The sequence below is a fragment of the Platalea leucorodia genome (genome assembly GCF_965183815.1).
Source record: "Platalea leucorodia genome assembly, chromosome: 3".
Taxonomy (NCBI): domain Eukaryota; kingdom Metazoa; phylum Chordata; class Aves; order Pelecaniformes; family Threskiornithidae; genus Platalea; species Platalea leucorodia.
The window spans coordinates 37,654,992-37,727,080 of NC_138825.1; the positions used below are offsets into that span (position 1 = coordinate 37,654,992).

Here is a 72,089-nt window from a genome sequence, read left to right on the forward strand (position 1 = left end):
TGTTTATTTTTATAGCAAAAGATTCAGGAGAATTAAATACAACTTGACAGAACAGTAGGATTTCTGGCAGGCTGGTTGCAAGTCTGGTCAAAGGTATTTAAGCTTTCACAATATTTGGCGATTTATTAACAAAGTTTGATTATACGCTTACAAGACAACTGCTGAACTAGTAAGTATGAAGTGTTACTAACATATTAAAAGTTTCTGTGTTTGTTACAAGCAGTAGATTAATCTCTAGTTGAGAGGGGCATTTCAGAAAGAACAGCATACCACAAAAGAAAATTTACAGAATTATTACAGCTAAAGAATTTCATGTAAATTGTAAAATATCAATGCCTTCCACACAGAAATGAAAACACCGGTAAATTAAGCTACATCTTGGCTGGAAATAGCATGCATCTGCTACTTACAATGTAATGGTTCGCTCACCCATTGAACACAATTGCTCAATAATAAGCTATCTTTTCTAATATGACACAAAAATACTGTCCAAGTTCAAAATTGCCCCAAAGATCAGTTAAACTACATGACCTGGTTTACACAAACAGTGCTGTGAGAAGGCTGGTGCGCTATGCAGGTGTGTCAGGGTTGCAGCTCTGGCGTGCCGAGCTCATCCCCGAACACCTGCCCCGGGGCCAGGGGTGGAGGGAGGCAGGGTGTTCACAGGGTCTTACCACCCCGGAGCTGCTGACCTTCGTGAAACTTGTTGGAACTTCAGTATCTTGACATCTTTCTTCTGTCAAAATTGGCTGAAATAAAGCTACACGTTCGGGAGCTACTACTGGGTGGAGAAAGTGTCATGGTATTGCATGACAGAAGGACAGCACACGGACTACCTAGGGACATAAGCTTTGTCTTCTTAGGAAGTAAGGCTAAAAATACACTAAAAATACTGAAAATACACGGGGCTAACCATTTTACAACAGAGGGTGATCTGGACTTGCATGTGTTTCAGGACTTCAGGTACAAAGTTTCTTTTGAACTAGAGAAAAAAATCCACATGCGGAAGAACAGCACTTTTCTAAAAACAGTTCCTTTCACTTTTTTAGAACGTATGTCAGATTTAGGCCAATTTAATTTTGCCAAATCTAGGTAAATTCACATTTCGTTCCCCAGCTTGGAAAGCTGTTGTGTTCTGGCAGGTTTCTACATGCATGCAATAACTTCTATGCTTCTGTGCTGCTCTGCCTGGGTAAAATGGCCACAGGTGGAAAGCAAACAAGGAGTTTGGGACCAGACAGGTGACCTGATTTTCACAGATGCTACACATCCAGGCAGTCGTAGACAGCAGTTCTCCTGGGCTATTATTTTTGAAAACAGGCCAGTTGTCTAAGGCCTGCAGCCTGAGACAGCCACTTTGAAAAACTCACTTTGTTTTTTGCACCCATGATTTTTTGTTTCAGCTTTGTGCTGTGTTTGCCCTTCAATTAACTCTCTTTTTAAAATCCTTTCCTGTTTTAATTGGCTTATAGAAAGATTTTTGGCAGATGGTACCGAAAAGAGAAAATAAAAATAAAGGTTCTCCAACAAGTTTTTATTACCATTCCTGAACATTTGAAATACCATCAGCATGGAGATTCACGTAGTCCTGTTCCATTTTAAAACACTGATGGATTATGTAATTTAAAACTTACAGTGAAATTTGTTCTTTAAAATAATTTTATTTTAGTAAAATTTCCATAAAATTAAAGAGATGACCATCCTTGGTTTAAAAATCGCAAATGACAAACATATGAACAGATTATATTTTTTTGTAACTAGGAAAACTGTAGAATACTGAAACAGTGTTCGTTTTTCCATCTTAGCAAATTTCTGTCTTTCTCTCAGGTTGTAGTTTGGTCTCAGGTAAGGCTAGTTTCATCCTCAGGTTCTTAATGGTGAATTAGTTAGCAGCTGTAGTTATTTTAAAGGAAGTCTTTCTTTGAAGATAGACATTAGACTGATTTACATTTGCTAATTTGCAGTAAGACTGAAAATTCTTGAGTTCTTGTTACCTGTTTAAGGTACTTTTTTTTTACAGCACTTTGTTCACTTTATAAAGGTAATTAGTATGTTTTTGTTAGTTTTATGAGTCTGTACATTGTGTTCCTTTGTTTCCGAGTGATATGGCTGAGGAAAATTCCAACTGTTGAAGAGCAGTTTCCTTCCTTGCACAGATACAGTGGTTTCCATAACGGTGTCCTTGAGCCCGCCCGCAGAAGAACATGAGTTTTATGCTTTTAAATTCTGGCAGGGTGTTGGGCACGGGCAGCCTCCGGAAGCCTTCGGGAAGACGAAGGGGCACAGCAGGGTGTCTGTGGTGACCCCTCTTCCATTCAAGGCCAGAAACAGGAGGCACAGGAGGCAGATCCAGAAACACGTACTGTCATAAAGGAGAAGGAAGGGTCTTGTGAGCGTCACCGACAAAAGTGCTGTCTCGGAGGGGACGCAGGAGCAGTATCTCCCGCACCCTGTTAAACCCAAGTTCCTCCGTGACTTTGGGCAGTCCATAATGGACTTTGGTGAAATCAGCTCTGGGCCCCTAGGTGGCTAAAATTGCTTTTGCGCCAGGACGGCCCTTCTTCCTGGCAACTGGGTGAGGGTTCTCCGTGATTTCGCGGCTTCAGGTCTCCGCTAATGCAGTGGAAATACTGTTTCTCTAGGGCCCAGAAGTAGCAAAGGCTAAGCTAGTGAAAACAGGTAGCCAAGAGACTGGAGAGAGACACGCAAACAGGTGCATTTGCACTTGAACGGCGTCTTCCAGCAACGGCCGAAGCCGGTGCAGCGGGCGCCCCCCAGCAGCACGGCCCGGCCCGGCCCGGCGGGACTCCCGGAGCTGCGGCCCGCCCGGGCTCGCAGCCGCAGGCCCGGGCGCCGGCCAGGCCGCGGGCCGGCCGTCCCGCCCGCCCTGGGGCTGCCAGGGCCACAGGGCGGGTCTGGCCCGGCCCAGCCCAGCGCCCTCCTCCACAGAGCCGGGCGGCCCGGCCGGCGGCGGTGGCGGCGGAGGCCCGTCCCCCTCGATCCGGGTATCGCCGCCCCGGGGCGGCCCCGCCGCCGCCGCCGCCCCCTGTGCCGCGGCGGGAGAGCTGCGGGGCCGCGCGGCGCCGCGCCTGGGCCGGACCCGCTCCCGCTCCCGGACCGGCCCGCCGGTACGTAACGGGGGCGGCGCCGGGCCCGGGGCTGGCGCTGCCGCCGGCGGCGCCCCCCTGCCGGGGCGGCCGGGGCTGGGGCGGGCTGCGGGACGGGCGGTCCCCCGCGGGGGGGTGGCGGCGGGGCTCCGGCAGCCCTTCGGCGTGGTGGGGCCGTGGCGGCGGCGAGACAGACAGACAGACAGACAGACACCCCTGCGGGCGGCGGGGACTGCGCCACGGCCTGACAGCTGGGCTTCCGCCGCTCCGCGGCTGCGGGAGATCCCATTCGATGAGCTTCTCGCATTAAAACAAACACAATCCCGAGCTGCCGAGAAGGTCAAAAGTGAGGGCTGCGGTCCTGCGCAGGTGCCGACGCAGAAGTGTGTGCCCCGCGTCCCCCCGACCCCCCCGCCAGCCCCACAACCGCCTTGTTTGTGCTGTCAGAGCACATCTCCTTTTATTGCAGCGTCTGCTAGAGTTGTATTGTAACTTTGTATCTGCAGCGTGTGCCAGTTACTCTAGCCTTACACTTCCATGACTTGAAAGCAAAGTAAGTCGTTTGGGTAGAGTAGGAAAAAACATCTTTTACTCTGTTATTGTTGTCTCACGATTTTAGGAGAGTGCAGACATGTCGCCCTTCGAAAATAAAGGACTAATACTGGGCATAATGGCAGGGACTGCTGGAGTAAGCCTGATGCTGATTTGGTACCGTAAGATCCGAAAACCCGGTGCAGCTGTGCGTATACCTGTGTTCCTAAATGTAGGTAACAGGCTTAATTCTGTGGGCTTGCAAAATGAAGCTCCTAATGAGCAAGGAGTAGTAATGGTTTTACACGGAAGGCAACTGCAGATACTAGAAAAATTGAATGGCTTGCTAGTAAGCGTGGATGAACTGAAGAGAGAGGTGAAATTTCTGAAAGAAGCTATTCCAAAGCTTGAAGAGCTTGTTCGAAATGAGCTTCAAGGGAAGGGAGATGTTCAGAGAGTTAGCCCATCACACAGAGCAACAAAGCGGAGAAAAGCTGAGACAGCTTCTGGTGCAGCAGAAACTACCAGCTCTGAGGAGGCCGAAAGTGAAGGAGGGTGAGTCAATAATATTTTGTATGTACTACAGTATGCATACAGTGCAAATTGCATCATTACCTATGTGAAACTTTGTATTGTAAACATGAGCCCTTTTAAAATTTTATGTATATTTTACATTTCTCTGCATTCAGGGGGAAAAGAAAGCCAAAAATTCAGATTAATAATTTTTAGATCAGAGAAAACTTTGGGTGACCATCTCTGAACCTGCACTACAGCTGAAGCTGGCTGAACACCAAGCATAACAGAGATTTTTAAGGGTGCATTTGATAACAACCTGATGCAGTATTGCTACATAGCTATGCAATGAGAGGCAAAGTTCAGAATAATGGTGTGATTTTAAAAGTGCTTCTAGTAAGAAAGTAATCTTGTGTCTCTGACAGACTTTGTTCAAACTGTATGAATGCTCTTGTGCTTTTCATAATAACTGGCTTCTGTGGGCCTCAAATATGAGTTATTACAGTGTTCTGCCTGAAGGTATTACGTGCTATGAAAGCTATGTCTGAATGCAACACCTGTACAAATGGCAGTATGTTTATGTATATTTGCTGTTGTATACACATTCTGGTGGCTTCCAAAGTAATCACAAGGGATTTAGGGTACTGACTCAGTGAGTTACAAAGTTCCTAGTTTTGATCACATCTTGTAGTCCCTTTGTGGTTAATGGGATCTTTTATACACGAGTTGAGGAACATGCCGAAGGATCAGATGTACCTGGAGTCCAGGAGAAGGACTGTATTTTTGTCTTTTCATGTGTTACCTAATATACCCTCCAGTAGTAATGTAAAAATGGTGATGACATTACTCTCCTGTAATTGCAACTTTGTTTTGATATAATCAGATTAGATACTTACATGCAGTTTCACAAGGGTATGTTTATAGCAACTGAGTTTTTTGCACCATCTCCTCGGTGTGTTATACATACCTGTGTAGGCAGCATTATGTCTCTAAGTTGCCTATCTTAAGTCACTTTTTATCTTTAAAGATATATTAATTAACTGTAATATTCTGAAGATAGCAACATGCATATAATAATTAATGGAATTCTGTTTTTTTAAGAGTTCCTCCAAATTTATTTTCAGTTCCTGTGGGCAGAATTTCTTGTTGTGTTACATCCCAGCCCACATGCTTCATGAGTCCTATATTTTGATACCGTATTTTGGGACCTGTCAGTTCTGTTATGAACCAGTTCTTTAAGTATTCAGTATTGGCAGGGGTATTCAAAGACATTCCCCCTTCATATGGTGTAGAAACGTTTCAGTTCTGTTAGTTTCTCAGATTGTTTTATCCATTAGTTGGTTTGCAGGCGCCTTTATGTTAAAATATTTGGAGATGTAGATCAGGCTAAAGGACGAATTTATGAATAATCAGGTTCACAAACGCAATATAGGGGTTATTCCACAGCTAGCATTTGAGAAGGTCCTGTTTTCTGATTAGGAGAAATGCGTTGCTGTTTGGGAACTAGCCAAGGAAACTTGTCTGTTCAGGTTCTTCTGTGTGAAGAAGCAGCTGATGAGATGATCCAATAGCGTGCAAGAGCTTTGAATATGTCCTTAAGAGAGGCCTTCTCTGGCAAGTATTTGTATACAGTCAGAAGGAAGGAAGATGATTCAAGGTTATAGATAGTGTTAGTCATTTGAGTATGTGCTTTTCCAATGCCCTTTTTTTAAATCCCTTTTGAAAAGAGGTGGTTTTTTCCTACTAACACCTTGTACTTGATGTGCTTGTTTTGCATACCTTCTCTAAATTTAAGATAATTTTATTTCATTTAAGTAATTTGCTTTTTGTATTTTTTTTCTTCCTCTTGCAAATGGAAATAGGTTGTTAATCCTAATGTGCGTAGAGTTGCAATGTATATAGCTTTTTCTGAGGTCTTATGTAACTTTAATGACAGTGGTGCATGTTCTATGAGAGTTTGCCATGAGAGACAATAACAACACACATTTTTTTTTTTTCCAGTTAATGTGCATCACCACTTCATCTGCTGTAGGTATAACACCATGCGCATTGTTTTATACTGTTCTGTGGTGAATTCCACAAATAGTATGGCATTCAGTTGCTAGTTTGTGCACTAGAGCAACAATTTTTCTCTGTGTTACAAATTAAACATTTTTTCACTTCCTGTATTCTATCTAAAGTATGTGCAACACGTTTCACTGCCTCAGCAGTATTTTCATGATCTAGAAGATAGGGTTTTGCTTGTGTTAAGCACTTCTGGTTTTAACTGACAAATGGGTAGATGCTGGGAATTGACAGATGAAGTAATCTTGAGAGTTTTATGGACTTGTGCTGGATGACTATATTGATTTCAGATTTGTAAACTTCTTCCAGAAAAGCTTTTAATGCCACCTGGGTTTCCATAAAATATTTGTAGCTGGCAGCCTCTGATGTGGTCCTCACTGCTTTGATCTGCTCTGGTCATATTCTCAATGTCACTGTTGGAAGAGAAGCTTTCTATTTTGCCTTTCAAAAACTATATGTTTCTGTAAGTGGAAAAATATCACATGCTTTTAATAAATGAGATATATTTTTACATAATAACAGATAGCCTGAATGGAAGGTACAATGAGTGGATGGGACATTGACTGAATGCTGAAGAGCCTACGGTTTCTAGTTTGTGCTTTTCTGTATTCTATTCTTAATAGTTTGTTTCAGTTTCCATCATTTACTAGTGAAACCCTCAATCTTTAGCATTTGAGAATGTGTAACAAGCACTCGTTCATTTACAAATACAATAAATTGTGTCTAGATGATCACCTGGGATGGAGAGTGTCACCTGATTCTCCTCTTTGTGATTTTAAAGCTGTTTCCTCCCTGATACAGCAGTGCTGAACCATTGACATCAGTGTCACGTTTGGCCCTGGTCTTCAGCTGGCCTGGCATCCAAGCTTTTCAAATTACATTTGGCATCAGTCACCAGACAGATTCTCCTCAGTAAATCCTTTTCCTACAGATGTTTTATTTATAATTTTTCCTTGAAATAGTTTAAATATTCAGCAGAAGAAACATTTCCCTTGCCTGCTTCTGAGTATCACTTCACTTATCATTTCTTCATTTTTTCATTTATTTTTGCTGCCCATTTGTTTTCAATGCAACCCTCAGTTACCCTAAGAATCCGGTCTGCCAAACTTTTCCTCGAAGGCTGCTTATCATTACTGATGGATATGCACTCTGCTGGGTCATACAGTGTGAATTTGATCCAGATTAGTCTGTGGCATATAATCACCTTTCTACTGAATTAGCTGGAGTGGATGAGACGGTGTTTGTGTCAGCTTGTGATTTTTTTTAAGTTGGCAGGGAGACAACAGATGACATTTGATCTGTATAAAAGCTGAAGTGTTGTGAACAGATGATACCTGGTTAGGCGCAGTGTCTGCCAGTTTACAGGCAGTCCAACACAGTTTTTGAACGAGCAAAGTGAGTTTATACCACCGTAGTGTTTTATACCATGTAGCTCAGTTTTTTCTTAATGCCTAGATCTAGGTGCCTGGATTTACTGAACAGCTTAACCACAGTGTGGTGAGTCTCCAGTAGAGTTTCCATTTGTTCTTTGAACTTTGGACAGTCCTTTGTGATCCAACTGAGTCCTGTTGGTTGATCATTGCTCCTCACATTCTTACCACTGTTTTTCTCTTTTAAATAAAATGTATTGGTAATAAAGGTGAAACCAAGTTGGCACTGACTGTAGGTATTTTTAAAGTTCTTCCATTTTCTCAAATATTCGTCAATGTGTTAATCATATGTAAATATTCACTTTTCTATTTATCATCTGATAAAACCTCTTGCAGGAAAACACCGGGTAAAATTGTAGATGTCAGTGTAGTTATATGAAATATTTGTAAGACAAACCATAATGACTCTTTCTTGTTTTTAATTTCCCTTTTGGATTAGTGTCATCAGCCCTTAACTCTTGGAGTTTTTAAACTGTGTTAAAAAGAATCTCCACTTCTGTTTGTGTTAGTACTGATTTATTTTTTTTTCATAGTATTGCTCTTCATAAAACACTTTTCTAGCATGAGTAGATGTATAAGCCTGCTAGCTGCTTTGTTGAAGTCAGTTATCAAGCTCTTCTTATCATAGTTTTATATTAATAATATCTGTTACACTGTTATTTTGTCCTTAAGTACCTGGAAGGACTTCCTGTCATGTAATAAAACTGGCTTCAGTTCAAATTGGTAAAGTACAGCTTACTCAAGTTGTTAGGAAAAATCCTAGCTGTTTATTTTTTAAAAGTCTGTATTGCCTTCTTAACATGTTATGTTTTCATGCTTAAAACATTTCAGCTGTGATAAGGATCGAACAGAGAGCTGGTAAGAAAATGAATGTCATCAGAAACAAAACAGAAAAACATTCTTTATTCCTAGTTTGCCACGATGTTTGAAGTGATATTTGGTGTTTTATACTTGATTAAATTACCTTGCTGTCATTTTACCCCCCTGACTCCTGAGCAATGTAGGAGTTTGCCAGGGGTGCGTGACTAGTGAGGTGGGAACTTGCCACAAATAAGTCATGAAGCCCTTGGCTGTCACCTTGGTGCTTTTCCTGTGTAAAATGCTGGGAGGCAGCGATGTCAGCTCTGGAGCCAAAGAAGAGACAAGGAAGAGAGGGCCCTCTGAAGGCACTATGAAGTTACTTTTCTGAGGAAAGGAAAAATTTAGAGGAATGCTGGTACATCTTGGGGGTAACTAGCATGCCCAGTCTTAAGCACTAGCAAGTGCTAGTTTGCACTCCCTTGGACATTTTGGTATCAGGACATTTAATTTCTGGCCTTCCCATGAAAAACACTATTCACTTCAAACCAAACTTGGAGAAGATTTTAAACATGTTGTTTCTTTCATTTGAGAATGACATTTTTCTGTTGGTTGTGTGAAAACTGTTGCTCCTTAGTGTTGATCGGTGTCTTCTCATCTATGTCAGCAGGCACAGGGATGTATGGTTTGTTGCAGTCCCTAGAAATTACTGACATTGCCTTACACTGAAAAAAGTTATTTACTGTTGTGTTCTTCACTTCCCACAGGTTGTTTTCTAGGTATTGTTTTGCCTTCTTTAAAGCATGCAATCAACAAGTAAATTGAAACTTATGGCATTCTCGTCAAGGTTTAAGATGGTCTGCTCTGCATTTAAATTATTTGAGGATTCATAAAGCAGATAAATAGAGGAGGTAGGAGACAATTTCTCAGGACCGTGGAGGTGAGAGGGAGCGGGGAAGAAATGACCTGTCCTCTCTTCTGTTTCTCAGCACAAATGTAGCCCGTGTTTCTGTAGAAGAGGTGGGATGAGGAAAGGCTTGATGCAATATGGTCTGATCTTAAAAGATTATTCTTCCATGATATTTTATAATTAGCTCCTTAATGGGTTCACATCATCTGTTAGATAGTAACCTACTTCACATTTTTTCCATTTGAGTCTCTCAGTGAATATTCTCGTGTGACTTATCTGATGCCATACAAATTTGATGTTTGGCCATGACAGTTTGTTACGGTGCTGCTGGAATTCTCTGTTGGGCTTGTTTGGAGTGGCAGGGCTTGGCTGTCAGCCTAACCTTGACCTTTGTATTTTTGCTAGGATAGTAACATTTTCTAATAATTGCTTTTGTCTGTTTTCTAACACTGGAACAGTAGTGATCATAGAAATTTTAACAGATGTTTGTGCAGCAAAGATAAAAATGACAACATCAACATTGACTTCCAAACACTGATTCCTTACTTTCATATCTACCTGCTTAGGTAGCATTTGATGCAGTGCCCAAATTCCTGTAACTAAGGAGCCTTATGGTTGTATGGGAATTTGAAATTGCCTTTACTGCTTAGTTGTTGCTAGTTTGTTTTCTAATGCCCTTATTTTAGGTCGGTAATTGCACAAACCCTCAGTGCATTTGTCTTTTAACTGGGGGGGCATCCAAACCGTGTGAGGAAAGGTACTTTCCAAACATACTTCACATCATAGGATTATGTATTGGAGCTAAAAGACTGCCCCCCTCCCACCAAATCCCTTGTACTTTTGGTCAAGTTAGTGCTCTTACAAATGCAGCCTATATATGATGTAGCTCTGCACCCACTTCAAAATAACTATGGAAGAACAAGATGCTGTGTTTTTAAAGATGCTTCAGAGAACCAAAATATATGTTCGGTGACTTACAAATAAAGACTCTGCAGGATACAACATAGGATGTGTCATCAACTTCAGCGTCATCTATTTTATGTAAAACAAATCTGTAGGAATCTATGAAGTTTCCCATCTCTGCTCTGCTCCATGTTCTTTTTCAGTTTGGACATGTATGCATGGTTTATGTATGTATTGTCTTATCCAAATGTATTTTTGACTCCTCTTTCCCATGTTACTGCGTTAATTTTGCAGTGAAACTGTCACACCACATCTAGCACTTCTGTAGCTTGATAAGCAGTTGTACTTGTTCATTTACAGGCTCTTAAGTGTATCTGCTTGTGTTTTAGTTCTGGTCACTTGTGAAAGCAACATACTGAAAACAGAATATTTAAAAGCCATGATTATTAACCTCCATTTATGTTGCTAACATTCTGTACTGGTTACATTTCTGGGAAAAAAGGTAGATTTTATATATTTTGGCTGTCATGACCTACTTCGATTATTCAGTTGTATAGTACATTTCAATGCTTTTTCTGCTCATAGTTACCATTTAAAAAATCTCTGAACCTGGCAGCTAATATACATTATTGTTTCTCATCAGAACAGTATTTTCAAAAGTGGAAATGCAGAAGATTAGGCTTTCCTGTCCATTTTTAGTACATAAGCGAAAAGCTACTTTTTAAAAATAATGCCGTTCAGCTGCTACTATATGAAGTTGGAGGACCGTAATGTATGCTCAGCAGTTTGGACAGTAAGGCCACCTGCTTATCTCTGCATGGTATTTATGGCTTTTGTAAATATTTCTTTGTACTTGATTGCCTTGTGCTGAGTACTTGTGCACTAAGCATAATGAATTAATGTAAGCTCTTTACCAGTTTCAGATATTGTGACCTTCAGAATGTTCGAAACAAATAAGTAAAATAATTGATAACAGTGATGTTATTGCTTATATTTAGATCTTACAAGTGTTTAACAAAACATTGTATAAGTGATTTTTATAGCACTTACATTTTGGTTAGCAAGCTCATTCCTATTTCAAAAAACAGGGAAATTGAGGTGAAGAGTTGAAGAGGCCTATTCAGGGTTACAGAGCATGTCTTAATCCACATTAATGATTTAAACTGTTCTGCATTTGAAACACAAGGATACATGTGTTTCTAATATATATCTGCATTTTTTTAATGCAGTATTAGGCAGCAGGACAGTGTAATTACTTGCCTGTTACGTTTGGAATATGATTGTGCTGTCCCTTTGAAGATAAAGGTTTTGTAATAATAATAATGGCTTGATACCACGAATAAAAACTCCTTTAACGTTGGACAAATGGAAGAAATTGTGCTCCAAATTTTTTTGCATTTGAATTTAACAATGCTCTACCAGTATTTTTAGAAAAGATGGTTATTATTATTTTCTGTGATTTTAGTTATCTTACAGCTCATACTGATTCTGAAGGAGACTCCGAGGAAGAAAAGAGATGTATGAAATCACCCGATGCCATTGTGAAGTCAGAAGAAGAAGAGTTATTTAATCTTTTACAACAGGTGGACAATTTGCACAAGGGTTCAGAAGATGATAAAAAGGAGGGCTTCAGACTGCTGCTTGAGAAAGATCACAAGGTATTAATGGATAAACTTAATATTCTGTTGCTATTAACTTATGCTTTGCACTGCTTTTGAGAACTTCCTTAATACGAGCATTAAAATACACACAGGAATGGAAGATGAAATTTCATGTATATTTTTAAAATACAGTGAAAAAGAAATAGTTCAAGGTGGTGTCAATACTCATGTTGGGAGAACATAGAAATTTTATTATTTTATATCCCATCCATGCTCAATAACTTTGAGGCTTTGTTTGAGGTATGTATTCTTGCATGTGATAATGAAAGATCACGGGCTTTTTTCTACATTAAATGATACTTACTTTTGCTGGTTTCAGAATGGTCTATGTGAGAAACTCCTGTGGAATTAAGTAGTAACCAGACCAAGTGTTCTCAAGAAATCAAACTATGAGCCTGTAATCTGCTTATACCTTTCTGGTATACTTCATGTGAATTTTTCCTTTGACTTTACTGTGCACATCTGTAGCTCCAAATGAAATTTCGAAGTGGTTTGATGTGCAGTGCTTAATTCAGTGTATCAGTTTCTTTTGATTTGGCTAACATTAGTACTGATTATGTTTTCGTTTACATATTGAAATATCCAGGAAGGTAGATGAGATACTAATTGTGAGTGAGTGTGAGGCTTATGGCATATCTAAAGAAAGGGTACATCACATCATTCAGGGATCTGTTTTGCTTTACTGGATTACCTTTTTATTTTTTATAATAAAAGAACTTTAAAACTGATTCATGAAATAAAACCTCTTTAGAGAGCCCAGGCTATTTCCAAAAGCTTTCTTCTCCTTTGGTCATGAAAAATGGGTCATCTGGTTCTCACATAAACTAAAAGTAGTATAGAAGGATGCAAAATAACCAAAGATTTATGCCATGTTCCAATAACCTGCTTTAAGCATTATGAAAGGAAAGTGTTTAAATCACATTCTGATCACTTTAAATACCCAGCTGTCCTCTACTTTCAGTATGAAAACTGTGTGGACTTTCTTTGGAGACTTGCACGTGCTTATGGAGATCTGTTTGAGATGACTACTGATGCTGAGGAGAAGAGGAAATATGTTACTGATGGTAAGCAGAGGAAAAATGTTTTTTATAGAATGCCATCTGAATGTACTGAAACATGCTTTGAACTTCAGTTAAGATTTCCAATCCAATAAATGGGAACATTTGTACTGTAACAATAATGTTTTGCACAATAAATTGCCACAGTATACAACTTCAGTCCATTCTTTCCTCACCAGAGAGATCCAAAATTGGTGGAGAAGTGGTATTGGGGTCACAGTTGAAGGCTGTTGACTCTGGATGGTGCCTTAAAATCTTGTATTTTGTTGAGAATCGGATGATGCAGAATATAAAAAAAGACAGATGCTGTCAGCACAGTTTCTTAATTACATCTTTGGGAGAACGAGAGGACTAAATAAATGCCAAGGCAAAGTCAAGGTTTTGTGCTTTCCTGTGGCAAAGGAGCGCTCCTGCATATCAGCAGCCTCTTTTGTGGTGATGGTGGGGGTGAAACTTTGTGAATCTGGAAAAACTGTTGACCAGAAACAGAAGTCGTGTGACGATTGATGTTGCTTCCAGGCATCTTTCCCCATGTGTCCTGTTTGACAGCTTAACCTCAACAAGGTTCTGATTTTCTTCTTCACAGCACTTTTTCTTTGTTGCTTTTAAAAGCATTACCCTTTCTTTCACTTCCTGGATGCATATTGGCTAGAGGTACAGTTTACATTTCCCTTTTTGGTTTGGGCCGCCTTCTCTTTATTACAATAAAACCTACATCTTTTCTACCTGTGTCACTCTCCTCCAGTCAACACACTGTTCTTGCAATAATCCTTTTTGCCTGTATCTGGGAATACTTCTCTCTCTCCTTTGTTTATCCATTGCCTCTCCCTGTTTTCCTGCACCAAATTCAGGTTTTATAAGTCTATTCCATCTTCAGGTTATTTTGTCTTTTGTGACTCTTTTCCCATTTTCTACTTTTTGTTCTGTCAGCAGTGACAACATCACTGACAAAGCAGTTTTGGCTGCCCTTTGTCATCCTTAAAAGCAGTGTCATGCCTTTGTGCTGTCATTACGCATTCCATAGTCAACCTCAGCTTGTCCAAGGTTCTTGTCCCTATCCTTTTGTCATCTAAATACTCAAGAAGACTTGCGCTGTCTTAGCTACTTAATTGATACGGTCTTTGCTTTAGTAGCAACTTGGCTTCTTTGTATGGAACTCACCCAGTGCAGTGAGGATTATGACAGAAACTAAATTACAACAGTAAGCTCTGTTGTTGGATCCTTTGCTTTTACCAGTGACTACATGTAGCCTCAGTTGATGAAAAATAATGGCACAGGAGACAGGGAGAGATAAAGAATGATGGAATGAAATTGGGTCTTAGGTGTTGAGTAACCAGCCTAGTTTGGCTCGTTCTCATGAAGTGGTGGGTGGCGGCAGCCTTTTTCATCTCTGTTTTTGGAAGTGGTGCAGAGGAATTGAGACTGCGGGGGAGCTGGCAGTAGTTTTGTGGTTTTTTTCATTCCACTGGGTTGGAGGACTGTGTATGCTGTTCTTTGTTTTTATGAAGTTAACTTGCAATACAGAAATGTCAGTGTGGCTTAATTGGTTGCAGCTGAGACTTTGCAAACAGCAAGCATCTCAGCTGAACTTCTTACTGGGAGCACGGGTTTGATCAAATCACCTACTGTCATCTTTATTCAGTTAAAAGTGGAACTTACTGAGTCTTTGTGCTAGAAAGGAACTTCAACTACTTCATTCCTGTACCCAAGGCAGGAAACAGCTTTGCTGGTTCTTCTGACAGGTGCTTCTCTAACCTGCTTTTAAGGGTCTTCAGTCTTACAGACAACATGGCCTCCTTTGGCAGTCCAGTCCAATCCTTCCCCTGATTTAGCTGCATCTGAATTGGATTTTAAGAGAAAATGCTAAAATTGCACCCATATATATATATGTATGTATGGGTATGTAAATGATGTAAAGCCAGGATGTTACATTGTCCATCTAAATGTTTACAAGAGCAAGAAGCAATTTTTTCTTTGCAGTTGGAGTATATCAGGTTGCTTCTTTCTTGGGAGTTGCCTAAAATGTGGAAGGGTACAATAAATCCTTTAATATATTGTATTCCGTTTACAGGAAAGATTAAAGCTGAAAAGGCTGTTCAGCTGGATGCCAGAAGTGCTGAGAGTCACCAGTGGTAAGTTTGAGAAAGCGTGCATTTTTGCGAAGTTATATGTACTTATAAAATCCAACAAAAGAAACCCAGTTGTCTTTGCCTCTAAATAGTGCCCACAGCAAGTTACATTTATCATGCTGCAGTTTGACATAAATTTCTTAAATTATTCATTAATATCTTTTCATACTTTTATGGAACTCAGTTATCATCAGTTGCAGCTAAAAATTACATTGAAGTATTCTGTGAAGCATTTACTACAGCATGTGAAACAACTCAATAATCATACTTTAGTGTGTACCATGAAATGTAGAAGGGAGTATTTGCTTAAACCAATATATTATTGCTCAGAGAAGCCATAGTTATCCATTTACCTTCTCTTTCAACACTTTGCAAAATAATGACATTTGACCTCGTATTTTGTCCTTTCTTTTACTTGTAATAATCTAAATTCTAATAATCAAAAATAGGCAATGAGAAAACTACGGAAGTTTCAATTAACTTCTCAATTTTTGTTTTATCACATCATTTTCCTCCAAGCTTGGCACTTGGATTAATTTTGTAGACCTTGCCAGGACTAACAAACTCTTTGCAAATGTAAATATTTTTTATCAAATCAACATTATCAGGTAAAAGGTAATTCTCCTGAGTTCTAACTGAGAGTTCCTCACCTTACTATTTTATTAATCAGTTTTACTGAGCTCCTGATTTCTAATATTGTTAGCTTTTCCTTTCCATTTTGATTTCTATGTTCTTCGTTAATATTGTCATTACACATGTAGGGTGGGATTTCACTTAACTTTTACATCTCTAAAGCAAATCCTTTTATCCCAGGCTTCCTTCACAATCTAAAAAGAAGTAGCCACTTCTGGAGTGCAGTTCATCTGAGTCCATTTTGCCCATCTGCATTAGGGTGAGATGAATTTCTCCTGAGGTTCAGTTGGCAACATCTCCATTGCCAATAAAGGGAGTACATGTCAGCTAGCTCAGGTTTAGATACTTGATTAGACACAGATGTTTTCATTTAATTAGGTGACTCTGGCTTGGTCTCTCTCTCCTAAACTTCAAAGATGGCTATGTTGTTGCTTTATGCTGTGTTCCTGTGAGCGTTGCCATATTTCTATGATTCTTTTTTTTCCTTCTGTTTATAACAACTAGAGATCCAAACACCTGCTTTGTAACAACGGGGTGCTAGAAGTGGTGTGCTGTGGGAATCTTCTGATGGCTTCACCATCACAGACAGATTTGCATTTGCTCTTTCCAATGTCTTGGAAGTAACGATGATGCCTGGAGGTGAAGCCTATGCCCCAGGTGGCTATAATGTGGCACTTTAAGATAGGAGCCTTTGCTTTTGGCCTTACCCAGCTGCTTGTTAATTCCTGTCAGCTGGAGGTTGCCACCGTGGCAGCAAAACTAACGGAAGAGGATCATCTGAGCATCACTCCTCAGTGCAAGGTTATTTGAAGCCCATATAGCTTGAGCACCTGCTGAAAGCAATTCACAGCCATTTCTGCTGTTTGCTTGACCACAGCCATGGTCAATTCTTTGGGGTAATGCTGGTGTACCCTTCTCAGCTAGAGCTATGCGTATAAACAACCACAAAATCACATGCAAGCACAAGTCCTGCCCCTTCCTCCCCAGCCCACGAGACTAACAAAATCTCCTAGTATAAAGACAACTTCACTGACAGAAACTATGCTGATAAAAGCTTACATGTTGTTCAGGGAGATGTAGGTGGTCTGCTGGAGTTCAGATGTGAGATCCTGTACTGGCAGGCACATCTAGCAAGGGAAGAATTACGGGTGCAAGGAGATGTGTTCCAGAGGTTAGCTCAGAAAGCCTATTTGAGAGGTTTAAGTAGAAAATCTTACATTTTGTAAGCTACTGCTTCTTGTAACAGGCAATAGATTTCTGCATGGTTTACAGTTTTCATCCTTTTTGTATCTGGGTTGCAAGTGAATGTGAGGGTTTTATCAGTTACTGTTGAACTGGTGCCTTTCTAGTGATGTAGATGGACACCCCAGATTTGAATAGTTGGGTGTATTATTTTTCTGAATATTTTATTTGCTTGTCTTTCTTTTCTGAAGTCTTTCTAACTTGATGCATAATTTTTAAAGTGTGATGCCCCGTACTGCTTATGCCACTCTAGCTGAGGCTCTGAATACTGGGCAGAATGGACTTCCATGCTCCAGACAGACATTTGTATATTTTTGTCTAGCCTGCCAACTATTGTTCAGTCTGTGGTTCCAGTAGATCCTTAACCAGATGCTGCTGCTTAACCAGGTGAACTTGGTTTGTAACTGTACATTTCTTTTTTCTTCCTTGGTAGAATACTTTACACACCTTTCATTGATTTCCTGTTGATTTCAGACCATTTCTCAGGTTTATTGAGGGCGTTTAGGTTTGTGAATGCTTGCATCCTTTCCCAGATTATGATTTTGTTTTAAAAGTGTTTTGTTGTTTACTGGACAGCACAAAAACTTTGTGGAATACCTATAACGATGCTTAAGTTCACATGAACCTGGTTCTGCAACCATCTACAGGTGATTTAGTCCAAATGATATTTCCATGGTTAGATTTTTGAGGAACATCAGGTAGGACAGTTAAAGGCCCCGTTATGGTCAAGCTATATCCCATTTGTTGCATTCCTCTAATATTCCAGGCTTGTTTATCTTGTCAGCAAAGAAAAATATTTTTGTTTGATACTGTTTGTTCATGAAAAACTTGTGTTAACTCTTTTGTATGCTTCTGCACTTACAGAATAATTTATCCTGCAATGCTTTCAGGTTAGGCTGGTTTGTCCGTAACCTCTGTCCTTTCCTTTCCCTTTCCCTCCTTTCTGTTTCCCTCCTTTCCCTTTCCCTTTCCTTTTTTTGTAGTTAGCAACTATGTTTGCCTTTTTCCCTTCTGCTGGGACTTTCCGCGTTACCCAGGAGATTTTAGTAGTCAGTTGTATGTCAGATCTGGATTGTTTGAGTCTGGCTGATGCAAATATATCCAGTTTATCTAAACATTATTTTACGTGTTAATCCCAACAAACAGGAAATAAGACTTCATGGAATCTTCCCTGTAGAAACTGTGCTCTCAAAGTTGTATGCAAACAGAATTTTACCTAAAATCATAAATAGGTAAGACTCTGTGTGAACAGAAAACAGTGCAATATAATTAAGGCATGAAGAAATCATATGTAAATAATATGAAATCCATAGTTAAAAAGAGTAATAAGAGAGAAAACAAAACTTAAAAGAAAAAATAGAACAAATATTTATACAGAAATACTAGGATGACTAGCAGGCGGTCACTTAAAGAAGAATGGTATACCAGTTTTACCCAACTCCAGATTGACACCTAAATGTACTGTCTCCATTATATGTCCACATGTGAGTGAGGGACTTATCCTCCACTTACAGGGGATGGAGGGTTGACATTTAATAGGCAACGTGTGCCATTTGACATGCTGGGATATTTGCACGGCATGGCAGATACCACACAGGACCTTTGGGGGTCTGTACCCTTCCAGGCCGGCAGCTGGAAGTGGTGGGAAACCCTAGGGCGTCTCCAGTTGCAGTAGGCACCTGTGTGCAAGCAGGGATCCTGTGAATTGAACAGGGTCTCCATTGACCGTAGATACACAGATGAGAAGCTCAGCATGAATGCAAGCTCAGTGTGAAAGCAGTGCTGTCTCAGACAAAAATCCTTCCTTTTCATCTGTCTGCCAACGTAAAATTTTCTTAAGCTGTGTAAGGTAAATAATCTTAGCCTGTGTAAGATAAGCCTGTCTGTTCGTTAGACAGTTTTCTCATTTTTCATGTAAGGTTATCTCATTCTGTATTAGCTACTGAGAGGAAGCTGGCTTTCTGACCTTGCCTAAGGAAAGTTTTGGTTGATTTCTTACTAATCTGTACTTTCTTATTTCTGAGGGGTTTTGATATTTCCTATCAGCACAACTGAGGTTTTAACTCACGTTTGGTATAGCTGCTATCTATATTGTCAACTCATGCATTATTTCTACTGTTCTTTTAAACTGTTTAATATATTATGGATTACTAAATGATTGAGGGTTAAATGATAGGCCTATTCTTTTCCTGGTCCTCTTCCTTGCTCTCTACTTACAGTTAACCCTTGGGGGTAGAGGATATATAAACAAAGAAGCAATAGAATTCAGCCTTGTTGGTTTCATCTTTTGTGATATTCTCCTCATTGCTAATTGTTCTGTACTTTCATTTATATTTCTTTTCCTTCTGCTGTATTTATAGAACCTCTTCTTATTGCCTCGTATGTCTCTTCTGAGTTGCAATTCAGTTTGAATTTACCATTTCTGATATATGTCTTTAAATATGCCATCCAGTTCTGATATATATATCTTTAATATCCATCCAGTATCCTTAACTTAGCCACGTGCTCTTATTTTCACTTTTAGGGTCAATTACTTTTGGATTTTTAAGTCAATAGAGAACACCTCACTGGAGCTGAATTAGTCTTTAAAACTATTTCTTACCTTTCCTCTGCATCAAAAAGGGTCATTTGCTGCTGTGCTTTTGAATATTGTCTCTTAATAGTTCTCCTCTAGAATTTTTTATAACATGGCACTTTTTTATGGTTCAGTTTTCTTCATTAGAAATGTACACCATGCCTGTCAAGCAAGGATTAGGGCTATAGATCTCTCTGAAAGTTTCTTTTGGAAGCTTATCCCTGCTGCTTGAAAGCTCTGTTTACTGCATAAATATGTTTTTGTCACACCCTGACTGACATAATGGTCCCAGTAAAGCCCTAGTGGAGACAGAATTATACTGGCAAAAACATCCCTTTTCCAGAGCAGGGTTTTTTCCTGTTTTGTGGAACAGCTATAAGCTGTCTGAGAAATAGAGTGTATCTTTTGTCTCCACCAGGAGAATTTAGTGGAATGGTCTCATGAGCAAACTCTTGCTAATGTAGGCCTAGAGTTCAGCCGTCTTGCCTTACTCTTTATATTTACTTCAGTTAAGAACAAAAAAATGCCATGTATCTTCTTAGTAGGTCACCTATATTTTTTTATAAAACTGTATCGTAAAATATATCAGCGATAAAACTAGCCAACTTACTGATCAGAATACTGACAAGTAACCAATATTCATCTTCAAATTAAATTTGATAAAACATATGCAGAAAGAACAGAGCAAAATATCTTGAAGTAGTTGGTCAGTTTTGGTAATGAACTTCTGCAGCTGCGAATAATTTTCATATCTGAATCCAGATTTTTGAAAACATGTGATCATACTTAATATTGTAGCTGCCAGTGAGATCAAAAAACTTTCAGATTTTTTGAATGGTGACCTCTAAAAAACTGAAGTGAATGGAAACACTGGAAAGGAAAAACATAGCTGTAATCTTTTATTATTTATGTGACCACCCTAAAGAGAGGCAGAGTAAATATTCTAAGTGACTTGTTGCTTTGTTCAGCTGGTGTCAATTATTCAAGTTGTGAAGGAACTCGCATGCAAAAGTTGGCATCAGCCAGTTGCAGGTCGTCTTGTTTTTCCCAAGCCTCAAACAAAATCCTTTTGTGGGTCAGTGATTCCCAAATGATAGTTGTGAATCTTCACAGCTCGTCTTGGACCATGGAGCATCTTTATCATCTAGATTTTAATTGGAAGTGCTATGCAAACAATTCAGTGCTGTAGTTGCTTCAGATGGTTTACGATCACAGAAAACAAAATGTAGAGGCATGATAATAGTGCTTTTATTTAAAACTGAACAATCACTTTTAATTTCTTTTGCAAAACAAGTGAGTTTTTATGTTTGGGGAGGTTTTATTGCTGTTTTTTCTTCAAGAGTTTGGAAGAGGTCCAGAAGGCTTCTCTGCTGTTGCTCAGAACCCCGCACCTCCTTTTTTGCTGAGGAGGATTTCTTACAGGCTTTGCAAAGAACTGAAAGGTTACTAGGTGTGGCCGATGTTCATGACACTCACTTAGAAAGATCATTCTTTGCATTGAGCTTTGGTTTGTTTGCCACAAACAAACTTAGTGCTGCCATTAAGTTTGAGTTGCCCTATAGAATCTACCCGCTGACAGGAGTCATATAGCACATGTCTCATTTAGATTGAAGTTATCAAGTGAAAACCTAGTAATTTTAAGTGAAGACTGCCCCCGAACCACAGCTGCCCCCAAGACTTTTCTCTGTCGTGTACATGTGAGTTACTTGGAAGTGCAGAAACAAGTTTCACAAGCCCAGGGTTGTCCATGGAAGCCGGTTCCAGAGCTGATGGTCTCTCACTGAGAGGGAACACTATGGAAGAGAATGGATTGGCTTCATTGAGGACATGAATAATTTCCACTTGGGTGTTTTGGCTGACCTGTATTAGTAAGCCAAAAAATGGAGAAGGATGTAATCGTAGAAATCTTATTAGCTTTTGTTAGTTGTAGAGATTTGTTATTCACTTCCAGGACTAGATCAAAATGTTGACTCTTCTGTTCACATATAGTTTTGTGTTAAGTTTGTGCCTGGGCTAGAACTGATGCTTAGGGAATCTTTGATTTGCTAGTATGACTTATACTTCTGAGTGGACTTGCTGTACTTGGTATACAAAAAAGGAAAGAAGTGCTAGTCCCAGCAGAAGATAGTTCAGTGAGGAAGTCTAGAGATTGCAAAGATACTGAGAGGCTTGTATGTAACAGCAGAGTATCTAGCCAGAAGATGTTTTGTATTACTTGATAGGTACAAAGTATTCAGAAATGTAGAAAGATGTGTTTCTACATAAAGAAGCACAAAGAAGGTATTCAGAAATGTAGAAACTTTTAACTCTTGTGTCTTGTGAACAAAAGATGGTAAAACCACTCATAATAGGATAAAGAACTGCTCAGAAGATGGTTCCTAAGAAAGTCAACTACTATTTTGACTCAACCGGGATTAAGATTCTCCCAGATTAGCCTTTAAGATTAAGCGATATTACTACCCAGCATGATAAAGTCAAGTTCTTAAACCTGTATAACGTGGTTATTTTGCAGAAATGTGGGAAGCTGTGCAGAAGCAGGAAAAACGTAGTTCTTGTGGAAGAAGGACTTTTATGTTAGGTGGCATGAACATGCAAAGGCATTTTACACAAATTTCCCACAAAAAAGTGAATATCATATACTCTCAGCAGTAGACTTATAACAGATAATATGTCAGATTTGTAGAGTACAATGACATAAAAATATTTCTCTAGTGAAACAAAACTCTTCAAAATTATAAATATGTTATAGGATATTATCATACTACCGACAACTTTTAAAATTAAATTCATAACACGTTTCTAACTAAATTCTTGTAACCTCCTGCCCTTAATTATCCCTTATTTAGACTTAGAAGAGACAGATACCTTACAAGCTACAAGCATCTGTTTCTATTGTACAGTCTTATTTTTCAGGAGTTGATACCTTGTCCAGAAATACTGCTTTCAGTCAAAACTTGGTATAGCAGAGTTTCAGGTTAGTAGTTATTTGCCCTGTATTTGATTCATGGGATGACCAAAAAAGTTTTACATCAATCGTTGTTGTTAATTATGCTTAATCTTGGCCAATTATCTTTAAATTGCTTATTATTTTGGCAAAAGTAATTTAAAATTTCAAATACAGAAAGGCAAATTCAGAAGCCATTTCTGAAAAGCTGTAACTTGTTCTGTAGTAAGTGGATCAGAGGGATGTGTAGCTTCTTGTGTGTTTCTGGTTCAAGAGCAATTCAATGAGAGAATGGTGGAAGGTCATGCATTAGGACTGTGTGGTTGCTGGGGTTAGTGCTTAGATCTGATAAAAATCACTTTGTGTGCAAAAAAAAGAAATCACAATCTAGTGGGGGGTTGGATTTTTTTTTTTTTTTTTCTTTTCCACAGGGCAGGTCAGTAGAGTATTTCAGTTCAGAAATGTCGTTGCAATTCCTCAGGGCATTTGTGGTCCCTTCTCCAAGTTCTCCATCTGTTGATCTTTCTTCTCAGAGCACATTTCCCTCCCCGCTGAAGGGAGGTAGCAGATGTTGGCACTTGCATGACAGTAGCCCTTTGGAAGGGTCTGAGCTCAGGTCTGTAGTCCAGCCTGTGCAGAGGAGCATGGGAAAAGGTTCTTGAAATAGCAGTGCATTGGTGAAACACTGCAGCACCCTCATGCAAGTGCAAAGGAGGTAGGTTTGAAATGTGAAAAGATGTATTTACTATAAGCTTTTTGCCAGAAGCTTATAGTATATACAGAAGAAATACTACTGGCAAACTAGTGATCCCTATTACATTTCTGTCGAGGAGAATTGTTGTGTTACTATCTCTGAAAGCTATTGTTTCACTCTGTTTCCACATTTGTGAAGACTATATCCTGCTAATTTCTTCAGGATTGTGTTTGCAGCTATAATGACTAAAAATGTCTGTTGTAAAAATAAAAGTTAAATTTCTGGAACACAGAAATTTAACATAGTTGTGGGTTCCACAGCCTCAGAAATGCAGAACGTGGCATCTGCATGTTCTACTGGGGAACTTCTGTGAATATGCCTTAACAGCAGTATTTTTCCTTGTTTTGGTGTACTGTATGTATTGCAATAAATTATTAAGCCAGAATTCTTAAATGTCCTTACTTTTGTTTCTGTTGTTTTGTTTTGTTTTTTTTTTTCACCAGAATAGGAGTTTGTTTCCTGTGTTTTTGTAAGCGTCACCTATGCAAGTGTGTGCTGTATCTGATGTTTCCCTGGAGCTCAGCTTCAGTGATCTGGTGAATTTTTAATATAAAAACTATATTTCTGCCAATTTCTACAATGTAGACTCAGTTATATTCCAAGAAGGGGGGGGAGAAAAAACCCAAACCAAAAAAAACCCGACAAACAAAAAACCACCTAAACACTTCATTTTGCACCTTGGCGCATTTTACTTTGTATATTGGCAGTCTTTCACATTCTTAGCCACTGCTTCCATACCCTTACCACCATGAGGAAGGTGATATCAAACTGATACTTTACTTTTCCATGGAAACTTAGTATCAGATGCATTTTTATAGATGAAATACCATGGTAGGAAAGTGATGCAATTTTAAGTATGCAAAACTGTGATCTCTGGAAGGATAATGCAACAGGGGTCATAAAGAGTAATATAAGTTAGGAATTGATATCTCATTGAAGTGAGATGAAAAAGAAAGCCTGAGGGTCTGGCTGCGTTGCAGAGGCTGTCAGAATACGTAAGTGCGTGAAACTGGCGAGTGAGGGAGTCGGTGGCGAAGAAATACGATGTGATGTGCAGGACTCAGCCACGCAGAGATGCAGAAATGCAAGAACACATTTAGAACTGGAATGGAAATGAACTTTCTTTCCACTGGGCCTCTCTTGTGTTACCCACCACTCTTTACTCATACTACCTTGTCAAATGCGTCTCAGGTGAAGAGGAGGGAGTGAAAAATAGGTATGGAACAGATCAATTAAATTCTTTGGTGTTAGTAAATATCACAAACTCTCCTCCCATTCACAAAGTCATACCAATTACTATTAAGAAAAACTTTCATGTTGATACTAGGCTGCTAAAAGGGAGACCTAGCCCGTGAAATGTAAGCCCTGTACCCGCACATTTCCAAAGTCCACATGAAATAAGAAGTTTTTTTGGAGTTGGAATATGTGGAACGGGATATAGAAGAGGGAGGAACAAGTCTGGGAAGATGCATGTCATTTCTGATTTGGGCCCTGTGAAATTTATCACGGGAAAGGTAAAACTTGCTGTATTTGAGTGTCCTAATGTGGCTTAATCTTGATTTGAGACTTTAAATCTTTTCTGTAAATCCGTCTCATATGGGATAAGCTGTGGCTGCCAGAGCCTAACTGGTGGTAGCATCTCTCTACATTTTTGGTATTAAAACTCAGGTTGCTTGCGAACATGCTTGACAAAACTCGCTGGATCAACCTGCTGTTCTTCGTTTTGCAGCAGGTAAGGTATACCCCTTACAGTTTTATCTTGTCAGAGTACACGTAGAAATTCTGGAACGCCAGGTGGGAAGGCATTAATGCACCTTGATCCGCACCCCTCTACCTGAGGGCCACGTAGGCACTTGGCGTCCATCTCTGTCAACTCCGGTTTCTTGTGAGTCTGAGTTTCAGTGACATCGTTTGTAGCAAAGGGACGCGGTGCTGACTGATTACTGCGTGCGTTTGATTGTGTTTGTGCTTAGAAAAGGAGTGTTAATTGTGGATAATTAATCTCTATGCTTCTACACTGTTTTCAGTAACTTTTCTTCTACCTGGGAATAACATTTTTTTATGGTAACAGAAGTACTGTCTCTCTCAATGAGGTTATGATCGTTATGTTTATTTAGATGAAGATGTCTGTGGCTGGTTTTGTACGTTATCGAGGAGTAGCATTAGCTCAGCAGTTAGGTCACTTCCTAGCAGCACTTAGCTGTTACGATTTTCTCTTTATTTCTCTCCATGAAGATACTGTAAATGGTATTTTAATCTTGATGTTCAAAGGCCATAAGGCAGGCAGTGGTTGTGAGGAAAACCAGTATCGCTTGCTCTAATAAAAGATATGTACGCGTTACCCATTTCGTTGGATATTTGCATGGTATGGTGTGATTTTTTTTTTTTTTTTAATTTTTTTTCTTTTTTTTTAAATTTCCTCTGCATAATGTTTATAACGGCGCACAAGGTGACGATGTGAAAAAGCCGGTGCAAGGCGCCGGCTCTGCGGCTGCCTGCCGTGTCCGAGTGCCACCACCAGGTGGGGCAGGTGAGGGCGGAGCGGGGAGGCCCCCGGCCGCCGGCGGCTCTGCCCGGCCCCGGCCCCGGCCCCGGCCCCGGCCCCGGCCCCGGCCCCGGCCCCGGCCCCGGCCCCGGCCCCGGCCCCGGCCCGCCGGCTTCCCCGAGAGCGGGGCCCGGCGTCTGGAAAGGTGCTTTCGGCATCGAACGACAAGAACCAGGTGGAAGCCTTTCTGGTTAGCTCCTTCCTCCTTTTCTCTGGTCATTTTCGTAATGTTACCCTTTGGATCAGTGGAAATTAAAGTTTGTTTTGTTTTTTAAACGCTTTGAAAATTATTTAAAATGCCTAAAAATTCTTTTCTGGGGGGAAAAAAAAAAAAAAACCAAGCAAACAACAACTTTTTTTTTTAGAAACGAATTGAATATCTGAAATGCCATAGAACTCCAAAAATCAAATAATTGATTTATGCCAATTGCCTGCCTAGGCCAGTTCAAAAGTATAAAATAGAAAAAAAAAAAAAAAGCTAATACATGACAGACATTATTATTTTTTCCTTGAAAAAATAAAGTGTATTTAAAGTTAGTAGGTTAGCTTATTTTTCATTTGTTGAAAATTTTACTGGGATTTCTCTCGCCAGAGATTTTAGCTATAAGTAGAAGTTTTTCTTTGAACTGATTTAAACTAAGGCCCTCTTTCTTGTCACGCACAGACAGGGAAATACTGCAAGATGCTGGATTAGCTTGTTCGCTTTTCATTGTTTTCTTTTGTAGCAGCAATCCGTTTAGCTATGGTATGCGGAGTTTATCTGATTAGCACTTAATGAGTGAAGGGAATAGGGGAAATGTTGCCTGAGTTACTTAAGCCTAATAAAGTTTTCAGTACCTTCCCCCTCTTTCTAAATACCTGAACTTTCCTGACCCCCACCCCTTGCTTTTTCCCCGCAACCGCAGCTCGTTCCCATGTGAAATGCGCTCCCCCTGCAGCTCTGACTGTCAGAAGTAGGGGTGCCATTAGCCGGATTTTGTGCAGTGCACATTGGTCACAACATACGTCCTGCTCAACAGTGTTTGACGGTCCATCTGGAGCTCTTACAAGTCCAGCTCCTGTTGTTATGCTGACTCGCATGCCTTACCTGGGAACACTTACTGGCTAAAAATGCAACAACCCGTAACATGAGTATTTCTGACTTAAAAACCATTAGGTATAGCTGTAAGCAATAAAATAATTTCTTTAGTTATGTTAGCAGGGACATTTTAATGAGGATTCACTGAAGCTTGAATAACTACATTATATAAAGAAATTCAAGAAAGCTGAGGTTTAGTAATGCTTAAAAACTGTGTGTGCCGTACAGATTGCGGGTCTGTTGCCATAATTAATAAGTTTCTTGCATAACTCTCATGTTTTCCTCTGGACTTCAACTTGTTTTCCCTCTTTTAGGATTAATTTGTGTTTTAATTTGATATTGCACTGTAATATTTTTAATACAAAAGCAAAATTCTGAAAAACCTGGAGAAATCATCTGTATTAGTTTATGCTGCTTAAATATATCCTCAGTGGCTCTGTTAGTTTTATACAGAACTGCAAGGTTGTCGTAATACCAATAAAAACAGGTCCAAGGAAAGTACAATTGACACCTGTGCAAGAGATTCCATATGCATAGTAGGTTCTATAGCTGTTGAAGTAATAAGGAAAAAGCAATAGGAGTTTAGGTGGAGTGTCAATAAGACAATAGCGTTGCTTAGGAAATCTGAATCTTTATCGGTAGGGACCTCTGAAAATATTTTCAGTTATACCTGCTTAACAATACCATTTTTTAATAGAAATGATCTCACATTTCTTTTATCACTGTCAGTGCCCCCAGCTTATAATAATAACAATAACAGTAATAGTCTTAGCAATAGGCAGCTAGTAATAGCAGTAGTGATCCTGTTAGAGCAGAATGTGTGTGTATGTTTTTAAATAATTTCAAAGATATAAAAAGAATGCTAGAGGTGCAGGAATGCACCAAGATGCTTGAGAAGGGTAGAAGATGACTGTAAATGATTTTTGAGGTCTGCACAGCTTTCTGCTGAGCACGCCCCAAGGATTTGCCTTCCCGGGTGAGGTGCTGCGGCTGATGGTGTTCACGTTCCCAGTGTCCAGTTAAACTGCTGTCAATGCTGGAGCGAGTCTGGAAGTGTTGCACTCTGATCTAAATGATAAAAATTTTGGAGGAGAAGTCCCTGTTTTTTCGCTTCGCTGATGGCCCAAACAGTGTCATTTAAACAACTTCTTATTTCCATTATTGTTTTGTTTTGGTTTTTTTTGTCTGCTCCTGAATATGTACAGCTTATGCCAAACTTCTATCCAGCCATCAAGATGGAAGAAAAACAGGTGTTAAACTGTGAATTAGGTATTGAAATATTTTGTAATTTGATTCAAAGGTTTATTTAAATCACGAAAAGTATGTGTGTGTGTTTTTCTTTTCCCCTCTCAGGTTTGCAATTATGTGTGGCTATATGTCTCAGTTTGAAAGTGTACAAAACAAAATCAGGAATGGTTATCTCTTTAAGGTATGTTTTTGTAGGGTTTGGGTTTTTTTAAGCTATTCCTTTAAATTATTTCCTTATATAGTGTCTAAGACAGATTTTTCCAACGCAGCAATTCAGCCTCATGGGTCTATTTTGGTGCCGATGTTAAAGTGAAAAAGTTATTTTTATGTATGCAAATAGATTATATGCTTACAAAATATAAGAACTGAGGTGGGATTCTGGGAACAGCATTAAGCTTTCAGTTTTATTTTCTAGTCAAAGGGGGGAGGAAAAGGGAGTAACAATTCTTTTTAGAAAATAAAAACATATGAAATATTAAGTGACAAACTAACAGAGTTCTGCACTCATCCTTCATGCCACCCTTAAGAAGTGATATTTGTTTTAACACTGTCCTTTCAAAGGTAATTGTGTTTTTAGATTTAGCAGCTTGTGTTCCATGTGCTACTCTCCCTCTCCTCGTCCTCAGCATTGCTTAGGCGCTTTCCATCCCTTGCCCTCCGAGCCGGCGTCCCCCCTTTCTGGGTGTCAGTGAGAGGCAGCAGACGTGTTGCGCTTCCCAGGGAATGCCCGGGATGCGTCTCTCTCGCATCATGTCCGTGTTAGGGCTTGGAGTGTCGTGGAGCTTTCCTATGAGAGAGCATTAATTACATCTGCGCTGTGCCAAGCGAGCTAAGCCCCGAGCGCTGGGACAAGCTAGGAACGAAGGAAAAATGACAAATAACACAAGTGCTGCAGTTGTTTAGGGATGGAGTTTAAAAAGAGCCCGCAGTGTTAGCTGTAGCCTTTTCAGGGAGGTTTTCCTCTTCAGAAGTAATTACTGAAATCCGTGTGAATCATCTGGAAATGTTAGGGATTTGGGAAAACAATAGCATGAAAACGTAGCTCCTATCTGAATAGATTGTGGACAAAATGATAGAATAATAGGCTCTTAGATCTGTACAACTCGGATATTTTAGTGACTGACAATTAGGAAAAAAGAGATATCGGGGCGGGGGGAGAAACCTTAGAAGTGACATTTATTTTGAGAGGCAAACGGTAGTTAGGGGCGAAATAACACATTTCTTTTTTTCTTCAAACTCAGGTTGAGCAATAAGAGCTTTCGTTAGGAAATGAGAGAGTGAAATAAAGATACTCATGACCTGTAATGAAAATGGTTTTGGAAGAAGCACCTCATTAGATGCTTTCTAGGTTTTATGGTTTCACTATAAACAGAAGCATTTTATTTTCTGAATTTCACGTTATAGTAACAATTTGTTGTGTCATGTACCATTTCATTGAGGCAGTCGCATTCCAGGGTGGAACAGACTGTACTTCAGTGATGGGTGCTGGCCTGTAGGATCTATCAGAGAGAGTGGTTGCTTTCTTACTGATTCAGTGTGTGACAGTTTCCTAATACTAACTGTAAATAAAATGAATTTAATTGAAGTTGTTGCCTTTTTAAGACAAAAGTTCTTGAGTTCTTTGATTGGACTTTAGAGCTGCTTAGTCATGTTCTAAATACAGCATGCCTTCCTGCATTGCGTGCAAAATTGCTAAGTAATTTTGTTTGTGGTTTCCCTCCATGAGGAAGGGGTTTGCTAGTTAAAATATTTTAGGTTGTTAGAAAAGAATTGCAGCAGAAGAGAATTTCTGAATCTGGTTATGATTTGCAGCAAACTTCTTAGAATGTAAACACACTTGCCAAACAAACATCTGAAGTGACACTGATTTTCTTTCTAATAGGAGCACCTAGACAAAGCAATTGAACTTAAACCTCAAGATCCTTTTTTATATTACCTAAATGGAAGATGGTGCTATTCAGTAAGTTGGTTTTTTTTATCTAACATATGAATTGAGTATACTGAAAAATTATAATGCATTTGAAACGAAATAGTGGGACTTAAGACAAAGTAGATGTTTACTGAAGTAGATGTTTTGAGCTAAATGAAGCAGTACATTTACATTTCCTGAATTAACTTCCACATGGGTGATGTTAACTGTTGACCATTCCTGTCATGTACATTAAGTAAGCTGTGCTTGTATGTCCCTCATTGTGTTCAGGTTTCTTATCTGAATGTATGAGTGAAAAGTAACTGATATTTGGAAGGGAGGAAGGGTGACTTCTGGTATTGTAAGCCTTGATTTCAGTTCTTTACTCTGCCACAAACTTTCTGGGTGACCTTGGGCTCATAACGTAGCCTTTTGGGAACTTTAATCCCCATCCATAACTGAAGTAAAAGGTACTTATATGCTGTGGGGTTATGGCTGTGGCAGCAAGGCTACCATACCAGCTTGGTAAATTCTAGGAGAACGTCACAACAAAGATGCAGGCATAAAAATGTACAATTCACCAAAAAGTTTTGCAAGAGATACAATTTGTGTTATGCCAACATGTCCTGGTTTCAGCTGGGATAGAGTTAATTTTCTTCTTGGTAGCTGGTATGGGGCTGTGTTTTGGGTTTAGGATGAGAACAATGTCGAGGATACACTGACGTTTTGTTCTTGCTAAGTAGTTGCTAAGTGGCGCTCACAGTGGTAAAGGACTTTTCAGCTGCCCATGCTCTGCCGGGTGCACAAGAAGCTGGGAGGGGGCACAGCCAGGGGGGCTGGCCCAGACTGGCCAAGGGGCTATTCCATACCATGTGACGTCATGCTCAGTATATATATAAACTGGGGGAGCTAGCCGGGGGAGGGGGGCAACGATCGCTGCTTGGGAGACGGGCTGGCCATCGGTCGGAGGGTGGTGAGCAATTGTAGAGTGTATCGTTTGCTTTGTATTACTATTGTACTATTATTACTTGTTATTATTATTATTGTTATTATCATTATTACTACTGTTCTATTTTTATTTTTACTTTAGTTATTAAACTGTTCTTATCTCAACCCACGAGTTTTCTCCCTTTTACCCTTCTGATTCTCCCCCCATCCCACTGGTGGGGAGTGAGCGAGCGGCTGCGTGGTGCTTAGTTGCTGGCTGGGGTTAAACCACGACACAACACAACAGGTGCTTTTAAATATTGTGTTAATGACATAGTGATAAGTACTCATATATGAAAAATTAAAATAATTGTTTTACAAACTCAGCTGTTGTGTTTTTTTTGTTTTTTTTTGGTTTTTTTTTTTTTTTTTTTTTTTTTTTTTAGAAAAATATTGCTTGTGTTTGTAATATGAGAGTTGTCTTATTCTTAAGCCCACATCTTTGATGGCTCAGATGACTATCCTTATTGCTTCATCTTTAGTGCTGTGAGGAACCTTTCGTCAGGAAAAAAATGTTCTTGCATAGTCTATGCTGTAAAAGATCACTGTGAGGCTTCTCAGAATAATAACTGCTAATGCGCAGTGAATTCCATCCCTGCCTTTTTCCTCCAGCTACCTCCAGTGCTAGTCACTAAGAAGTGCCTGCAAACTGGAAAGAAGGAGTTGCTGTGATACACTGCAGCCTTTGACTTTGTCTTTATCTGCAACAAGACTTAATGCAAAGTAATCTTTCAGCAGTTTTTTTCAGATAATAAGTTTAACTTTGAAAGAGCTTTCAGCAACTATGTTTTTTCTCAGTTGATTTGAATAAGGAATGACACCAACTTTTTCAAAGAGCTTTTCATTTTGGTTTTCATCGCACTGTATTCTTATCAGCAAAAGTGAGTTGCTGAAGATTGTCCTATAGTATGCTTGCTGTCCTGCCTTTGAAGAACATCTCTCTCACCAGTGATTCCTTAAGCACTTTTATACCGCAATGTATCCAACAGCTGAGTGCAGCTTCCATTTATGTCAAACACTCCCAGATGTTTTTCATGGCTTATTTCTCACTTGAGCTATCGTTTTTGGAAACTTCATATGTAATCTCAGTATACCTCGCTTTGTTCTTATTGCACTGTTTTTTTACTCGTTTCATTTTAGTGACAATCACCACTTCCTGACTAGTACATGTGGTTTGTTGCGCTATATCATTACAAACTCATGTTCCACACTTGCAGCATCTATGCAGGGCTTTCTTACTGAACATTAAAGCCACAGATTAGCATTTGCCTTAGAGTATGACTTGACCTGCATTTTATTAAGTGAAACAATCCACCTAAACAGGTGTAGTCACTGAAATACTTAAGGATTGATTCCTTTCTTTCTTCTTTTTCTTTTTTTTTTTTTTTAAATTCTTGCCTTCTGTGACAGCCTTGATGGCCATGACAAAATAGTAACCTGAAATGCTTAGATTTTCATAGTACAAATAAATGCAAATATAGGACTGAATTACATTTTGTTTTAACTTCCGGGCCTGTCAACTCTTAAAAACTTTCTGTCAGTTGCACACTTTCCGTAGCAGGATGAGGCCATCATTTGGGAACATTAGTTTTGAGGCTCTACTATGTAAAGTAGATCTTAATCCTAGCCCAGTGAGGTTGGTGATAACCTCATTATTTTTAGCAGACTGTATGAGTAGGTTTCTGTGCTGATCCAGTAATACAGGTTTTGGCCATGCATGTCATGTAGATAGTCTTAGAAGCTTGTGGAAGATGTGGCAAATTCCTTGGTCCTCTTCTGCAGACCGTGGTGTTTCATGCTGTGGTAATTATCCCAAAAGCAGACTGTTGGCTGTGGCATTGGTTCCAAATACTTAATAATCCCAAATAGGGATACATAATCTCAGATAGGGATTATGATAGGGTGCTTGAAAAATACATTTATCACTTCTTCTCTATACTGATACCTGTAGGTGGAGTGATAATGTTCCTCTTAGACCTTCATTTTTTCTGTTTAGTCTAGCTGAGATTGAGGCTGGGAAGGCTGTGTTGTCCAATGTGACGAAATTAAAGAAGAAAAGGGATGAATGAGGAAGGAAGGTTAGTTTTTATATTTAGCCTAGCTGACTTTGGGGTCCAGTTAGGACTGGCTGCAATATTTGTTCTTTCACAAGTGTTGTTTCCAGGGGCATTATTGTCTGGTTTTAGTCTCTCATTCTTTTACTGAAGCAGTGTAGTTAAAGATAACTAGCCTTTGATACTCTCTAGGCTGTGATAACATATTTGGGAGCATTAGCATAAGAGACTGCAAAAGGCGATGCTTCGAGTGCTGTAAATCTGGGCTCCAGTTCATTTTCACAAATTAAAATCAGTTGAATGGACTTTTAAGTAAAAAGTATAGCGGAGGCAAACAGAGAAGATTTATTGAAGGCTGAAATCTATATCCAGAGACTGCATGCTGTGCTCATAAAGCTATTTGATTTGTGGAGTTTTGCCAGAATTTGGCTCCAACTGCCGTTCCTCACCATCCGCAGTGTAACACAGTCCTTTGCAAAGAGCAATGGTACGGCAATGCCAAATTTCTTACTCAGCAGTTATTCTCACTGGGCCAGATCCGAAGCTGATGAAAAGTGTCATAGCACCTTCCAGCAGGAGGGAGGAGCTGGATTTTCACTGCCTCGCAGCAGCGGGGGTTTGTCTCTGATGCAGAGCCGGTGACAGTTGTGTGCCACCTTGTCTAAAACACAATTTTTGCTGTTTTTTTTTACCATTATAAATCCAGTAGAGCTATAGAAGAGAGGAAGATTCTGTTCTGATGTGTGTATCATCTCAGCTTTGTTAGGAAATTACTTCTAGTATCACAATCAGGTAGGCAAGATTTTCACCAATCATTTCATAGATGTCATGATGGGCAAAATTTTGCCTATGAGGCCTGCTATGTATACAAGAAGCCATGTATAGCTCTAATATTTTTTTGTTTGTTTTGCAGAGGTGACAAGGGGAAAAAAACCCCTATTTATTTATGCATTAAGCAAACATAATTGAACACTGCTAGTAATGGCTAACTGCGTAACCCTACCAAATGTTATTTCAATATTCCTTTTTCCAGAGCTGATATGAACTTCTACCTAGTGGTAATTTTTTCCAGGGTAGCTTTAGTGATAAAGTTAGGAAAAGATGATTACCATATAATTGTAATGAAGAAACTTTAAAATATCTAGTAAGCAAAGCAAACCAGTGTTTAGTATGTAAAAGAGATGTTATTGTTCCAAAGAAAAACAACTGCAGCCAAATAATTTTCATTTAAAATGTTTTTGGTGGTGGATGAAACTTTTCCTTCTCAGCCTTCTGTGACAAAAACAGGCTTTGTTAAGTACATATGTTTTGCGGAAGGTTTAATGTTTTAGATATATGCTTGGGTTAGTTCATACGATTTAAAACAAGTGCAGTGTTTAGAGCCTTTCAAGTTTCAGCTTTGTTTTTGTTAAGGGAAAGTGGAAACTACTTTGCTCTTCAAATCGGCGAGATATTTATTGGAAGTGAATTGATCTGGGTGCATGGTATATAGGAATTAGTTTTCTTAGAGTTTTGGGTGCATTTATCTGATAATCCTTTATAATTGTGTCTTTGTGGGGGTTTTTTAGTGTTATAATGTTTAGAATAGCTTTTAAAACAGAGTACGTATCTAGTTAAGACTTATGGCTACTTGCCATTACAGGACTGACACAGAACAGTTACTGTATACTTGTGAAACTGGATCAGAGCCTCTGGTAAATGCTATGGGGTGTTAAAAAATTAAATATCTTGGGATTTTCTTTTTGCAGGTTACGTGCCATGTGTTGGATTCATCTCTGGTGTATCCCAGTATCTGTTTGGGTTACATCAGGGAACAAATTGACCCAGTTCCTTTGTTTGTGTGCTCTGTAAGTCTGTTCCCCTTACTGGAAAGTGAAAAGCCCAGGGAATTCAAGTTGCATAAATGCCTAAATGCCTGTGCAGGCTGTCCTGGTTCCTCAGCTGGCAAGAAAGAGAATATTTGTGTTGGAAGCCAGTATTTTAAAACTGCTGTCCAGTTACTTAATCTCTTCCAGAAGTCAAAACATTGCAAAATTATGTAATACAATTTTGCATTAATATATTGTAATAAAAAGGAAGAAGAAACTCACTGGGGATATTTAAGGAGGTGTCATTAATATTTTACTGAAGCTGGATCGATGGGATGATTTTCCTTTATGGAAGACAATTGTGTGATCTGTCTTCAGTGAGCTATTAGCAAGGAAACATTGGAGGAGGAAATCCTTTAGGGCTGCAAGTCAATCCTGGCTGAATTTTCAGTCCAAGTGGGTTAGTTTCCTTGGAACCAACATCCTGGGATTTGAAAAGAGCTGTCAATGGGCAGGGTTTGCATCTCATCAAAAACAAACAGAAGACAAAAAAAACCCCAAACTCCAGCCAGTGTTTTAGTTCATATATGATTTTTGCTGATCCTAGACTAAGGAAGAGAAAGGGATGTTAGGAAATCCCTTTTCCCAGTATTTAGGGGAGCACTACATTTTCTGCCTTGGTCTTTAGAGGAACAAGAGGCCTGACAGGAGCATGCTGGGTACAAACTTTATCGTTAGCTGCAGTTTAACTCTGTGTGTGGCTTTCTTCCATCTCTGGTATTAGTAGAGATTTGGGTAGAATAAATGGACAAGAGCTTGTTGTTTGACAGATCTATAAGAGAGATTGTTTGAGACAAGCATCTCTGTTAGCTTTGGGATACTGAAGAGTGGCCTCCTCTCCTTGCCAGAGGCCAGGCTGTCGAGGTGACCCACTCCCCTCCAGCCCTAGGGAAGTTCAGGAGTTGGCTGATGGTCCCTCAGGCCCTTGTTTTTCGCTCTTGAGTGAGCGGGACTAGCTCTCCTCGTGTATGGCAGCTGGGGAGTGATGTTCCTCAAGTCACCCGACACATTAAAACCTGATATTCTGTGGAAACACACTGTTCCTTGCAGTGCTCTTGTGAATTTTCAGGCTGCTGGAGGAACTGACATCAGGGTTTGGGAGACCTAAAAAACCGAAACTCACTTAAGGTTTGGAAATCATCTGTAGGGCAAGGGCAATCTTCATTCTTTAATTTTGTTGTTGTTGTCGTTGTAGCTATTACTTGCTGCAGTAGCTGCTTTTCTTATTACTTTCTGCTGTCCTATACCATCCTTGGAACATGCATGAAGTGAAATGGTTCTGCTGAAGCTGATGACAGTTACAGTCTCTTTGTACTTGATTTTGTATGGACCTCCAGATATGCTTTGCGCTATTTGGAATAGCCTTGGCTGTAGAAGTCAAATTTGCACTACACTAGAGCATGCTATGCCAGGGTTTCTGTTGCCTGTGCTTGCTCACACACAGAGAATGCTTAATAAAGTTCGTTGGTATAGTAGGAAGGATGTTTCCATTTCACTGAACATGGCATAAGATTTACTCTAATAAAGTTATTTCAAATTAAAGGCTGTGCTTGTGTGCGTTTAGGGGAAGGGTATAATTTCCTGTTCATGATTATTGCTCCAGGACACAATTTTGTGTCTTGCATAAAACCGGTCTTTTCCGTTTGTCCCACCTCAGTCAGAGGGGGGTGCAGGCTGACTCAGGTGGGGCATGGTTAGGCTGTTGTGATGGGATTCTCCTCACCTGTCTGTAGCCATCCACAAGGCATAATTGTCTGTGCTCCTTTTGTAGCTGAAGGAAAGAAAGGAGAGAGAGGAGTGTTCATCCCAGGCTAATGTAGGTGAAGAGGAATTGCCTAATGGAAATGCCTGTCTCTGTGTTGACCGTGCAAGGAACTTGGACAACTCGCATAATAGGCACTTCATTTATGGATGGCTGGAGTTAGCTGCATCAAGCCATTGGCATATAAGTCTGACTGCTCAAAACGTTACAGAACTCTCAGACTATCTGTCTAATAGTCACAAAGTGTAATGCTGGAGCCAGTGCACATTAAAGAAAATTCACTATTGTGCATACATGCATTTCACTTTTAAACGTTGTTTTAGGTTGGTGGGATTTGCAATATAAAAATGGCCAAGTGCGTATATGTTTGGGCTTTTTTAAGTTTGAATAGTGCAAAGCAGCACCCGAGCCAGACAAAATAAGGACTAAACCCTCAGTAAATAAGTTCTGATTACATCTTGTAAGAAAGTAAAACAACTGCCAGGAAGAACTTGTGTTTTCAATAGGTAATTGTAACTCCACATGGAAAAACTCCAGTTTTGTTTCCTCACTATTGCGTAACAGCAGACACTTGTGTGGCAATTGTATCTGTGCAGTGTGTGTGTATCTCAAGGGTGTTACGTGGTCTTGCAGAGAACAGTGGAAGCATATGCATTCCCTTTATTTTTTCCCCCTCTCTTCCTCCCTCTGTAAGCTACCTCTATCTTGATGTGATGGACCTAGAAATATAGAAAAGCCCTTCCTCTTCCGAAAGAATAGAGAACACTGCGGATGTCAGTTAGCATGAATAAAACAATACTTTTGCAAAAATCCTTTTAGTATGTCTTGCAGAATATGTCTCGGAAACTATAGAGCAGCTAGGGAAATTAAGTGTGTGAGGGAATTCTGTGCATACCTACAATTTGAAGTTTTAACCAGCATGCTGCAGCTTGTAACACAGTCTGAAAGCACTGCAGTGCAGAGAGGGGAAACATCTTGTTGCTTCAATGGATAAGAAATCTGGGATTGCTGCTGGAGAGCTTTTGTAAAAAAATACTTTATTCCCTTAGAAGAGGCTTCAAGATGGGATATGTGAGAAAGAATGAAAAAAACAGCTTTATTTTCTTCGTATTGTTTCTCTCTGGAATATAATTTTTAGTGGGTTTGTGTGAAAGACTTACTGATGGCATTTAACAAATAAGGCATTGGACCCTGCCAAACAACCAGCAAGACTTGACCAGGATGCCTTCTGTCTCCAAGCAATGTTGCTCTTATGTAGCTAAAGTCATTGAGGCCAGAGGAGAAAACATGGTCCTATGCGTTTTCCTGTTGCGTGCTGGCCTGTATTTGTACTCTTTGCAATGGTATTTTTAGGGCAGTTTGCAACAAGAAATACATAGAGCTTGATGTCTGTCCAAAAAAGAAGCATTCTGGTTGATGGCTGTGGATAGTTATGTGTGGATGGGTTCTTATATTTTACCATAATTAACTGACATCTACTGGGTAATTGCTGGATTTAGTTGGAGAAGGCGGGGGGAGCAGCAACAGCCCTGAAGAGACTGGGAAGCCAGGGAATGAGGTGGGAATAATCTAAAGCTATCCAAAACCATTTTAATTTTTACAGCAGTAGGACAGGCTCAACTGTTATTTGAATTGCAGCTCCCTCTTAAAAAGACATGTCCCTATGTGACTCATATTTTACCTCCAGGTCTCCGATGAGAGGGTCTCTTTCTTTGCCTGTGTGTATCCCTTCTCTGTGTTGCCTCTGCATAGATCAGGCCAGAAATTGCTAGGAAAACACGGAACCTTGTTTTTTACCATTTTTAAACTCAGCTGTACTCTGGGGCAGGAGCCATCAGTGCTGGTTCAAATACTGATGTGAAGGAATAAAGTCCTGACCTTTCTTTACATATGTAGTAGAAGTGTCCAAAGGAGGGTGGCTTCATGTCTTCATTTAAACAGGCTCCAGTCTCGCATTGCATTTCACATTGCAGCTCCATCCTTCGTTAGAGATGTGAGGTGTGTTTCGCCAGATTAGGTGATGGAGCCAAATACCTTATAGCAGTAACCAGAGTGGTTTCTGTCAGGTGTCAGTATATGCAAGGGAAGAAGTCATGTACATTGTGTGGCAATATGACAGCTCTGTAAAGTCCTTTTATAGCAGTTCCTGAAATGAGAAGAGGGCTTTGGCAAATGTTATTTGTCAGATTTGAAGAGGAAAAAATTAAGCCTATTTCTTAACAGTGGTTGTCACCAGCTTCTGTGTAATAAATGAACTTGTTTTACAAGCACCAAAAGCACTGAAATTTTTACTGTAGCAACAGTTTTTTGTAATGTTGAAAAGTAGTTAAGTACATGGACTATCATGCTAAAGCTCTCTGTCTCATGAAAACCTTAAGAGGTTTAAAGCACTGTTTCTAGCCTTAGGTTTTAAAAAATGGCAAGGTCTTATGAAACCAAAACTGTACTTTAAGCTTTGACATTGGAATAATCTCATATCAATGATGTTGGTGTTTTGTCATGTATTTCTTAATGTGTACATTTTCCTGTTAACAGAATCTAAAATCCAAAAGACTATGCTTTGAGTTGGCAAATTGACAGTATAAAACATTCCTTTACAGGTTCTTTTGCAAAATAGGTTGTATAAGTAGTACAGTGGCACAGGACAGTATTTACTCCAAAACTGAGAAACAACCCTAAAGACTTTTTTTTTTTTTTTTTTTTTTTTTTTTTTAATTATAGGTAGCTCAGTTGTCTTGGATCGAAAAGAAAGTAGCTGCTGCTCTCTTTGGGACTCCACCAACTTCAACAGTAGAAGAAGCATTGCAGAATTTCCTTAAGGTAAGTCCTAGCCAAGGATTTTCCTGTGTGACTGTTTACCAGCTGCTATATCTGACTGTTGTCAAGATGTCTGCTCAACAGATTATGTTCAGTAGCTATAAATCTAGGGCTCGCCTAAATACCGTAGAGCTCTCTACTAAAATATTTTTTCTTTTCTATTTTAAAATTAGTTTCGAGATGAGTGGCTAGCACTTTTCTTTTCTTTCTTTAGTTTTAGAGAATTCTTCAATGACTTGCCATGGTTAAGACTTATTGGATGCAATGTGAGATGGTTATAGATGAGTTATACATGCCATTGAAACAAATTAACCATTGCGATAACCGATGATTTGCCCGTTTCTGCAAGAGGGTTAACATAGGCAGGGAAAGCTTCCACATTGTGACACTTCTCTTTTTCTGATCTGAAGCTCTTGTCATTAAATTTCAGTAGAAGCTTTTCTTATTTGTGGGGATGAACTTATCTTTGTAGTGAATTAGAAAAGAAAGCTCTGTCATATAGGTCCATATTCCTGGGCATTCTACTTGAATGCACAGTTATGAGAAAACAGCACATGAATAAAATAAGTCTGTCTTTCAGTGTCTTTTATATGAATCATTTCTACTTCTGGAGCTGAAAAATACAAGTTTTTCACTTGACTGAATTCAAAGCATAAACTTCCATCATTACAATTACTTTCAGACAGTTTCTCATGGGAATTGGACAAGCATATTTTCTTCACTATCGAAAGTGCTTGTTTTCTGTGTTCTTAGTCTATTTAAAGATGGAATGATCTCCTGAATTTTGGACAATACAATATATTACCATCTTCCCAGTTTAAGAGATTTTATCTTTAAGGTCAAACTCCAAAGGTGGTAGAAATAATTTGAAATGTTCACTTTAGCTTCAGGGTATTTTGTGGTGGGCTGCAGAGTAACTTTGGGTCTAAGTCATCTTCTGCAACAAAAATTAAATTACTGTCTAAAAGATAACTGTTTGGGTTTCTTTTTCAGTTGTTTGATAATACACAGTTGTTGTGAAAGCAGCATTGTTTTGGTCCAAGGATTACAGCTACTATAAATTTCACTGATGTAATTTTTCTCCCCCAAAAGCTGTTTGTCGATTAAAGCTGCTTCTTGGCTAGTAGATAATTGGTAAGGTTTTTACTGACCTTTCAAGCTTCAACATCCTTGATGTGTTTTAAAAGGAAGACAATCTTGAACTGTTTTAATGACCTGACCTTTTCAGAAGATGGTAATGTGAAAAGAAAGATGAACCCAGAGCTAGAAGATATGGGTCTGTGAAAGAAAAATAATTATAAAGTTGAAGAATGCAGTTCATTACCTCTTACACAAAGTGTTAATGGTTCATTGGTTGTTTATTCTTTGATGAGGAAATAAATATTAATAATCTAGAAGAGCAGTGTCTTCCAACCCACTGTGTAAGTGAATGAATCCAATAGGTTAGAATGATCCAATATCTTTACAAAGCAGTTAGGGAGAGAGGAGAGCAAGAAGTATAGAACATTTTTGTGTTCAATATCAGCACCTCATGGGCCCGGTTTAAGGTTTGGGTTTTGGGTTTTCTTTTCTTGAGGTTTTGTTGTTTTGTTTTGTTTTTTTTTTAAGTGCTAAACAGATTGGGGTGGACACAGTAGGGATGATTCAGTCTTATGTTTGAGGAAGCATAGTGCATTACTAAAAATGCTATGCAGACCACATAAATCTCATCACACAAGTTTTATGTCTATTTTCTTTCCTGTTTTTTATTATTTAGGCAGAAGAAATGCATCCAGGATATTCCAAATACAATTATGTGTATTTGGCAAAGGTAACCAAGTTCTTTTAAAAATAATGATTTGTAGACTCTGGTATTCTTACAGTGGTCTGATTGGAAACAAAATGTTTTTTCTTCTCAGTGCTATAAAGATCTTGGCCAGAAAAACAATGCACTGAAGTACTGTGATTCTGCACTGTCAATTCTCTCAGTTACTAATGAGGTGGGTATTGAGAGTGATAACTTGTTCTCTTGTGATCGCCGTCTTGTCTTTGGCACCCATTATTGCACTGTCAGTAATAACATAATATTTCACTTTTTCCTCTGAACACAGAACCTTCCTTTTTCCTCCACTGTAGGTTGGCTGATTACAGTTGTCTGTATCAACAGCTTTAAAAAAAAAAAAAAAAATCTTTGTCAGGGGAACTGTCAGGGACTTGTCTGTATCAGAGGCTGTCAGAAATTGAATTGCACTCTTTGTAGTTCAACCCATTTCATTAAACTAGCTTAAGCGTAAGCAGTTGAGTGTGTCACTCTAGCTGTTCTGAAATTTTGCCCCAGACCTATTTTTTCTCAGCTGAAAGCATTCTGGATTTTTGTCTCACAGTCTCTATTTCTGCTCCTGAAAGCCTCTGGTTTGTGATTCTTGTCAAGGCCTCCAGTGCAGTGTGTTAGCTATAGCAGGGGTAGATGAGTTACTCAGGATTGCCTTTGTCTTCAACCACAGTGTAGTTAAAGAGGCACAGTTCTTCCAGTTACATCTACTGGAACATAGTTTATTCTAAGAGATGATTAAATTCCTTTTTAGGCCCTTTAGAGTATTTTTAGTATGTGGACACAAAATTTCTACAGATATTTGAGAGATTTTAAGTGATTTGATTTCTCAAATATAAACCAAGTCATGGCAAGAAGGTTCACTCTGATCTCGTGTAGAAGCAAGTTCCATAATTACCGACCTATGACTGGAAGTGCCTTACCATCCTAGAGCGGGACAAGTTCAAACCTGAGCTTTGTCAGCCTAAGGGACCTCCTCTGAGCATAGCAGATGTGGTAGGGAGAGAGAGAGGTGATTCCAGAGATGAATTGGCCCTATCCCATTTAATTCTTTGAAGTTAAGGAAAAAGACCATTAAATAGCTCTGTAACTTGATTGACAATAAATGCTGTGTGTGGAGCACTAACATGTTTATGTCAAGTGCTCCTGCTGGGAAGAAAGACCACTGCATGCCTCACCAGCAGCTGCTCCTGGGTGGCCTTTATTTTTGGCCCGAGTTACAGTACGTACCAATCATAAATTAAGCAATCACTGCTTAAGTTCAGTGTTTCTTTAAATATGTATTGATACAGATATGACATTCATAATCTCTTAACTCTGCTTTATTCTTTTCTTACTGTTGAAATATACCTTCAGCTTGCCTATTGCATAACTTAGGAAAGACTGCTGTAAATTATCCGTTATTTGGTACCTTACATCTTTGCCTAAAAAGTAGGACGAGTGGTGTAAAGGAGAGAGCATACAACTGCTTTAACTCAGCCTGTTTTGTATGTATCTGCACTGATTGTGCTGGTGAATTTCTTTTTTTTCTTGTATTCAACTTACTACAGGCCAGGTAACCTTGCAATGAACTCTGAAGCTATCTGGTAAAATTGCAAACGAACATATATCACAGAAACTTCTGGTGGGCAGAAGACTGCCTGTGCTTAGTAAACTGGAAGTCATTCAACATATTCATAAAGACTCCTTGAAAAAGTATAGAGATAGCATAGATCGGGATTCATCTTTGATAACAATAGCTGGACAAAATTTTGGTGACCAAAGGTAGTTGCTGAGGCTCCCCCTACACTTGGTGGAGAGAAACAGATGAATCCAGGTGCCTCATCCTGCCTCTCTCTGTCCCCTGATGGCAGAGAGAGAGACTAGATGCGAAGATATGTGTAAGGTGTATGAGACACCTGAGACACCTGACTCCTGAACTGTGCAGTTAATGAGAGGTAAATCCTGCCTCTGAAGTCCAGTGTCATCAGTCTAAACGTGAGCTGGAGTTCAGTGTGTCCTGGGCCGCCTGGAGGGGCTTAGTCCCTGGTAAAAGGAACTCCCCATCACGTTTCTGAAGTACCGGCAGACCTCAGGGGACCCTGAGGTGAGAGCAGGAATTTGGGAGCAATCTGAGGGGAGTGTGTGTGTATTCTGGCAAGCAGGGTGGTGATGAGAGTAAGAATGATGCTGGTTTGTGAACAGAGGAAAGAGCGGCAAATGGGCCCCCAAAATCTTTTGTCCATCTGAAGAGGACAAGATGGCTTGTCCTTTTCTGTTTTGACTAATTCTATTGATATCACAGATTGGTCTGCTTTGTCTTGTTTACTTGTGATGTGTTTCAAGTTTAGAAAAAAAAGGCCAGGAAAATATGGCATTGGGGCAATAGTGTGTAATACAATTTAAAAAGAAAAAAGCAGTCAGCACAAGGTAAGACCAAGTGCACGCTGAAAGGGATTACTATGAAATGGAGATCTGGAACACAAACTCTGCTGATGCTAACTGTTACCTCGAATCCCATTTGAATTAAAATATTATGTGTTGTTTTGGTTATTGTGTTAGACTTGCTGATTTTGGGGGGAACGTTGGAACTGAAGTGATTCAGGGCTTGGAGCTGTGCATAGGAATAACATTTAGTCAGGTTAGTTTAAGGGAGGGAAGAGACTGTAATAAGACTAAAGAGGTGTTGGGGAGACAATAGTAAATGGGTGCTGATAAAGTGCCTGAACTGACTACAGCCCTGTAAAAGATGGGGTTCATGGTCTGAAATAAAAAATACAGGTCAGCAGCAGTCTGAGGATTTCTTTCAGTTTGCCACAGCACAGGATCTCAAGGTTGTCAGCAGCGTGGTATGTTGTCACAGTCATGTGAAACCCATCATTCCCAAGTGTAATCATAGTTTCTCATGTGAGTTTTCTCTCTTTCTTCAGGCAGGGGAATTCCTTTATTGTTTTCAACTGTTGGCTTCTACTGAGAAACATGTATATGTATAAAGGCATAAAATCAGGAGCAGACTGAGAGACAAAGTTGCTGGAAAGGTGCCACATTGAGGAAATGTATAGTATTTCATTATACAAATCATCCTGCAGCATAAGTATGAAAAATAATAGTAGACAATGGTTTACTTTTTATTGCTTCTGAGCATCCACAGTTTCCAGTGACTTCAGTGGGAACCAGAGGTGCTCGGCATCAGTAAAATAGCCCATAGCTCATTTTAATCCTCAGGTCAAATTCTCAGCTGGTCTAACTCAGGGCACTTCTTCGACATTTTGTCTAGGATTCATTTCATGTAACATTTCAAGTTAAATGAGATGATTTTTGTCTTGAATGTTGTATCACATCCAAATATCCCTTCTGTGTATCTGTTCTACCACTTACAGAATATGTTTTTAATTCAAGGGGTAGAGGGGCTTCCAAACAGAGGTAATTTGTGTTAAAGAAAAAAAAAAAATCAGATGGCCAGTTTCAACCCTATTATGAACCTTAAAAAGGATACCAAAGAAACCATCAGAGACAACTTCTGATTAAATGACTCCTCTAAGTCCTAATACCAGTTTTTAAAAATAGTTTAGCACATTTTTAACTAACCAGTCTACACATTTTTTTTTTTTATTTTAAAAGGAAATACAGGAGATTTGGTGCAAATTACATCTGGAAAACAAAACTGATGTTACAGTACTACTTCAGAGACTCTTTATCCTCTCTACTCTAAACAAAAACCTCCAATGAATCATACGGTCCTTCCTTGGCCATAAATACTGTCATACTGTAGAGTGGTACTTCATTGCTGGAGGTGCACGGGACATTAAATCGTCCCGCTTTTCTCTGGTCGCTGTCCAGGTGGATAACCTCAGGGTCCTGGGAAACATTCACCCCTTCAGTAAAAGAGATCCTAATGCTCAGGGCTGCTGTGAGTTACTGTAAAGTGCATAACAGCTGCTCTGTTTATCTAGTAGATGTTGCATTACCCTTACTGAGACTCATTACTTTGTAGTACGCTCAAAGCCTTGGTGAGTGTGACTACATGAAGGGCTGTCGAAACCAGATGTGGTGGACTACTGTGATGGAAAAAAATGACTTTTTTTAAATTTGGAGAGAAAAATGTAATTTAAATTTGAAAACATGGGCATTCATCTTGCATGTAGAAAGACAAAACGAGAGAGTGTGTGTTGTTGATTAACACATAGCACTTTGCACGTAAGGGGAACAGGACACTAATTTCTTGTTCATAACAAAAATTGTTGGATATTTTCAAGGCTGGAACTTGTAGAAAATTAAAGTCTCAATGTAGGATTATAAAGTATAATAGTAAAGAAATTATTTTTTTCTTGTATTTGGAGATGAGCATGGGCATGAGAGTGAACTCTGTGCTTGTAGGACAAGTAAGCTTACCACAAAGGGATTAACAGCCTAGCAGAGAAAGAGATTAAAATTTCAAGGTTCTGGTCTCTATGATGTTTTTTGAAAACGAATCTAAAAAGCAGCAGTTATATTGCAAAAAATGTAGTCTTGGAAGAGCCGAAGACAGCAAAGCAGGAAGAATGCAAAGCAAATCTATTTGCACTGAGAGCTGCTGAAAGTCATACTTAAAACGCAGATGAAAACTTCCCTAAAGCTGAGAATGTATTTTACAAAATTATTGGTGATTTTAAAAAAAAAAAAAAATCTTGATTTCAAAACCACTCCCTCCTTCCCAGCAATTACAAATGAAGGCAATTCAGAGTTGCAATTAACAAGTGAGAGAGATTTAGATATTACAGAAATTGATCATTACAGCATTCACGTCTTACAGGTGTAGAATGGCAGGAAGCAGAGACTTGTTAAAGACTCTGCCTTTGGCCTCAGTGATATTTGAAATTCTAGAAAAGTCCATGTGGGGGAGGAGGTAAATGTAATATTGGGCAGGAACAATAGCTGAATGTTTACACAAGAATGCAGCCGCTAAGGAGAAATCATGCCCGCAAGACTCTCTTACATTTTTTTTTTTTTTTTTACATCACCATAATTGATTACCCTGGTCATTAATTTCCGTTTTTAATATTGTCTGTAAGGAAAAGAGTGGGAGTTACAGAGGGATGGAAGAGGGGGCAGAGTATAAACTTCAGCACCCATCAGTTGTTCCTGTTACAACAGGCCATTTGTATATCTTGATTTCCAAAACTGATTTTCCAAGAAAGGCCTACTCCAGCCACCATAGGGTGGTCATATGTTGCAGACCTTGCTGTGATATTTCCAACAGATCTCATTTGAAGCTGCTGTGGTAATCTGTCATTCTAAGTAAGATTTTGAGGAGAAAAAAGCAATTTACTTCTGCTTTTAAAGTGAAGGGTACAAATTATGACTTGTTTGTGGAAAAAACTACCCATCGAAACTATGTGAATAATTTGTTAACCTTATAAAAAATGTTTTTGTTTTCTTTTCTCAACATCATCAGCTCAATACAAAATGTCATTGTTTTCAGAGGCTATTCGTTCCTTTAGGTTTTATGCACGTTTGTTCTCCAAATGCCAAGCAAAAGTCTATGGTGTTTCAATTGCAAAATAATGGAAGTATTCAGATTTGTGCTCATTTTGAATAATACTGTGGAATTGAAGAAGAATTTCCTAATAGCTACCACCAACCCAAAATTAAAGTATCTTTTGAATATACTTTAAAAAACTGTTCCTTAATTAGTGATTCTGTTTACACTGAATATGAGTGGTTCAAGCTCAGGGAATGGATCTTTTAAAAACTCATTATAAAAAGATCAGATTTCAGACTGTAAAATGCTGGTAAAAGAGACATTTGTAAAAGAGCTGCTAAAAGAATTTGAGACCGCTTATATTTTACATTATTTTGCACTTCAGAGAATACAGTCTATTTTTCTCTTGGTGATCAGACTGATTTGCTGTCTGCATGTTTTTGAAGTTCTTGCCAAAAGGTTTGTTTGCATTCTCTGCTTATTCTTTCTCCCCCTCCAAAAATAATTCCAAAAAATGATGAAGATATTTTTTGTAGTGTAGTAGTTTCATACATAAGGATAAAGTCTATCCTGATAAATACCGAGCTTATTATAGTTATGATTAAATTAACTAGTTTATTGCAAAGTATTCATTTTAACATCCTATCAAAGGTAACACAGTTTTAGCGTGTTAGTGCCGCAAGACTGATCAACGGCCGATTTCTCAAAGCCTGGAGTGTATCCGTCTCCTCCGCTGGCGTGCTGACGATGCAGGGGGAGAGTAGGAAAAGTATTCATGGAGGTGCTGGTGCACTGCAGGATTAAGAGGTTCGCAATCAGTTTCCCATTTTTGTAGAGCGGCTGGGGAAAGTCAAGCTTCCAGAAGTTTGAAATATATTCTCTCAGAGTCAATATACAGGGTGAAGGAGAGCCTCAAGAGGCATCTTTCTGAAGGCGTGATCACTGGGCGTGATCCTGTCCAAGCCGTTTCAGTGATGCCTGCACAGAAAGAAGGGCTGTAGGTCCCACTGTCGGGGGGGCAGCGGCTGGACAGAAAGAGGGGAATGTCCTGAACACCAAAAGCTCCACGATGTGTACAATAGTAAAAGGAAACCAGATTACAGGTGAAACTTAGTCTTTTAAGTTAGAAAAGAACTCTCAGATAAAAATTTTACACAACTATTAATTATTCTAAATTGAATTCTGCTGTTCTGTAATTTTTCAACAGCAGTCCTTGAACTAGCTGAACTGTTCATTCACAGTCTTTTGGGTGTGAAAGAGTGTTTTTCCCTATACTTGAAGTATAATCAGAAAACGTGGAATTATTGTCAGCTACGTATTTTAAAGCTGTGCTTGCCTTGATCCTAAAAGCCTTGAGAAATCATGGTTCATCTGCAGAGGAAGATACTAAAAATATGAAAGAACATAAAATGCCCTAAGTTGTGACATACAGCAGTCATATAGAAGGTTGCAAGTGGATAATTGCATTGGTTTATTGGAATATCTAAGGGGAAAACCACTATTATGCAATTGTATGCAAATTAACACCTACTACAGTCACACCATCTGTGAGTCTATCATGAAACTGAGAATGGATAGCATATAGCTTTATATGATTTATATTGTCCACAAGAGCTATTACTCTCTAATTAACAATCCTTGCGCACGTCTGGGAGTCTCTTCTGTAACAGTCCAGGATTTCTCCTGGAGCTGCGAAGGAATGATACAGCTGTACCCGAAAGCAGGGGTGCCTTTCACCACCTCTTTGCTGTTACCACATATCAGAGTACAGCTTTGGACCACCCTTGCAGCCCAGCTCATTTAATATACCATGCAGCCCTGCTGACTTCAATGAAACCCTACAGGATGCATGTCAGCTTGGGACTTGGCAGTGGTTGCACACAATTATGTTATAGTTGGCTGGTGTAACCATTTTGGCTGTGGTCACGGGGTTGTATCAATCTCTGTTGACAGTTGGGACTTTGTCAACAAGTGCGCACATGTGCAGTGCCTGGGTTGAATGTGTTTAGGCCATGAGGAAATAATTAGCGGAGATGGAAGGTAAAATCATTGTCTTTCTGTCTCTGCTTTAATTGCCATTTAATTTTTACATGCACATTTATATGTGTATGCCTGCGTGTATATATATTTACCAGTAAATTTTTTCAGCAGATACTAACTGTCAAAATGTGGACTACCTCCAGTTAAGTGAACATTCCCTTTTTCCCCACCAGCTCTCTCTTCCTTCTTGCTCTTGTTTTCAACTCCCGCTCTTCCCTTGTTCAGTCCCTGACCTCCCAGGTCTTTTATTCCTGTGCATATCCCCTGTGGATGATGAAACATAAAAGAAAAGCAACTAAATAGGAAGAGGGGAAAACACAGTCACTGACCCTGTAATTTGAATACCTTTTGTGCAGCAGTTTGCAGAACATTTTGAACTCATATTCAACTCTGAAAATGATATGAGAAGTGTTTAATAAATGTAAGCCTTGACAGTAGAAAGTCAAGGTTGAAAATGGCTGTGTATTCAGTCAGCGCTGAACTAAGCCTCAGGGTGAACAAATGGGACTGACGCAAATAATATTGCATTCCTCCTATGACTTGCACCTCTTCCTCTCCCTGCTGCACTCTAGAGGGAGATCAAAGCCTGCCCGTCTTAAAAAAAAAAAAAAAAAAAACCAACAAAAACAAACCAAACCAAACAAAAAAACCCCACAAACAAAAAACACCCCCCCGCCCCCAAACCTGACCTGATTGTTCATTTTTAGAAAGCCACAGACCCAGAAATCAATGAGGAAGAAAGTTGGCCAAATACAGGATTTATGGCTTTGTCTTCCCCTTAACAGTCAAGCTTTGGGCATTACTGAAGTTTTCATCTTTAAAACTGGAGACTGGTACACTGAGCAGCGTTGTGGCTTCTCTCTCCTTTTCGTGTGACACACCTCTTGGTCTGGAAGGACTCTATCCAAAGGTGACATAATAGTTCCCTTCTCTGACCATTCTCAGCTTTGTTTTTAATGCCATTACTGATTTTTTTAAATGCTTTTGCCATCTGAGTTCTTATTGTTGACTGGAAGCTGCTGGCTCAATTAACGCAGCCCATTAAGTAGTTTGCAACAATAATAATTCTTGCTTTTACTGATGTAGTCTTGTTTAGAACTGGCAACCCAGAGGTAGGACGCTTTGCACGTTTGCGGTTTCTTCTCCAGCTAGTTCTTAGAACAATCATGGATTTGTTTCTCTCTTTTTCCTAAGCCCAGAGGAAGATTCAGGAAAGATTGCCCAATGTTTTTGGGATCTTTGCAACTCATTAAAGCTCATTGCCCAATATAATCCTTTGCTTCTAAGGAGAGAGACAATTATACAAAGTTGCTTGGAGATACATTTTTAAAACGCTGTATCGTGCAAAGTGAGTAAAGAATCCCATCAACCCATGAAATGCTGAACACCATTCAGATATGAGAAATCCTGCATCTTTATCATTTTTCATTTATAAAAGTGTGAAAGGAGTAGGACCAGATGCAACGAAACCTTTCCATTTTCTTAGTAGCATGGGACAATATCTGGCTTTTTACTTTTTTTGTTTTAATGGAGTTTAGAATAATTTTCACAAGTTGACCACAGTCAGTACAGAAAAGAGTGTCTTTTCCCTGATTTAATCAACATATTGATGCAAATTACAGGCTGGTGCTCCAGGCAGCCTGTAGTGACGTGGAGGTTAAGGGGTGCTGAATTCAGTGTGACATTTCCTTCTGTTAGAGTATTTTGGCAAGAGCTTACTGGCTTTTCAGTGTGTGCCTTTTAAGGCCTCTGATAAATGATTAGGCAGATAGTTTAGCCTATTGTTGCCAGTGGGAGCAAGGCAGCGACTCCAAGAGAAGTGTCCAGCTAATGTATTAATGCCTTAATCCAGACCAATAATATAATGGAGTTTGACATGTCTGGCATATGGTTTCTATCATCTCAATATTCTTCTCTGTTTCTCCATGACATTATAGACAACTAACCAAAATAAAGAGAAGCAGGAATTTCTTCACCCGTAAAATTTATTTTAAAAAGTCCTGTATTTTGTTCCAGCTCTTTGGTTGATTGGATAATGAAGTGATCCCGAAATTCAGTGATTACTTCACTGTCTGTCTGCAGTATTTTCTTGCAGAATTGCCTGTGGCATTATCTGGCAAAGAAATACTGGTCTCTGTCATCAGAAATACTTGCACAAAATTTGTGAGGTGCAAGTGCTTTTGGCTTGCACAGCTAGGCATACGTGGGTGCGTGTATTGGGTGTTTGGACCCTTACCAACCTGCAGGTATGAGGTGCTGACTTTTTAGAAATGTGGTTTTTAAACCAAGGTGCGTTTCACAAGCTAGAAGTTTTGCAATGGCCAGTAAAGCAAGTGGATTATATCCAGGAGACATTTCAAAAATAAGTAGAATAATGGAGTTTTTTGTACTGTGGTTACGTATTCATATGCATGTACCCCATTCCGAACAGATTATACATGGAACAGCAAAAACGTATGTCACTGGTTACCTGTGAAAGGGTCTGTGGGCTGGGTTTGGTTTAAAGCCCTGTGCAAACTGTGCACTTACACATCAGCCTAAAAGGAGCCTTTCCCTTCTGTCCTAGGAGGTATAATACAGTGTTGGCTCCGAGCATATAGCAGATTACTTGCCTCTTGCTCCCCCATTGGCTCCACTCTGCTATGAGCCCAGTAGCGTAGGCAGAGCCCACCAACACCAGTGTGGAAGATACCAAGGGTGTAGTCAGTCCATGGTGGTTATTACAGGTAGGTATGGCCGTATGCACTGAAACCACAATCTAACCAATGTCATTAATTACATTTCCCAATGTTTTCATGTTAATTGCATAATAAATCATTAGCAAACATCACAGAAATATCTTCAGAAAAACTGCACACAGTCGGGTTGCAAGCTTACATAAAGTAAAAGGCAAGGCAGTACTTTATGCAAAGTACACCAATGAAAGTTACGGCCTAAGCTGAAAGGCTTACTGGTCTGCTGGGAAGGCTATTTGTGGCTAACATTTTAAGTGCTTTAACAGAGCTGTAAAGGCAGGGCTGCCATCTGGCTCTTGTTTTCACTTCAAACTTTATTTTTGCAATCACTGATAAATTAACTTACTATGCAGTCTTGTACATTCTGTGGCTGTTACAGTTGTGTGTTATGTCTGTTGTTAGTAAAGAAATGTGGATAGGCGCGTATTAGGCAAATGAAGGGATTTATCCTATCTAAGTTGATGCATGATTGTCTGTTTCTTTCAGGATAAAGAGGCCCAGAAAGACTTAGAGGCTTTACTTCTCACACTGAAGCTGTGATACTACACACTTTTTAACTCTTCACGCTGTGATAAAGTTGCAAAACTAAAGTGAGAATCTATAGTGACTGGGAACTGCGGGTTAATTCCAGCTAAGTCAATGGGAAAACTGTCATTAAGTTTAGCTGGGTTGGATCATGGCTTTAAGCATCTGGAGATTATGATATGAAAATGATGCATTCGGTTTTGATTATTTATAATCTTGTACTGAAGTTTAATTTTAGATTGCTGACACTGTGAGTCCGATTCTCTGAACATGAAGTCCACTGCTGGCAATGGACATATTGGGGGTTAGAATGCAAAATGCATTAGTCTCACTCTAAAAGATTAATTGACTAGTATGTGATGCCAGCATAGAACTGTGTGTAGCAAAAACAAACAAAATGTTTCTATAGTAAATTATATTTGTATCAACTAATTTACACAGATGTGTACAGAAGAAAATCATGAATGTTTATGTTTACACATTTATCTACTCTTATAAAATTAGAATCTTGTTGAAGTTAAAGAAAAAGCTTTTGCCTCCACAAAGTTGTTTTTACTTTAAACCTACTGTTGGTTTTACACAGAAATGTGAAAACTTTATAAATTAAATATTAAAGTTATATTTTATTTGTAACATCAAGTACAATATTAAAAATCAGACCAATGAAATTAAGTGTTTTAGATTAATCTTTTACAGCTGTGATGTTTAGCGGATTGGTTACAGGACCTCCACCAAGTTTGTGAATACTGGCTCTTTCTCTTTGAACCGTTGCCTAGCATGGTAGCATCAGCGTGTCTTCAGAGAACCTAGGCCAGCATGTGACCATCACTAACTTTTTATATCATCTATATAACATAACCTGTACATAAAAATAGACTAATTAAAGACCTACTATTTCTGTCTGAGTGTGTAGGACAGCAATGTTTTCAATAAAATATAACAGGTAGAGGAAGAATTTTGTTCACTAACGGACTGATCCAGAATTCACCAAAGTCTATGGAAAAATAAAGGCCAGTTTTCATTGGCTTTTAATTCAGGGTCTTAGTCTAGATGTGCGGAGTGTATCTGGAAGAAGTAAGCGTTTCTGTTAAAGGGAATACAATTGGATAAGGACAACTGCACATTCCCTTGGCCTGTTTGATGTGTAAGATAACACGGACCAGTTTATGGATAAGACAAGGAGGAGTTATATGGCAGCAATATATTGAACTAGTGATTGGAGCTTTAATTTTGGACAGATGGGGAACAGTGAAATTAGCAAGTAGAAGCTACAGTCACCACAACAAAGATCTAAACATTGGGCAGATGTGAAGGGGTATGTATACGTATGACTGAACTACTTTACAACAGAAGGCAATAGATGCAGTAGACTGGAAGAAGACAAACATGTAGAGTTATATTTGAATTTTGCCTGACTCCATGACTCCTCATAAAGTACAGAGATTTCTTTTCATAAAGGACGGCTGTCCATTTTCTCAAACATTTTCTTTAAGAATATGTTTTCAGACATGCAAGCATTACCGTGAAATATCTTTGAACAAAATCTGAAAGTTCAGAACTGTTTCTGAGTTCTCACTGTTATCTTTGTGGGTTTAATTATCTTGAAGATCTTCACAAATTGAAATATGCATTTTAGTTGGTTTTAATGTTTGTTCTGAGGGGAAATAGTTCTTCTACCTCTTCTTCAATTCTAGAGTTCTCTTTTTTTCATACACAATTTCAAAGAAAAGGGGAAATACCATATGAGAGAAATCCTATCAAATAATTCCTTCTGTGACAGAATAATTGACTTGTGAACAGAGAAGTTGCACAGGTGATGCGTCTTGATTTTGGTAAGGGGCTTTTGGCATTTTCATAGCCAGTTGCAGGAAGCATAGCTTAAATGGATCTGCAAGAGTGATTTGTCCTTAGGGTTGTTGTTAGCAATCCACTGTCACCTAGGAGGATGTAATAAGGAGGCCTTTAGTTACATCAATTTTATGCTAATCGATATGCTTTATAAAATAGATTGGATTATACACTAGATATTTCATTTACAAGCAATTATTGCTGATAAAGGCTGAAAGTGTATCGGAGGAATAGATTAGAACAAGAAGTTATTTAAATTAATTGCTGAAATTAGGTGACATACGTAGGATTTGCTTCATTAAGGGCAGATAGAAAGTATTGAATTGAAGTAAGTAACAGATAGAGGATGGAGGAGACCGGGCTAGTTGTGGTACTTCTGTGGAAAAGGACATGCAGATTCCAGTGAGTGGCAAGTTAATCATGGGTGAGTAATGTAATGTTTTTGTGAAAAAACAAATTTCATACTAGACTGAATAAATAAGTGTTCCCCATTAAATTCACATGAAATAACCTTTTACTCTAATTAGGCCTAATAAGGTCTAATGAGGTCTGAGCTGGAATACTATATCCAGTTTCAGGCACCACACTTCAAGGAGGTTGGGGGCTAATTGGAAAGAGGCCAGTGGAGAGAGACAAGAAAGATGAGAGTGCTAGACAACATCATTTTGTGTGTAAAAATTGAAAGAATTTGGTTTGTTTAGTCTGCAGGAGTAATGACTAAAGGAGTATTCACATTTGTAAAAAGCCATTGCAGAGAAGACAATAAAAAAACCCCCAAAACCTTGTTCTCCAAATCCCCTGTTCATGGGACAAGAAGTAATTGCCTACCTTTAGATTAGGCATTAGAAGAAAAATAATCTTGTTGGTAACTTTGCAAAGCCCTGCAATACATTTCCTGAGAACATTATAAAATCATTTACACAAATTTTAAAGTAAAAGTTAAACAAAGAAGACTTTTAAACATTGGCGATGTTTAAGGCACAGTTCATCCTCTGGCAGAGGTTGGACTAGATGACTTCTTAAGATCCTTCCTGGCCTTGCTGTCCCTGGGGAGTGCACAACTCCAGCCCCCTACGAGCCACAGGTGCTCCTGCTGGGTTTCTGCAGTCGGTGGGATTGTGTCTGCACACACGGGCTCTGCATTTGGGCCCAGACTATCTAATGAATTTGTACCGTGAAACATTTACCAGCATGTTTCAAGACTTGAATTTAAAGATGCGCATCATGGCTGCCCTCCACTGTTAATCACACCCGTGGTTCTAATCCACGTAATTACATTTTTAATGAAATTTCTGATTTTATAAATGAAATTACTGCTCTTTCTTTTCAGCGTTCTTAATTAACACCATTCTTCTGTTTTAATTTTTGCTCGTTACTAGCCTATGTGTAGAATTGTAAAATAATGTCTGAGAGAGAAAAGGCTGGTTTTAGTTATTCATTCTTAGTTGTCTTTCATAGGTTGCAGAAATATTCCTCGCATGGGTAAGAAACGACTGTTTTATACAGCTAAGATATTTTGTGCTTTTAAAATTTTTTACTAGTTAGTGTACATGAGCATTCTCAATGTTTTTGTGTTTCTGCTTTGCTAATCTGAGAACTTTTAAAAGTGAAGCATGTTCCCTAAATTGTTCTCTAATTGCTCCTTGGAATAAAGCTTTTGCATTTAGTTCTAGGCCTAGGCTATCTGTTCCCTGTGTCATATCAGCTGGAGAAACAGCAAGCATAGTTCCAGAGGGCCATATGTTTTCTTTTTTGTTTAAAATATCCACAAGCAGACATTCACTTCCGTAGTTTTGTCTCCGTGGAGGAGCTAGAAGTTAACCGTATTAACCCCGGCGGGCCTTTGAGCCGTATGGAGTAGATGGGGCTGCAGGCTGCCTGAAGCCACGCTGCCTTGGCCGTGTTGTCCACCACCTCCGTCAGCTCTTCCGCTGTGACATCTCTTGTTTGGTCTCTGCTCCAGTACATACACTGTAAATGCTCTGGAGGAATTTGTCTCTTTACATGTTTGCAAAAGGTGAGTTCAGGGGGCCTTGAGCTGGTACTAGGATTCTTGTGCTTCATTACAGTTAAAATTGCAAGTTCTGCCTTCCTGGATAATTGAGATAATTTTTATTTCTTGTGGTGAAGCTAAGGGCTCTGTCATCGGATCCTCATCCCTTTGGGATTGTCCCCTTGCCACAGCAGGTAATCACAAACTAAGTTATGTATTTTTTTGTAGCAGTTGGCCACTGGCACATTGTGGAAACAGTTACAGTGATACATTCTCATACTACGTTGTTTAAATTACTGTCTTTCCTTTTGCAGAGTCTTTGGGTGATGTACTCATTTTTATGTAGTAATATCAATACACTGACTTCTGGAATGAATTAGGAGGCTGTCCAACAGTGGTGAGTAGCTGGCGATTTAGAAAGAAAAGTGACAAAGTGTCCAGTTAAATAAAATAAAAACCAACCTAAATCCACGCCTGCAACCCTGTTATTATAGTAGTAAAAGCCTGAAGTAAAAAAAAAAAAAAAAAAAATTAAGACGTGGCTACCATGTCCAACCCAAACATATCAGCTTATTTGGATCGATTTATCTTCAGCAATCACTACCTGAACACCTTCCACCTGAAGTACCTAGAACTGTGTGTGGATTCCAGCAAGGTCCGTGGGTTTTCTCAAATTTTCCTGGACACCCTGGAGGGGGGGTCCTGTGGTGTTTTCTTTCAGTGAGCACAATAGTCGTGATGGATGCCTTACACCTACTCCAAATCAGAAAATCCTGCAGTAATGTGACAATTAAAATTGTATTGCAGCATTCATCCAGTGCAAACTCAAGAAGGAGTAACTCTGACTGAAGAGCCAACATTATTGTTTGCTTTTTTTTTTCTGTACATAAGGTTATATTCTTATTTCCCAGCACTTTTCCTTCTTACAGACTCTTCCAAGTTCCTTGGAGAGGAAACAAATCAAACTGTCTTGACAATAGAAAAAGAAGTAAGCTTTTCTGGCCCCATCTATGTTTGTGTAACCCATGCATGTGTGACGCTGGTAAATGAAGCACTAGAACTAAGAATGTGAAACATTAATAATTTTTTTTTGAGGAAATATTTTACTTGATTTCATTAAAATAAACAACCAGTCGTTCTAGAAGTATCTGTGGGAGTAATGTCCAACGGAAACTTGTACATGAACAATCTGAGCTCTGTGCTTGGTAGTGCTACTGACCCGTGATGTGACTGTGGGGTAAGCTACTTAGCTACGTACCCGAGTTAAACGCATTCAAACACTGTCTATACACTCTTCGTATGTCCTGTTTATTAAGATCAGTTATGAGCTGGTTTGAATTGCCTACCTGTATGAGCCAAAAAACCTGCCACACAGTATTGTCTGGGAATATTGTAACCTAAACCTGTCTTAAGGATACGGGCATGAATGTGGATGTACTTTTTAACCTACCAAACTAAGATCAGGTTTCTAATTCGTGGATAAAGGTAATCGACGTGGCTGATGAAATTTCAGCCCCGAAGTGAGAGAAATGTTCTTGTTTGTTGTTCAGAAAAATGTGGCAAATCAGCAAAGTGGATTCAGCGATTTACTTGTGTTTTCCTAAGCTTGGAAGAGGATAATTTATGAAGAAATGAAAAGTCATTTGTAAAGCTCCCAACTGGCTTTGGGTTAAGGATTGCTGGTTTTCAGAATGCTAGGCCAGCTTATATAGTGCACTATAAAATCATATATGAAGTTTTAAAACAGTAATAAAATTTACATTTTTCAAAATAAAAGAGCAGAATGCTTCTACAGCAACACCTAAGTGCAGCAAGGGGTTCATACAAAAGCACTGCTAGACTGTGTGTTGGTTTTGATACCGCCAGTGTATGGGTATCGGCGGCTTCAAGCAAAACAGTGTTCCTGGTGCATTCATCACGAATCCCTGAGCAAGAATTCCCAGTGCACGCTGGCCCAAAGACCACAGTTGAGTGTATGACCCCATGGTCATTTGACGTCATCTTTGTTGTTGAAGTGTTTGTCTTACTAAAGAGTAGTTTCACTTGATTTGTCCCTATAAAACCTGTGACATTTTGGTGCCATTGAGAACATGGCAAAACAGCCTCTGGACATCAGTGAGACCCAGGCTTTGTGCCAGGATGAGATTTTTAAAAGTACCTGCTTCACCTTGTGTGACATTTGGTTCTGTAGATCCTGATACTTGGTTTGGCTTGTTCCAGCGGCCTTCTGCTCTCAGCCCCTTTCCCAGCCATTCCTACGCCGCCAAACCTGTTGATTCAGGAAATGAGAAGGCAGGTCTTTCACACTGCCATGGGAGAAATACAGAGCAATAGATTAGGGGGGAAAATAAAACCAAACAACTGGACCTGGACCTGTACGGTCATCATTTGAGCAATACTTTTAATTAGTCGTCCACGAGACGTGATTTCTGTGAAGGGCATTAGTTTATACTCTAGAGGGAGAGTTTTATGATCAGTCTAGCTTATTGCACACCACAGAATTTTTCTCCAGCCTTTACGTTATAATATTTATTTCCACCCCCAACTTATTTCCCCATCTGAATAAACAGGGCTGATGATAATGCTTCTTTCACCCACGCGGATGGTTTGAAGAAAACCATGTCAGGCAGTGAGGCACAGTTCTCCACAATGGGGGCGTTTTGAGCCGGACCATCTGCTTGCCACCGAAGCTGGCAGCAGCTCCCCCGCTGCCAGGCTGGCGCTGCAAAATGGGAAGGCTGACCTGTGGTTTTCCAGAAACTGCTAGAGCCGAGCCAAGGTTCGGCCAAGCGTTAACTGGTTGGAGAACACACACAGCAGTAAGCAATAAAATAGGCTTCACTGTTTAGGCCTTTTTTACTCTTTCCATCAGCACCTGAAGAGCTGTCAGGGAAGAGGAAGGCTTGGGAAGCGTTTATGCTGCGTTTCCAGGCTGGTTCCAGCAGGTCTCCTCACAGCTGTGGGCCTGCAGCCTGGTGAGGCCGGGGGAGAGGCGGGCACACCTGGCCCAGCCGTGGGGAGAGCGGCCCAGGGAGCCTGGAGCCGGGGTTCAGCTGGGCTCTGGCAGCGGAGAACCGGCAGTTTGGTGCACATGGTCGGACTAAAGCTTCCCAGAGAGCTGGTGAAAGGCGTTGGGCTCACACATGTGGCTGCTTCCCGTCTTTGGGGGACGAGGAGCTGTGTTACTGCAGGAGTTGGCTGGAAGATGGGCTGAGCCTCTGGCTGCCGCTGGCCTGGAGGTGAAGGAGAGGGTGAGTACGTGCTCTGCGGGGTACCCAGCTTCACACTGCTGCGTCTGTATCAGAAGGAGAGTGTGTGCGACACGCGCAATGGGTGCTGTAATGGTGGGTGTTTTGCAAGCCTGTGTGTCCGCACGTGGCACCTGCCAGCGTTCAGTTAAAAGAGAAAATCTGGAAGCTGTCCCTAGGAAAGCTAACCAAAAGTAGACAGGATTTGGTAGCTCCTGGCAAGGAGGCACGTTAAGTCTTGAGCCTGTAACTACCTACGTGCAGGACTCTCCTGCAGGCAGGGCTTTGACTCCCCGCAGGGCCTGCAGCGAGACCTGGGGGACGCTCCAGAGCCTTCCTCTGTCACCGCCACATCCTCTGGGGCACTGGGGCGCCTGGCAGCTGACAGTGAAATGAAAACGTTGTTTTTCTTTCCTTACTTCAAAAAATGTTTTTGCTAATGTTTGCTAATTTAAATTTATATGGAAATATACAAGGTAGAAAAGACATTTCAAAGGCATTATCTATAAACTGCCATTTTCCCGTGGAACAGCTTGTTACTGTTAAGCAAATGCGTGCTAAAATCAAGCTAGAACGCTGGTGTGAAAACGTTGCTGTAGCTTGGTTTTGTGGGATGTATTTTAACTGCCAATATTTTATTCAGTTTCCTCTGTAACTGCTTACGGCACTTAGTTAAAACCCTCACTGGTGGAACTTCATGGAAGCGGTGTGGCGGCTGTGAGGCGGGCGGCAGCTGCTGCGAATGAGCAGGCTCCTTCAGCAGTGCTCTGCCAGGGGAGGTAACGCTGATTCCCAGCAGCTGAGGTCTGCTCCATCGATTGGCAGCCTTAAATGAAAGCTAAGGGGTGTTGTGTCTTTCTTGAATTGTTGGGGGCTTGTGTAATCCTTAAATTTAGACTAAAGAAGGAACTTGGATGAAGGAGCTTTTCTTATACCAAATGGTGAGCAGCAGAACAGAAGCAAATGTTTAGTGTATCTACAATGGTATCAGGTAAAGGCAAACAGGCTGATGGGGTTCACCTGCACTACAATATCCTGATTTCTGTGTTGCACTGGATTTACTCTGGTAGGAATGCTGTGGATCCTGTCTTATTTTGAATGTCAAATTCTAAATACACTTGCAGAAATTGTATGGGGACCACAGTTTCTGCGTTTGTGTGTGTATATGCATATAAAAATTTTTGCGTGCATATATATATCCATAAGTTTAATAGAGGAATTAAAATAGATATGACTTTCTATGTTTTGTAGCTACGATAAGCAACTCGATTACTTTGTGAACCTTTTGAAATTTCTGTTCATGTGTGAAGCAAAAACTTGAGAAAGCCTCTGCCTGCATGTCCTTTTGTATCCTAACTTCTAAGAGCAGAGTTAAAACTGCTTCATGAAAGGGAATTGCCTCAGTTCAGCACTTAATTGGGCCTCCCTCTGAGAGGAAAGACAGGGAAAAATATCTGTTGAATACAAGGTATTGCTAGATACCTTGTGTGCTGCAGAGGAAATGCTAGATGATACCCCTATGCGAGACTGCAGGCTTATCTTGATACAGAGCTGTCAGTTCCTATTGGAAGCCCCTTACATGTTCAACTTGGGGCAGGCAGGTGGTAAAGAAAAAGGAAAAAGATGCTGTGAATAAATGTATTAGTTTGCCTTGGCTCCTTGACCTGTGAGCTTGTGAACTCTAAAGGGTTTACTGAGTCAGTAGGAATCAACTCATAGTCCACCAACCGTGTCTCTGAAACAAATGGTTGTAACTGGGTATCCCCAAGCCATCATATCTGCTTCTAGGGAGTCTGTGGCTGAAGGAGAGGGAAGAAGGGGGAGAGCCTTATGTATCTGGAGGTGGCATTTTGTCTTTTGCGGGTGCTTTTTTGTAAGTAAGGATTATAGTTTGCAGAGAAATGCTTAAGGAGGCTTTCTTAATACCCATCTGTGGTGTTTGACTTTCCTTGGTTTCCTGCATTCAGTACTCGTTCACGGAAAAGTAAAGTAACTCCTGTGAGAGTGGGAAGGGGAAAGAAATTTCAGGCAAGATTGAAGCAATCTTGGATATTAAGTATGAGGAGATTGAAGCGCATCCCTGAACAGCTCCTGCTGAGACGCTAATAGTTGGTGTGCTCACCCATGTTACACTGAATCCCTTCCAGTTTTCTTGCCAAAACAAGTGGTATTTTCAGTCGTACTCCAAGTAAGGAGAAGTCAAAATGTAACCTTAAACCAGTGAGCTTTAGAGCCAGTATTGCAGGGGCTGTGAAGTGCTTTTTCTGCCAAGCAGACAGGCAGGGCATTCAGCAGGAACCGCAGGCCTGTCAGTAAGTTTGACCTGAGACAACTGGGGCCCCGTGGCCAGAAGGGAAGGTGTCCATAAAAATTAAGTCCTCAGCAGAGCTGTGTACATCTCCAGGACTTCAGTTTCCAAGGGTTTTGGCAAACTGTTTTTCAGTGTTGATGTTGTGTGACTCTTTCTCTCTGGAGTTGGCTTTGGTTTTTTTGTTCTGATTCTTCTAACACGTGGCAGTCAGAAATGGACAAGTTTGGATCCTCAGTTCAACAGTTGCTTTCTGCATTGGTATCTTCATTACTAGGTACAGCCTCCAATATATTTAATGCTTCGTGCATACAGTATGTACAACTAAGGGGAGGTAATGCTGTATTTACTGAGTTACTCAATCATGGTCTTACCAAACTACTTCTGATTACTTACCTCTTTTATCAGATGGGGTCCCTTCTCATGTCTAGCATAAGCTTTTGCAACTAAGTGAAGCCTCGCTTTTTTCAGAGTCTCTTAAAGGCTGCAAAAAAATTTTTCTTGCACTGGAGATCCAGTCAGGTAGTATTTCACTCAATATAATTATGATAAAATACAGCTGATGTGGAAACTTGGGTACGAAGCAACCCAATTGCCCAAGTCCACATTTTCTGTTTTCCAGTGTCATAATAGATTTCCAGTCATTATTGAGGGATTTCATAAGGATATATCTCATATTCGGGGACAGTTTGAGTAATTCTTCGTATTGCAGGCATCACAGCAGCCTTAGAGAGATGCGTAGTCTTTCAGGACAGGGGTAATTATCTGTGAAATTTTGCAGAATAGTTTAGAAAACTTCTTACGTGAAAGGGCACCCTTCTGAGGGTGCTTCGTGTAAAGCGCTTTACGCCAATGTTTGCGTGCCATAAGCCTTTGAAGCAATCTTTTTAGACACAGAATTTACCTGATCTCTTTTATTTTGAGAAATATTGCATAAGCGTTTTAGGACACTTCTCCTATAGTTGACACTCGCCACTTGCAAATTGCTCTGCATTCCTCATCCTTCATGTTCTTCTAGGTTTAAAACCAAAACCCAAACAACCTAAGCCCTCAAGCCGGTCTCTAACTCTGATCTGGAGAGGCATCCAGGTGCCCTGGAGTTCAGTAGGGATTTTCCTGCTGATTTCAAGTGGAGTATTCTCAGGTGTTATAGGGAGTAGGGTGCCATAAAATGAACTATAAGTATCTTCTGGGTTTCTCTTACTGCCTGGAAGGATGGGAAATGATGATAGATTAATGTCCTGGGATGAAGCTAGCCAGTGAAAGTGTTCAGAGAACGCTGTTTGCGTGTTACAAAAGCCACAGTTTCTAAACTGACTGTAAACTTAGGGGATGGGGGGGGGGTCAACAGGTTTTGTGGTATAGGAAGGAAAACGGTACATTTCCACCACAATGTTAGCAGCGTGACAATTCAGTAAAGAACGTGCAAAACTCATTAAAACCAGATTGAATATGTTACCTTTGAACTATATTTTTCTTATTAATTAATCCAATTTTTTTTCTCATGAAAGTAGCTTTAGCATTTCCCTGGTATTAATATGCAAGGAGGCATGCCCATCAATTAAATTTAATAATATACATATAAATGCATCATCACTATTCTTTCCATAAACAGAGACCACACAGCAGCCTGTAGGTCTGTCCTAATAAGCAGATTACCCCATGAGGACACGTGGGGGAAACGGTGATGCTGGGCTGCCGCCGAGTTGCCAGCCACGCGGTTCCCTCTCTGACAATGTGCCGCTTTGTGGAAGCCCCATCTGTTGTTTCAGTTGTTGGAGGTCTCATTAGTCATACTGGAGACAGCAATGCAAGCATTAAAAAAAGGGAAGAAACAAGAAACCCTGACGTGTGCCATGACTTCTGCTTTGACCCTTGGTGGTTCCCAGCTGCAGTTCGACTGGGACAGAGGGACACTGAGGAGTCTCAGCAGCGCTGGGCAGCGGCTGCTGAGGTGCCTGGGGCACAGCGTTTGTTCCAGGAACACCACGTTTTGTTGATTCCACAATCAAGTGCTATGGGATTTTAATTTGCTATTTACTCATTTTTCATTTCCTTCATTTTTAGCATTCAGACACAATTTTGATGAAAAGACTGCCCCAGGACGTGAACACTCTCCTGGAGCTGAAAGCTGGATTAGCAAAGCACTTTCCAAGGATCTCCTCCTTAACACCCGGCCCTTTCCCTAGGGAAGGGGTGGGCTCGCTCTGAGGGCTGTGGCTTGAAGTGTGCACATAGGTTTCATGGTAACAGGAATCTCCAGCGAGAGCTTTGGCAAGGGGCTTGACAGCGCTGATGTGGTGGTGTTACTCTTAGCTCTTCTGTTTCTGGGTTGGGGAGTGAAATTCATGAGCCTGCTTGGGATCCCAGCCCCTGCAATGAACAGGGAGAATCAAGAGGTCTCACAGCAGTAGCAGCAAGGTGTGTTTTCCTAGGGGTCTGCAGCCTTCACTGTTAAAACGCCTAAGGTAGCATATATGTCTGTGTGCTGTGATGTTTTCTCAGTCCATACTCTAACCCTGGCAATGAGCCCATTTACTGGAGAAACTGATGCATCCACCATTAGGAAATGAAGAGACTTGTCTGCCCCTGAGTGCCACCGTTGCCCTTGGCTTAGGTGTACGAGTGCTACCCTGACTTGTTTTATGTGTTTGCATTTCCTCGGACATTGCCAGTAGTTTTTAATTTAAGGGATTGTATTTAACTGTTGGTGACTAGGGGTTGGTCCCAAACAAGGTCTTCTACTAAAATCACCTTGTGTTTGGGTATTGGCCACAGCATTATTTACTGTTTCCTGAAACGCAAGGGAGGAACAACGCAAATGTGCAGCTGTGTGGAAGATGTTTGGCAATATAATGTTTTTCTAGGAGAACTCCTTATTGTTGAATAAGTAGTGCCAGGGCTACATCCAAATTCTTTCCTCTTCCTCCTGAAAAAATACAAGACTTAACTACAGCACTTGTATCTCTTTACATGAAAACTTTCACAGAAAGATTATGGACAGGTTGTTAAGTTTTGCTTAGGGTTTTTTTTTTTTTTTGTATGTTTGTTTGTGGTGTTTGGTTGTTTTTTTTTTTTTTTTTTTTTTTTTTCTTAACAAGTGCTGGAGAATAAGTAACTTTGTAACATAGGTAACTTTGCATCCTGATTTTTGAGTACGTGGGAGTTAGGTGCCTAAATGACTTGTAGGGGATATGGTACTGAAAACTTGAGAACTTCACTCTGAGTTGGAGCCGAAATTTATCAGAAGCATCTGATATTTGTTGTGCTCGCGCAGAATCCTGAAGTTTTGTCCTGCTAATATAATCCATCTTCAGTTAATATAAGGACCAGTTGAACTTCCTCACTAACAAATATCCTTTCTCTACTCCTAGAAAACTTAGGCTTATTTGCAAAGATTCAGAACTAAGGAAACTTCAGGTGACCTCCTTCTGTAAAATTACAGCCTCTGCGTGGCTTGTTCTGTGAGCGCGCTGTTCAGTTCCATTGCAGCAGTAGGCTGCTTGCTACGATCTGTGTGTCCTTTTCCGAACAGCTATAGACATAGCTGTAGATACCAAGTTCATGTTCCCAGCTTTTCTAGACATTTAATCTTTAGATACAAATGCTGAAAGAGCCAAGTGGCTCATCTGCTCTTGCGTGGTTTCTCTGTCAGTGCAGGATAGCTCTAGATAGCGCAATGAATTCATCATAGGTATTGACAGCAATATAGGGATTTTTGGATTAAGTTCTAGGTACTATGCTACCTGTGAAACTACATTTTATATTCTGTCATGACCAAGGCTGTAGCTGGAGAGTGAAAAGGAGAGGAATTTGCTAACTAGGATGCAAATTGAAGCTTTCTAGGGGCTTAAACAGTTTACATGATACACCATTTTAATTGGTGTAAACCCTTCCAGCAAGGAGGCAGAAGGGGATTTACCGAGCTTGGAAATAATTAAAATCATGCTGAAACTTTCCTAACAGGTGCTAAATGTGACATAGTGTGTGGTCTCCCTGAACAGGGCTGGCTTTCCCTGTAAATGGGAGAGTGCAACATCAGATGTTTCGACACATGCACATGGATAAACAATGCTTTTATGGCATATTAAGAACAGTTTGGTTTATGGCTTTTTAGATGCATCTTAATATCTTGTTCGATGATGACTTTAGCAGAGTTGTCCAATTTCCAAGATGTGCTTCTAAAGCAGGATGAGGGTTGTACCTGTTTTTTATTAACTGTATTACAAGCTAAAAATAAACCAAGTTGCAGACAGCCTACAGCAATGTGGACCCTCAATGTGTTTCATTAAAAATAATAATAATTCTCGGGGTCATGGAGGCAGACATCAAGTCCTTTTTGTCTCCTGGAAGCCCTTTTGCTTGTCTGGGGGAGGAAAGTAACCTGACAGTCTTTGAAATTTACTGATATTCATCAAGATCACTGGACTTTGAATGGAGCTTTGGTTAATTATGAACTTTAACCCCATGTTGTAGTTTGTTCTTGGACAAAATAAGTGGTGGCTTCATGCCTTGCAGGCTACTGGCAGAGAAGCTTTCTAGTAGTGTGTGTATAAGAGGATCCTGGGATTGTATGTTGAAACTTGACAACTCCAAGTGCAGAATTAGAACGAGGGTGGTCTAATTTTTTAGACCAGCATAGGGATGTGGTCATTCTCTCTAATTTGTTATTTGATCATGCTTGAGTGCCTTTGTGAAGAATGGAGTCAGATTGACTTGGGAGTTAACGTTTCAGCAGAGAAATTCATAGGAACGCTGCAGGAGTGCAAGCTAATTACTGAGCACAGGTTGAGGGCCAGTGCCTTGAAAGAAGCATTATAAAAAAATCTAGCCTGGCCAGAGCTAGACAAATGAAGAAATATTCTACAAGAACGTTGGGCCTTTTTTTAATCTTTACTATGTAAGCCTACACTACTACTGAAACCTATTTCCCCGAGAGTCATATTTCACTGAAGTCTGTCTCTTCTAATAGTACTGCTATTTAGCAGTCAAAACTAAAAAGGCAATAAACTACGTGCATTTAAGCTGAAAACATGTTGTACCTCCTAATAAATTTGGAGACAATATCTGTGGCACAGTTTAATACAACTTGTTTTCGTGAACATCTGTAAACAAATATTTTTTGTGCATTGGATATAAAAAAGCCTCTACAAAATCTGAAGTACAGTTTTCATACCTCTCTTTGATAACTCAACAAAATGTTTCTGGACGCTGGGAAAGGAAGCCTTCTACAACTGATTTTGCCCAATATCTGAGCATGGGTGAGAGAGCAAAGAAAAAAAAACCCCACAAATGAAACAGTGCAAATAAAAAGGTAGAGTTCTAATTTCTAGCTCTTTTTGAAGTGCTGTTCAGTGGCCTGAATTTCCCTGTCCAGATTTGGATTGACATAAATTGTAATCTGTTTCCTATCTTTAAAATTTAATTTTCAGTATGCAGTAAATTAAAAAATATGCAGTAAAATGTAATGGCCAGATTAGGGACTTAGGTGTTTGCAAACATGTTGCTGTGTAGCTTTTCTTCTTTTAAATCCTGACTAGAAAGTTTGACTAAGACATGCCATGCATGTACCATCGTTGTCTTAATATTTGGAAACGTAGGAGAATAGCTGACAGGACTTTGCAAGGAATTTCTTTTTAAATACTGGGGGGAAAGGTTAGATTCTTTGCTTTGTCACCATTAAAATAAACACCGACTTCTGTGCTAAAAATCAGTGAGCAAACAGGGCGCTGTTAATTTCCCATATCTTAAATTGCACGGCTACTTCACTTACTGCTATACGTAAGGTTGCTGTATGTAGTGCTTAATTGTTACTGTAAGTATCAAAGATGCCGTGGTGCTATTTAGAACTTTAAAAGGATTAAAACTTTTGAAAGATGTGGGGGTTTTCACCAGTGGGTCATACTTGCGTACACTGGTCCGGGTGGTTCAGGAGCGGTTCTTTGTTAGAGCCTTTGCTTGTGAAGCATCCTGAACCAGCCCTGCTCCTGCAGGCGAGCAAGCGCCGCCTTCCTGAAGTCAAGTGGAGAATTCCCCCCCTCTCTGTTTGTGCTGGCCCAGGTCTTCAGGGAGAGCCGGCAGTACATGCGGTTCCTGTTAGTTCAGAAAACAGAAACATCTGGGGAAGACGTGAATGACTTACTGCCTCGGGTCGGCGGCAGGAAAGCCTGTCACAGGTCGTTCTGGGCAGATAGATCCTCTCCATTGCGTGCTGAAGCAGGGAGCAAATGCACATAAAATCGAGCTCAAAACAGCAAGAGATGGGCAGTAATGGCTGTCTTGGATGGCCTTTCCCTCTTCCTGCCCCTGGGGATGCTTCCTAAAGGAAGGTGAAGAAGGGAAGGCTTTTCTCATTCAGTGCGAGGGCTGGGTGCTGAGGAAAAGCACTTCCCGGGGACAGCAGTGGGTTTCCCAGCGTAACACCCACAGAGGTTTAACTTCAAGAGGACTGGAAAGTAAACCAGTGGTGAACATATTATTTCCAATGCGTTTACTGTAAAAAAATCTAAAGGAAAAAGCCTATAGTGTGGTGGATAGTTATTGTGAATGTAGAACGACTAGACCACCTCCAGGCGGCTCCGCTTGCGCAGGGGGCTGGACCAGATGACCTCCAGAGGTTCCTTCCCATCTCAACCAGTCTGCGATTCTGTGACATCGGGTAGTTAAATTGGGTTAGACTCTGCAACACGGCCTGGGTAAATCAGTGTGGCTTACTTCCTCAGTCCCTAGGGAAATGCATCCCACCAGTGTTAAGAGCGTTGTTTTTTCTAATCTACCTGCACCACTGAAGATGTTCTGTAGCTTAACATGCCTGTTTCTAGGCAGGGCAGACCTAAATATGTGTGTCTCGCGTATGGTGAGTAGTAAGGGAGGAACATGGTGCATCAATAACCTAAATGGTAGGTGTTCAGTGTAAGCAGGCTGTCTATGCTCTCTAGTCAGTGGAGATAAAAGGGCAGATGGGGTGAATTGCCCTCTGCATGGGCATGTGTGTGCCTTTATCAGTTACCACCTCAGGTTCCCTAGGGTACCCTGGGAAGCTGTTGCACCTGGGGATGGGGCAAATTAGCGTTAGCAGCTGCTCACAGTCTTTTTCCTCATTTTCGTTGTCCTCCATCTGATGAACCATTTCTTTCTATTTTCTCTGGCCTGTTATTTTAACGTTTCTCCTTCTCTGCTGTGTTGTCTTTCTCACTTCTCAGCCGCCCCAATTTTCTCTATACTTGTTTCTCTGTACACACAGAATCTTCTTTGCTATTGAGCCTGAAGAACTACGGCTTCTTGTTAGCATTCCATAGAATCATGGAATGGTTTGGGTTGGAAGGGACCTTTAAAGGTCATCTAGTCCAACCCCCTGCAAGGAGCAGGGACATCTTCAACTAGATCAGGTTGCTCAGAGCCCCGTCCAACCTGGCCTTGAATGTTTCCAAGGATGGGGCATCTACCACCTCTCTGGGCAACCTCTTCCAGTGTTTCACCACCTTCATCATAAAAAATTTCTTCCTTATATCTAGTCTAAATCTACCCTCTTTTAGGGCTTGCTGGATTTCCCCAAAAGGCAGGACGGTGCCTGTTTAGAAAAATAAAAATAAATACATATGACTTGAGTTCAGTGAAATAACTGACTAGAATTCTTTTGCCAGCTAAAGCTGTGCATATTTCAGGGAAGTATACGAAGAAAAGAGAGAGATGACAAATCCTCAGGGAGGAATTTGTTCATAATTACACGAAGACCTTGACTGTATATGAATGTAAGGATGCAGGAAGCCCTGCTAACTGGATCTTTGCTAGGGAAAACGTTACAGGCTAATCAGGATATGGTTTGGGGGCAATAGAGAGAGCTAAAGAGGTCCAGTCACTTCATTAATTGACTTTTCATAAACCGTAGAAGAAAGCATCTGTTCTCTTGAGAGCAAAAGTTATCTTTAGTATCTAATCCTTATGTGTCTGTTCTGCTTTCACAATTTCAGCTGTTCAGAGAATTGATGGAGCGTCTATTTATTCCAAGAACTTCCCTAAAGGTTTCTGTTCTGCTGTACAGTTTTATGGTTTTATACCCAATGAAAACTACTGTATGTGCTTAACTCCAGGAACAGGCCAGAGCTATTTACTCGAGCAGAAAAGTATTGTATTAGGGTAAGAGATAGCTTGTGAAGATTAGAAAGGAATATTTCTGGCTTCCAGTAAGACATGAAGATATTGGAAACAGTGTTGTATAGCAAATACATTATGAGCCAAATGCTTTGAATTCTGGCTGTGCTGATGACTTCAAGGAAATTAGTACCTTATCCTTGAAATGCAGAGGACAATATTGTCACTGTGCTGTAGATCTGTGTGCACAGATGCTAAGTGTCTTAGTCTTAGTGCCAGCAGCAGTAGGATATTTTTTTTGTATAAGGTTTCAGTTCAAATATAATGTCACCAGAGGATCTGCCTTGTAATTCTCTGGGGAACCTTCTTAATTTAAGTATTTATCTAAACTGGATTTTTTTTTCTCCCCTCCTTTATGGGAATTCATCCTCGTTTAATTTTATTAAACTTTTCTGTGGTGTTTCTTACCAAAGTCCGTTGGCTGATCTTCCCTCAGCTCGCTGTGGCACGAGTGCTTGTCACTTACTTGGAAGAAGCAGGCTTGGCAGGGTGTTAGGCACCTGAGAGAAAGAACGCTGATCCAGGGAAAGCTGGTGGAAAACGCTTCCTTCCCTTTTGTTCCCGTGCCACCTGGAAGGGCTGCCCAGAAAGCTTCCCTGCAGGGTACATGGTGCCGGAGTGTAGGCACAGCTCTTCCTCGCTTCTGCCAGAAACAGAAAGATAAATGTAGTTATGTCTCGGAACAAGTTGCAGCACGACACCGTGTCCCAGCAGCTATACATGTGAATGAAGGGAAGGAAAAGGAGTTTTGTTACAATGAGACAAAGGTTCATTTAGGATTCTCATTTTTCATTAGGGTAATTATGTGAAGCCTGAGTTTAATTTCTGGTGGCACTTTTTTTTCACTTGAATTGAGTTATTTCTGTTTCCTGAACCACAAAAGATTAATAGCTTCACAATTTATGATTTTTCTCTGTAGAATGAAAAAGTATAATTAAAAATAAGATATACGTAGAATTAATTTTTTGAACTGCAGCTTGGAATTTTTTCACAGAACACAAAGCATAAAAGCACCATGGAGTATTTTTTCATCCTGTTCTGCAGATGATTGCAAAACACACTTGCTTTGTGAAGCTAAAATTTGTCTTAAATCTTGCTTTCGTACTGGGAACAAGGGTGTCTCACACCACACCTCCGCTTCAGTTATGATGAGTAGAGTAGTCCAAATGAGTGGAGGATGTTCTGTTATTCTTAGCACAGAAAACATGATTACATGAAATCCCATTTGTTGTCATGAGAGGATTAGAAGCCTGTTTCTGCATGATAACTGTTACGCTCTTCCCAGGGCTCAAGTTGGGAGAAGGGAGATTGTGGAAATAAAGTCTACTCTTGTAGAACTGTCCTTGCCAACAAAAGGTGATCCATCACTGAAAATATACCAGTAATATCAGAGGATAAAAGCAGTGCTGGAGCATCTTGCAATATACACGCCGTTCTTTCCCTAGGGGCTATTGAGCAAGCCTAGACACAATTGAAGATGTAACTGTATAGCATGGGAATAGCCAACTGATACAAACCTCCTCCTGTTCAGCTTGCTCAAATAAATGACACTGACCTGCTCTGAGTGGATCCTCTAGACCAGTAGTGTTTCTGTCTGGTGTAGTGCCTGCTCCTTCCACCACTCTGAATGTCAAGAGGAAAATTTCCCTGAAAGCTGTTTAGACTGTTGCGGCTGGGCTGTCTTTTCCTCCCCGCTGTTCCCAGGCACTGGGGATGCTGAGGCGAGGAGAATGACAGACTTCCCATGGCTTTCTGTTGTAGACTGGTTTTGTTTTCAAATCCTGCAGCCTGTATGGCACAGCCTGATCCCTCACATTTAGTTCCTCAGCTCTCGTTTCCACGTTTGCTACCTCCCAAATCTATTACTTGAGCTAACAGGCAGTGAGGAGTTAGTACTTGGACATCCTTTGTTTGTCCCAAGTTTTCAGGAAAATAATCGCTCATTCTGTCTTCAGCCCGGTGTGAAGGTGAGGTTTGGTCCAGGTGCTCTCAGTTTGATGTTTCCTGCTGCTGATGTAAGTGAACCTCTTTGATACTGTGTGGATTCTTATCACCCTAATCCTGACATAGTGTGTACAAGTAATGTAAAATCACTGCCTCTCTTTTCCTGGAAATCAGAGACCCTGTGCACAGTTCCTCCCTAGCTGGAATCTTCCTACACTTCAGACATATTTTTGCTTCTGCTACCTCTCAGCTACTCCAGCAAATGACTCCTATATAGCTCTACAGCTGATTTATGCATCTTTAATAAGTCCCCTGTGCATTCACTCCCTTCGCTGCCTCTGCACGTGTGCAGTTGAAATGCCTCAGCATCCTGCATCTTCTGAGTTAACTACAGTGATGGATCAGTGTCCCCAGACGTCGAGAACAGATAAAGAGTGTAGGGAATTGGGAGACTCTTGTTTGATTTGGTTACCTCCAGCTTTGCGCTTTCAGGCTGGAGCAAGATCTGCTCTAAATATTGAAGGACA

At 40.1% G+C, this 72,089-nt stretch overlaps 1 protein-coding gene across 1 annotated transcript; it reads left to right on the top strand.

Moving 5' to 3' along the window:
- Positions 1–3,049: 3,049 nt before the first annotated feature.
- On the top strand, positions 3,050–52,597 carry RMDN2 (regulator of microtubule dynamics 2). Its single transcript, XM_082305239.1, has 11 exons — positions 3,050–3,128; positions 3,727–4,193; positions 11,722–11,914; positions 12,879–12,981; positions 15,047–15,107; positions 28,229–28,304; positions 30,006–30,083; positions 39,425–39,523; positions 41,277–41,330; positions 41,419–41,499; positions 52,032–52,597. Exons 2-11 carry the CDS (start codon positions 3,739–3,741, stop codon positions 52,083–52,085), a joined length of 1,254 nt encoding a protein of 417 aa, XP_082161365.1. The 5' UTR covers positions 3,050–3,128; positions 3,727–3,738; the 3' UTR covers positions 52,086–52,597.
- The last annotated feature ends 19,492 nt before the right edge of the window (positions 52,598–72,089 follow it).

Coding starts and splice junctions, on each gene's coding strand:
- RMDN2 (XM_082305239.1), top strand. CDS start 3,739: ATGTCGCCCTTCGAAAATAAAGGACTAATACTGGGCATAATGGCAGGG. Junction 4,194..11,721: donor GAGGCCGAAAGTGAAGGAGG/GTGAGTCAATAA, acceptor CTGTGATTTTAG/TTATCTTACAGCTCATACTG. Junction 11,915..12,878: donor TGCTTGAGAAAGATCACAAG/GTATTAATGGAT, acceptor CTCTACTTTCAG/TATGAAAACTGTGTGGACTT.